This window comes from Lolium rigidum, chromosome 6 (assembly GCF_022539505.1).
Source record: "Lolium rigidum isolate FL_2022 chromosome 6, APGP_CSIRO_Lrig_0.1, whole genome shotgun sequence".
NCBI lineage: Eukaryota > Viridiplantae > Streptophyta > Magnoliopsida > Poales > Poaceae > Lolium > Lolium rigidum.
In genome coordinates this window covers 128,299,658-128,371,746 of record NC_061513.1, presented here as the reverse complement: position 1 = coordinate 128,371,746, position 72,089 = coordinate 128,299,658, and the positions used below count along the sequence as shown (strand labels likewise).

The 72,089-nt window shown below is 44.3% G+C and overlaps 2 protein-coding genes across 2 annotated transcripts; one reads left to right on the top strand and one right to left on the bottom strand.

Annotated features, from left to right (window-relative positions):
* The first annotated feature begins 25,320 nt into the window (after positions 1–25,320).
* LOC124668200 (transcription factor LATE FLOWERING-like) lies at positions 25,321–28,579 on the top strand. The gene is made up of 3 exons (XM_047205372.1): positions 25,321–25,667; positions 25,895–26,114; positions 27,091–28,579. The coding sequence occupies exon 3, from the start codon at positions 27,166–27,168 to the stop codon at positions 28,294–28,296; it is 1,131 nt and encodes a 376-aa protein (XP_047061328.1). The 5' UTR covers positions 25,321–25,667; positions 25,895–26,114; positions 27,091–27,165; the 3' UTR covers positions 28,297–28,579.
* Positions 28,580–55,570: 26,991 nt separating this feature from the next.
* On the bottom strand, positions 55,571–60,150 carry LOC124660855 (vesicle transport v-SNARE 13-like). Its single transcript, XM_047198690.1, has 5 exons — positions 59,836–60,150; positions 59,678–59,736; positions 59,228–59,416; positions 57,521–57,691; positions 55,571–55,929 (listed from the first exon to the last, which is right to left on the bottom strand). The coding sequence occupies exons 1-5, from the start codon at positions 59,927–59,929 to the stop codon at positions 55,777–55,779; spliced, it is 666 nt and encodes a 221-aa protein (XP_047054646.1). The 5' UTR covers positions 59,930–60,150; the 3' UTR covers positions 55,571–55,776.
* Between the last annotated feature and the right edge of the window lie 11,939 nt (positions 60,151–72,089).

Genomic DNA, 72,089 nt, shown 5'->3' with positions numbered 1-72,089 from the left:
TAGTTAAAATTTTGACATACGGTGAGCAAAATATAATGTGTTATAAGACAAGTAAGACTCACTCGAAGTTGTAAGGCCAAAGTATTAGCTTTTTGTCACGTTGTCGCTTCAAAAACCTTAGCAAAGTCTGCGGTGTATCCTTGTTATAGAGGGGATTGTCTATGGTTTTGACATGCATTGTGTTCGGGTCAATGAACCCAATGTCCGTGATATCGTCCCTTTTGCATTCGAGCATCTTGGATCCGCATAATATAGCGCACAAAAGATTATAATCTGCGAGACAATGAACGACTTCTCAAATTAAATAAATAAATCACTTACGAGACAATAGCAACCGATGATTGATTTGTCGAGGGCCCGGAGATTGTATAACTGAAAGAGTTCGGCGAAGTCAACGTTCACACAGTACTCCCGGAAGTAGTGCTCTTCCCTAACTCGCACCATGATAGTCTCGATCCCTTCCTTTGAGGCCTTAAGGTACCACGAATGCAAGTTACGCATACTTGTTGGTACCTTCCTGACATTCTCGACCAAATCTTTCCCTTGAACAAACTGATATGCTTGTTCAGCTAAGGCGTAATCAGTTCTGTCTTGTTGAGAACTTTGAACGGTCTTCCCGTCAAACACCTTGAGAGGGTCGACCGATTGAACGGGTTGTTGTCCGAGCTGGTAGACTTGGTGTATCCCTTTTATCTCCCTGATACCCGATTGAACGGGTTTTGTCGCCTCGATCATCTTGTCATACGACCTTTCAATAGAACGCACATAGTCGGATGGCGGCGATGGTACAGGGTCATATAGATTGTCAACGGTACGCACAACTTTCTCCCGATCTAGTGTCTTCTCGAAAGGTATCTCCGGCACTTTCGGTGCAAAAATTTCTTCACCTCGGCCCGAACGGCCTCCGCGTTTTCCTCTCGGAGTTTTTTCCCAAGGTAACTTCTCGGTAGGCGGCAGTTTTTCTCCTTTCTAGCTTTCTTCCTAGGCGGCGTACCGTTCCGCTTAACGGACGCCGTCTTACGCGGAGGATCTCGAGATGGTGGACTCACGCCGGGGTCCCTCTCGGGTAGGTGTGGACTTGGCTGCTCACCGAGACTGCCACCGGGAGGAGTCGATGGCATTTGCTGCTCATGTGTAGGAGTCGGTGGCCTTTGCAAAAGGACGACGTACTTCTTCGGCCATAGGGCGAAACCGTGCTTGACATCGGCCGGTGTCCTCTCATCTTCACCTCTAGGAATATCAAGCTCCACTTTTTCAAAACCCGAAACAACTTCATCCACCCCGACACGAACACAACCAGGTGGAATGGGCATATGATGGTGCATTGCTCCATCTTCACTTGGGTACACATAGCCGACCGCCACCTTAACGGACGCGGTCCCGATTAACATATGTAGCTCGCAATCTGTCTTCTCCGTGACATAATCCACGGGGTAGCTTCCTCCACATCCGTCAAGATGCGAGGAACCGACACCGCTTCTTCGCTGAGATGGGGCAGCATCGGCTTGTGGATCCTGTAGAAACAGCGGCTGATCGGGTGCCCTCTGATTTCTCTCAAGAGCCTCCACCCTAGATAACAACTCCGTTACAATGTCGGCGTCCTTCTTCTTCTTTCGCGAACGGCTTCTATAAGTGTCGGCGCTGTCCGGCCACGCTTCCTTCATGGTGAGACCCGGGCGAGCTCGTACCCGTCCAACATGTTCGGGGTTCCCCGGAGCGAGTGTCGGCTCGTCATTCTCTCGATCGGGAATGTACTCTCCCTTTCGACCTTGTCAATTGCATCTACAAGCTTCGGTACAATTGCCTCAATTTTTTCCTTCCATTTTCCCTTCGCAATGATCAACCCTGTCTTTGGGTCCAACCCTGCCCCATGAGCGAACAACCATAACTTGGACCGTTCGGGCCGGTCCCATGTCCGTGGAGTGATTCCATGATCCATCGAGTTTATTCTCAAACGCTGTCCACTTCGGAATGGCACTCTTGTAGCCACCGACCCCAAATGATGCGGAAGTTTCTTCTTTGCAGCATTTTCGGTATTTTTCTTCGATCGGGACACAAAAGTAGACGATTGCTTATACTCCTTAAATGCGGCCCGGTGATCTTTTATCTTCACTAGATTATCATCGAATACTGGATCTTCATTCTTATATTTGTCCCATAAATTTTTCTTGAAGGTCCGGAATTGTATGGCCATCTTCTTCCATGTCCATTCCTTGACTTTATTCTTCCGGCCTTCCGTCATGTCTTCCGGTAGGCTGAACTTTGTCATGAGCGTGTCCCAAAGAAATTTTTTCATCGCGTCGTTGACATAACTAGCACCACTCTCCGGGTTCTTCGGCTTATGCCACTCTTGAATGCTGATCGGTACATGGTCCCTAACAATAACTCCGGATTGACTTGTAAATTTGCGGCAAAACTCCTTGGGCTCCACTGGTTCACCATTAGCCTTGAATGCCGTGAGGGCTAACCTGCCCTCGCACTTTAGCACCCGCGTCGGGCCTCGTTTTGTTCTAACGGACTTGCTCGATGATCCGGAAGGCTAAAAGAAAAAATTATTCGTTAATAAGTGCAATACAAATAAATGAATGCATCTAGGGATGAACACAGACTAATTGATACATAGATATACACCTCGCCGGAGTTTGTGATGGACACTTCATTGTCTTTTCTAACTTGTTCAGACTCAAGTCCCTCGCCAAAATCATTCGGAAAGTCGGGGTACTCGTTGTCATCTCCATCGTCGGGTTCCGAACCACGGGCACTCTCATAGATCAATCGCTGCACCGCTTCTTCCCCTCCTCATCTCGGACGAAGGTGCCGTCCTCCATACCTCAATGTCACCGCAAAATTAAGAAAGCAATTGTATTTCATTCATCATGTAATGATCATATAACGGATTGCTAGATGGATAACAATTGAAATGAAGAAAGCAAAAAACCCTAACGGACCGCCACGGCCACGGACACGGTGTTCCCCCTCCTCCTCTCGCTCTTCTCTCTATGTCGCGGCGGCACCGCCACGGACTCGGCACCGCTACGGACCCTAACCCTAACACTCGGCGCTCGTCCTCTCGCTCTTCTCTCTATGTCGCGGCGGCACCGCCACAGACTCGGCACCGCTACGGACCCTAACCCTAACACTCGGCGCTCCTCCTCTCGCTCTTCTCTCTATGTAAACCGATTAATAGCGAAACCATAGAGTGCCGGAACACCTAGTGATAATGCAATGGCATCATATTGCTAATCGTTTGCTAAAAATGTAGCAAACTAAGAACGAGAACAACATGTATAACCCCACGAGGTAGAACGTCAGCCCCACCGCCGCGAGAACCGCGACGCCGGCGCCGGCCGCGCCGAGCCCCACCACCAGCGCATTCTTGTTTTTCCCGTTGTTGCCTGGCGTCGGCGTCCTCCCATTGGCGACGACGATCCTCGACGCGTTCAGTGGTATAGTGCAAGGCTGGCACACGGCGAGCTCTACGTCGCTAACCCCGCCGCCGGTGCCGCGAGCGCCCCGAGCCGGAGACGACGTCGCATTGGCAGCTGGTCTTGTTGGTGCATGCCCCGGGCAGGGTGCTGTTGAAGACGAGATGATTCCCGTCGAAGCGGCCGTCCTTGGCCCAGGCACACGACGGAGTAGTTGCTCGGTCATGACGGCGCACACGGTGTCGCCGTCGGCCTCGATGGACGCGAAGGCCGGTGCGAGTGTACTCCTTGGGCACCTTGACGCCCCAGCACCTGACGGTGCCGTTCCCGGCGAGGATGCACGTGGTGTTGTGGCCGAGCGCCATGGCCGTCATGTCGGCCGGCAGCTCCTCCCGGAGGACGTCCGGGTTGCCGTCGCCCCAGCACACGAGCCCGCCCATGGCGTCCACCGCGCACGCGTGTCGGCGGCCGGCGGCGACGGCCTTGTAGGCGGCGTCCCCGTACGCGAAGGCGGGCGGCGACTGCATGCCGCCGCCGTAGCAGCGCATGGCGGTGCCGTTGGTCTTGTCGACGCCGCGAGAGGAAGTTCGGCCGAGGGCGATGATGGAGAAGTCGAGGCCCTTGGGCGGGGAGAGGCCGGGCCACTCCCGGCGGTTGGGCTCGTGGTCGTCGGAGAGGCCGCGGACGTGGCCGCCGCCGGCGGACATGGAGCGGAGCGAGGGGCCCCAGTAGCTCGTGGTTGGGGCTGACGTTCTACCGCGGCGGCATTTTGTCGAACACATGGCCGGCCCTGGCGTGGGAGGTGGGGAGCGGCGTGCGGAGGCGAGCTAGGCTGCAGGCGCCGTCGAGGTGGCCGAGGCGTGCGGAGGCGAGGTGGCCGCGGCGTGTGATACGTCCCCGACGTATCCATAATTTCTGTCGTTCCATGCTTGTTTTATGACAATCCTTACATGTTTTGCTTGCACTTTATAATGTTTTTATGCGTTTTCCGGAACTAACCTATTAACAAGATGCCACGAGTGCAGTTCCTCGTTTTACTGCTGTTTTTGGTTCCGAAAAGGCTGTTCGGGCAATATTCTCGGAATTGGACGAAATCAACGCCAAACCTCCTATTTTCTCCGAAGGCTCCGAACACCGAAGAAGAGTCGGAGAGGGCCAGGGGGCCACCACACCACATGGCGGCGCGGGCCAGGCCTAGGCCGCGCCGGCCTAGGGTGTGGCGCCCCCAGGTGCCCCCCTGCGCTGCCTCTTCGCCTATAAAACCCCTTTCGACCTAAAAACACCGTACCAATTGACGAAACTCCAGAAAGACTCCAGGGGCGCCGCCACCGTCGCGAAACTCCAATTCGGGGACGGAACTCTGTCCCGGCACCCTGCCGGGACGGGGAAGTGCCCCCGGAAGCCATCTCCATCAACGCCACCGCCTCCGCCATGCTCCGTGAGTAGTTCCCCCATGGACTACGGGTTCTAGCAGTAGCTATGTCGGTATACTCTCCCCTATGTACTTCAATACAATGGTCTCATGAGCTGCCTTACATGATTGAGATTCATCTGATGTAATCGGTGTTGTGTTTGTTGGGATCCGATGGATGATACATTATGATTAGTCTATCTATAAAGTTTGTGAAGTTATTGTTGCTGCAATCTTGTTATTCTTAATGCTTGTCACTAGGGCCCGAGTGGCATGATCTTAGATTTGAGCTCTATAATTATTGCTTAGATTGTATCTACAAGTTGTATGCACATGTCACTGTCCGGAACCAATGGCCCCGAAGTGACAGAAATCGGGACAACCGGAGGGGATGGTAGTGATGTGAGGATCACATGTTTTCACGGTGTGTTAATGCTTTGCTCCGGTACTCTATTAAAAGGAGTACCTTAATATCCAGTAGTTTCCCTTGAGGCCCGGCTGCCACCGGCTGGTAGGACAAAAGATGTTGTGCAAGTTTCTCATTGCGAGCACGTACGACCCTATACGGAAAACATGCCTACATGATTAATGAATTGATGTTCTTTCTTAATGCTTTATCAATCCTATCAATTGCCCAACTGTAATTTGTTCACCCAACACTTGTTATTGGAGAGTTACCACTAGTGTAGATCGGCTGGGAACCCCGGTCCATCTGTCATCATCATATACTTGTTCTACATGTCATTGGAAGTAGTATCAACTATCTTCTCGTGCCATTGCTCTCATATTGCTATTACTGCTGCTGTGTTACTGTTACTACTGCTCTCATATTACTGCTACTTTCACATCACCCCTGTTGCTAGTGCTTTTCCAGGTGCAGCTGAATTGACAACTCAGTTGTTAAGGCTTATAAGTATTCTTTACCTCCCCTTGTGTCGAATCAATAAATTGGGTTATACTACCCTCGAAGACTATCGCGATCCCCTATACTTGTGGGTCATCAAGACTGTTTTCTGGCGCCGTTGCCGGGGAGGCATAGCTCTACTCATAAGTTCACCTGGGGAGTACACTCTACCTCTCTCTCTACTTTTATTTTATTTTGTTTTGCTAGTTTACTTTTTTCTAGTTTATTTGTGCTTAGTTTATTTCTGTCTAGTATTAGTTTGCTTAGTTTACTTTTGTCTAGTTTATTTCAGTTTTGTTTTACTTTCCTCATATACCCAAAAATCCATAAAAATTTGAAAAATCGAAAAATTAAAAACTGCTGTTATGGGAGAACCAACAACCTACTTGGAGCTTATAGAATGCTATAATAATTATAGAGAATCAAGAACTGGTAAAATAATGAGTACTATGATAGAAAAATTGAATACAATTGCTAAAATCTTGCTTGAACGCCATGATATAAACTCGTTGCTCTCAACGGGATACTAAACATCTTAAATTTCAATGTGGCTTTAGTGAGGAATTTTTAATTAAGAGCTATAATCGGAATTGCTATATTCATTATGGGTTCGAAGAGGTAGAACAATTTGTCTTATTTATGGGAGCCTCCGAGATAGAATCCTTCATGGTTGAGAATTATGAAACTTGTGTTGTTTGTAAGGGCCTTAAAGATTATGTCTCTACTATCCTTAATTCTTGCATAGAATGCTACGGTAGGAATCCTTATATCCTTGATTATAAAGAGAGACACATTAATGCACAAGAATGCACTCACAATTTGCAGGAACCGATGGAATAAGAAATTGATGAACCTGAAAGCTCATTGGATGAAAAAGAGGAGGAAATTGATGAACCTGAATGCTCATTGGATGAAAAAGAAGAGGAGAGTGATGAACAAAAGGGGGAAGAATGGATTAGCTACCCATGTCAACCTTCTAATGAGAGTAACTCTTTATCTCTTACACTATTTGATTGTCCTCCATGCTTACCGAAAGAGGTTGAATGTTATGTTCCTGTGGATTCTCTTGAAATAGTACCTATGAGTAAAACTTGTGAGAATAATTATGCTACTGTTATATATGATAATCCATGCTACTTTGATAAATCTTATGATAATGCTTTGTTTGTGCCAGATGTCGAAATGCATGGTACTAAAGAATTTTGTTTGGCAAATGTCTATGATAAAGCTCTAGATGATGGTCCTATGTTACTTGATAATATTAATTGTACTACTAATGAAAATGGTATTGGAGAGTTCTTGACTTATTCTATGAGTCCCATATCTCTTGAGATTGATCAACTACCTTGTTATATTATTAATAAAAGTAAGTTTGAAAGTTTTAATTCCACTATTCTTGAACTTGATAAAAATTATGTGTTTGGAAATCGTGAAAAGTATGCTGCATGTGATAGTTATATTGTTGAGTTTGTTCATGAAGCTACTGAAAATTATTATGAGAGAGGAAAATATGGTTGTAGAAATTTTCATGGTACTAATACACCTCTCTATATGCTGAAATTTTTGAAGTTATCCTTGTTTTATCCTCTTATGCTTGTCACTTTGTTCTTCATGAATTTATTTGTGTACAAGATTCCTTTGCATAGGAAGCATGTTAGACTTAAATGTGTTTTGGATTTGCCTCTTGATGCTCTCTTTTGCTTCAAATACTATTTCTTGCGAGTGCATCATTAAAACTGCTGAGCCCATCTTAATGGCTATAAAGAAAGCAACTTCTTGGGAGATAACCCATGTGTTATTTTGCTACAGTATTTTGTTTTATATTTGTGTCTTGGAAGTTGTTTACTACTGTAGCAACCTCTCCTTATCTTAGTTTTGTGTTTTGTTGTGCCAAGTGAAGCCTCTAATCGAAGGTTGATACTAGATTTGGATTACTGCGCAGAAACAGATTTCTTTGCTGTCACGAATCTGGGCAAAATTCTTTGTAGGTAACTCAGAAAATTATGCCAATTTACGTGAGTGATCCTCAGATATGTACGCAACTTTCATTAGTTTTGAGTTTTCTGATTTGAGCAACGGAAGTATTTTATTAAAATTCGTCTTTACTGGCTGTTCTGTTTTGGCAGATTCTGTCTCTGTTTTTTGCATTGTCTCTTGTGGACTTTGAGCGAGGTTTTCTAGACGTAGAGGGCTGTAGCTAATGTTTTATTGAGTTCTTGCAATGTGCCACTACAGGACCAAGGTGGATTCAAATTTTTTGAGTACTAACCCCTCTAATGAAGTTTGTGAGAAGTTTGGTGTGAAGGAAGTTTTCAAGGGTCAAGAGAGGAGGATGATATATGATCGAGAAGAGTGAAAAGTCTAAGCTTGGGGATGCCCCCGTGGTTCATCCCTGCATATTTCAAGAAGACTCAAGCGTCTAAGCTTGGGGATGCCCAAGGCATCCCCTTCTTCATCAACTTATCAGGTTCCTCCCCTGAAACTATATTTTTATTCGGTCACATCATATGTGTTTTACTTGGAGCGTCTGTGTGTTTATTTTTCGTTTTGTTTTGTTTGAATAAGATCGGATCCTAGCAATCCTTGTTTGGGAGAGAGACACGCTCCGCTTTTTCATATGAACACATGTGTTCTTCGTTTTACTTTTAATGTTCAATGATAAAAGTTGGAAGCTACAATACTTATCTTTATTTGGTTGGAAAAGGAAAATGCCTCATATGTTGTGGATAATTTGACACTTGGCAATTGTTTTGAGCTCTCAAGTAGACCATAAGTTTTTGCATGTAGTTTAAACCTATTAGTGGAGAACTACTGTAGAGCTTGTTGAAATTGGTTTGCATAATTGATATCTCTTAAGGTCTAGATATTTTCTGGTAAAAGTGTTTGAGCAACAAGGAAGACGAGTAGTAGAGTATTATAATGCTTGCAATATGTTCTTATGTAAGTTTTGTCTGTACCGGTTCATACTTGTGTTTGCTTCAAACAACCTTGCTAGCCTAAGCCTTGTATCGAGAGGGATTACTTCTCATGCATCCAAAATCCTTGAGCCAACCACCATGCCATTTGTGTCCACCATACCTACCTACTATGTGGTATTTCCTGCCATTCCAAAGTAAATTGCTTGAGTGCTACCTTTAAACAATTCAAAATGCTTCTCAATTTGTGTTAATGTTTTATAGCTCATGAGGAAGTATGTGGTGTTTATCTTTCATTCTTGTTGGGCAACTTTCACCAACGGACTAGTGGCTTCATCCGCTTATCCAATAATTTTGCAAAAAAGAGCTGGCAATGGGATTCCCAGTCCCAAATTAATTAACCTAAATAGACACTCCTCCATGGTATGTGATTGTTGGACGGCACCCGAAGGATTCGGTTAGCCATGGCTTGTGTAAGCAAAGGTTGGGAGGAGTGTCATCATAATAAAACTAAAATAAAAAGGCACTCCTTCATGGTATGAGATTGTTGGCGGGCACCCGAGGATTCGGTTAGCCATGGTTTGTGAAAGAAAGGTTGGAAGGAGTGCCACCCAAAAATAAAAATAATTCATGGGAGCCGCTCTTTGAAGGTTTGTCTGGCAAGGGGGTTAGTGTACCCATTACCATTCATTGACAACAACAAACACCTCTCAAAATTTTACTTTTTATGCTCTCTTTATGTTTTCAAAACCAAAGCTCTAGCACAAATATAGCAATCGATGCTTTCCTCTTTGAAGGACCATTCTTTTACTTTTATGTTGAGTCGGCTTACCTACTTCCTCCCACCTTAGAAGCAAACACTTGTGTTAACTGTGCATTGATTCTTACATACTTGCATATTTGCATTCATCATATTACTTTGTGTTGACAATATCCATGAGATATACATGTTGAAAGTTGAAAGCATCCGCTGAAACTTATATCTTCCTTTGTGTTGCTTCGATGCCTTTACTTTGAATCTATTGCTTTATGAGTTAACTCTTATGCAAGAATTTTGATGCTTGTCTTGAAAGTACTATTCATGAAAAGTTTTGCTATATGTTATCTATTTTGTTAGCAACTATAGATCATTGCCTTGAGTCACTTCATTCGTTTCATATGCTTTGTAATAGTATGATCAAGGTTATGTAAGTAGCATGTCACTACAGAAATTATTCTTTTTATCGTTTACCTGCTCGGGACGAGCGAGAACTAAGCTTAGGGATGCTGATACGTCCCCGACGTATCCATAATTTCTGTCGTTCCATGCTTGTTTTATGACAATCCTTACATGTTTTGCTTGCACTTTATAATGTTTTTATGCGTTTTCCGGAACTAACCTATTAACAAGATGCCACGAGTGCCAGTTCTCGTTTTCTCGCCGTTTTTGGTTCCGGAAAGGCTGTTCGGGCAATATTCTCGGAATTGGACGAAATCAACGCCAAACCTCCTATTTTCTCCGGAAGGCTCCGAACACCGAAGAAGAGTCGGAGAGGGGCCAGGGGGCCACCACACCACATGGCGGCGCGGGCCAGGCCTAGGCCGCGCCGGCCTAGGGTGTGGCGCCCTGTGTGCCCCCCGCGCCGCCTCTTCGCCTATAAAACCCCTTTCGACCTAAAAACACCGTACCAATTGACGAAACTCCGAGAAAGACTCCGTGGGCGCCGCCACCGTCGCGAAACTCCAATTCGGGGGACAGAACTCCGTCCCGGCACCCTGCCGGGACGGGGAAGTGCCCCGGAAGCCATCTCCATCAACGCCACCGCCTCCGCCATGCTCCGTGAGTAGTTCCCCCATGGACTACGGGTTCTAGCGAGTAGCTATGTCGGTATACTCTCCCCTATGTACTTCAATACAATGGTCTCATGAGCTGCCTTACATGATTGAGATTCATCCGATGTAATCGGTGTTGTGTTTGTTGGGATCCGATGGATGATACATTATGATTAGTCTATCTATAAAGTTTGTGAAGTTATTGTTGCTGCAATCTTGTTATTCTTAATGCTTGTCACTAGGGCCCGAGTGGCATGATCTTAGATTTGAGCTCTATAATTATTGCTTAGATTGTATCTACAAGTTGTATGCACATGTCACTCGTCCGGAACCAATGGCCCCGAAGTGACGAAATCGGGACAACCGGAGGGGATGGTAGTGATGTGAGGATCACATGTTTTCACGGTGTGTTAATGCTTTGCTCCGGTACTCTATTAAAAGGAGTACCTTAATATCCGAGTAGTTTCCCTTGAGGCCCGGCTGCCACCGGCTGGTAGGACAAAAGATGTTGTGCAAGTTTCTCATTGCGAGCACGTACGACTATATACGGAAAACATGCCTACATGATTAATGAATTGATGTTCTTTCTTAATGCTTTATCAATCCTATCAATTGCCCAACCGTAATTTGTTCACCCAACACTTGTTATTGGAGAGTTACCACTAGTGTAGATCGCTGGGAACCCCGGTCCATCTCGTCATCATCATATACTTGTTCTACATGTCATTGGAAGTAGTATCAACTATCTTCTCGTGCCATTGCTCTCATATTGCTATTACTCGCTGTCGTGTTATCGTTACTACTCGCTCTCATATTATCGCTACTTTCACATCACCCCTGTTGCTAGTGCTTTTCCAGGTACAGCTGAATTGACAACTCAGTTGTTAAGGCTTATAAGTATTCTTTACCTCCCCTTGTGTCGAATCAATAAATTGGGTTATACTACCCTCGAAGACTATCGCGATCCCCTATACTTGTGGGTCATCAGCGTGCGGAGGCGAGGTGGCCGCGACGACGAGCTCCGCCCCCGTGCGGAGGCGACGGCGTGAGGAGAAAGGGAGGGAAAGAAGGAGGAGAGGGCCGGGGAGGTTACCTGCGGGCGGCGGCGGCTGCGTCGGCGGCGGCGGCTGCGTCGGCGGTGGCGTGGTTGCGTCGGCGGCGTCGGCGGCGTGGGTGCGTCGGCGGCTCTCTGCTTTGTGCGTCGCGTGGCGGGAGAAGGGATTTGGGGACTTCGTCGCGCGCGGCTAAGTGTAAAACAGGGGGATGGGCCTTTAGTACCGGTTGGTACCACCAACCGGTACGAAAGACCTTTCGTACCGGTTGGTGGTACCAACCGGTACTAAAGGGTTTTTTTTGTTTTCTTTTTTCTTTTACTGTTTTCTTTTCTTTTGCTGTTTCTTTTTTCTTTTACTGTTTTCTTCTTTCTTTTCCGTTTCTTTTTCCTTTTATTTTGTGTTTCTTTTCTTTTCTTCTCATTTTCTATTTCTTTTCATTTTCTATTTCTTTTCTTTTCATTTTCTATTTCTTTTCATTTTCTATTTCTTTTCTTTTCATTTTCGTTCCCCTTTCTTTTGTGTTTCTTTTCTTTTATATTTCTTTTCTTTTTATTTTGTTTTCTCGTTTCTTCTTTCTTTTCTTTTATGTTTTTTTCTTTTCTTTTGTGTTTCTTTTCTTTTCTTTTTATTTTCTCGTTTCTTTTCTTCTCTATTTCTTTTCTATTTCTTTTTCTATTTCCGTTTGTTTTCTTTTCTATTTGTTTTCTATATCCTTTTTTATATTTCTTTTCTATATATTTTCTAATTCTTTTCTATATATTATCTATTTCTATTCTTTACTCTTGCCACGACGCCGTCCGCGCGGGAAACTTTCCCGCCACGTTCCATCTCCTCTAACAAATGTTGGGGAAAGGGTTGGGAAATCTCCCGTGGCGGAACTTGTCGAAGATGCCCTTGGTGCACACGCCATATGGCATCTTCGGAAGTTCCGCCTCGGAATTTTTTTCCCGCAAGCCCGTGGAAGACTCCATCTCCTCTAACAATGTTGCGGAAAGGGTTGGGAAATCTCCGTGGCGGAACTTCTCGAATATGCCCTTGGTGCACATGCCCTATATATGGCATATTCGGAAGTTCCGCCTCGGAAAAATTTCCCCGCAAGCCCGTGACTTAACATCTTACATACGATAACATCATTACACAAAAGTGATTTCCATATTGAGATACACAAGTTATGATCCCTATATGTAGCTAGCTAGTCTTCCGAGTTTTCTTCGCTCGTTTCCCTTTCTTCTTCATCGCGACGCAACCATGGACAATCTTCATTGTTTAAGATGATGCTTGGGTCAATTTTTACCTTGAAGGGTGGAATATCGTCAAACTTATTATAATCTTCCGACATGTCTGTCTTGTCCTCTACTCCCACGATGTTTCTTTTTCCCGAAAGAACTATGTGCCGCTTTGGCTCATCGTATGATGTGTCCTCTTGCCTTTCTTTTCTTTTTTTCGGTTTGCTAGACATATCCTTCACATAAAAAACCTGAGCCACTTCACCGGCTAGGACGAATGGTTCGGTGTCGTACCCAAGATTCTTGAAATCCACTCGTAGTCATTCCGCATCGCGGGTCTACTCCGTACCCCGTCTTTCGAGGTTGAACCATTTACACCGGAACAAAGGGACCTTGAAATTAGGTCCATAGTCAAGTTCCCATATCTCCTCTATGTACCCATAATATGTGACCTTGTTCCCATTGCCATCTTCTCGCATCAAAGCGGACACCACTGTTTTGGTTGGTGCTCTTTTTGTCTTGGGCGAAAGTGTAAAATGTGTTCCCATTAATCTCGTACCCTTGAAAAGTCGATATAGTAGAAGATGGTTGCTTGGCCAACAAGTACAGCTGCTCATCATCGGTGACATTCATGAGACGTGTTTGCAACCAACCGCCGAAAGTCTTCATGTGTTCTCCATCAATCCAATCTTCACGTTGCTCCGGGTATTTAGAGCGTAAGATCTCCTTGTGTTTCTCTTTGTACGGAGCCACCAAGATGGAATTAAGTAGAACTCGTGTAGTGTGCTTGAGTGAAAGAATGTCCGTCCATACACGTTGCTGATTTCTTTCCTAGCGTGCCTTTTCCACGCAGTCTCCCCTCATAGCGCGATTCGGGAACACCGATCGGCTTAAGGTCGAGAATAAAGTCAACACAAAACTCAATGACCTCCTCTCGTTCCATAGCCCTTGGAGATGCTTCCTTCTGGCCTAGCACGGTTATGAACGTACTTCTTTAAGACTCCCATGAATCTCTCAAAGGGGAACATGTTGTGTAGAAATACAGGACCGAGAACGCCAATCTCTTCGACCGGGTGAACTAGGAGATGTGTCATAATATTGAAGAAGGATGGTGGGAACACCAACTCGAAGCTGACTAGACATTGGACCACATCCTTCACGTAAATTTTGTAGAGTAAGTGGATTGATTACCTTCTGAGAAATTGCATTGAGGAACGCACATAGCTTCACAATGGGTACTCGAACATTTTCCGGCAGAAGCCCCTCAATGCAACCAGAAGTAATTGTGTCATAATCACGTGGCAGTCATGAGACTTTAGGTTTTGAAACTTTTTCTCTGACATGTTTATTATTCCCTTTATATTCGACGAGAAGCCAGACGGGACCTTGATGCTACTCAGGACTTCAAAAAAGATCTCCTTCTCCTCTTTGGTAAGAGCGTAGCCGGCAGGACCTTGATACTTCTCTCGGATTCAGGTTGTTTCCTTCGTGGATACTTTGCTGGTCCTGCCGTGCATCCGGTGTATCTTTTGTCTTCCCATACACGCCCAAGAAGTTTAGCGAGGTTCACGCAAAGATTTTTCGTCACGTGCATCACGTCGATTGCGAGTGAACCTCTAAGAATTTCCAGTAGGGTAGCTCCCAAAATATCGACTTCTTCTTCCACATGGGTACGTGTCCGTCAACATCATGCGGAACAGATTGTCCGCCGGGACCCTTTCCAAAGATCACTTCTAAATCCTTGACCATATCATATATAACTTCCCCATTAGGGCGGGTAGGCTTGGTTCGGTTATCCGCCTCACCTCCGAAATGCTTTCCTCTCTTTCTTACGTGATGTTGTTTTGGAAGAAATCGACGATGCCCCGTGTACACATTCTTGTTTCCCAAATAAATACTATCGAGTCTCACCTAAACGAGTGTGTGCATGCATTGTATCCCTTGTTTGACTGCCCTGAAATGTTACCAAGAGCAGGCCAATCATTGATGGTTACAAATAACAACGCTCGTAGGTTAAATTCCTTTTGTTCGTGCTCATCCCACACAGGTACACCTTCGTCACGCCACAACTCTAAAAGTTCTTCAACCAATGGCCTCAGGTACACATCAATGTCGTTGCCGGGTTGCTTCGGGCCCTGGATGAGCACCGGCATCATAATGAACTTCCGCTTCATGCACAACCAAGGAGGAAGGTTATAGATACATAGAGTCACCGGCCAGGTGCTATGACTGGAGCTCTGCTCCCCGAAAGGATTAAAGCCATCCGTACTTAGACCAAATCTTAAGTTCCTTGCGTCATCCGAAAATGACTTGAACTCTCTGTCGATTTTTCTCCACTGCGACCCGTCGGCGGGGTGTCTCAAGCATCACATCTTTCTTACGGTCCTCTTTGTGCCATCGCAACAACTTGGCATGCTCTTTGTTCTGGAACAAACGTTTCAACCGTGGTATTATAGGAGCATACCACATCACCTTCGCAGGAACCCTCTTCCCGGGGGTGGACTCACCCTCAACATCGCCGGGGTCATCTCGCCCGATCTTATACCTCAATGCACTACATACCGGGCATGCATTCAAATTCTCGTACTCCCCGCGGTAGAGGATGCGATCATTGATGCATGCATGTATCTTCCGCACCTCTAATCCTAGAGGGCGAGACAACCTTCTTTGCTTCGTACGTGCTAGAGGGCAACACGTTCTCCCCTGGAAGCATCTTCTTTATTATTTTCAGCAACTTTTCAAATCCCTTGTCGAAGTACCATTCTCTCGCCTTCCATCGCAGCAATTCCAGCGTGGTACCCAGCTTTTTCCGACCATTTTCGCAATTTGGGTACAACAGTTTGTTGTGATCCTCTAACATTTTCTCCAACTTCAACCTCTCCTTTTCATTTCCGCAGTTCATCTTCGCATCAAGAATGGCCCGACCCAAATCGTCATCCGGGTCATCAAAAATCGGCTCATCGAAAATGAGCTCTTCTTCAGCTTCGTCTTCCCCCATTCTACTACCACCGTCTTCAGTGAATAAGCTGGGATAGTTGTCACTATCCTCTTCTTCTTCGTTGTCTTCCAATATAACCCCTCTTTCTCCGTGCTTGGTCCAACAATTATAGCTGGGCATGAAACCATTCTCCAGCAGGTGGACGTGAAGGGTCTTCGAGGTAGAGTAATCCTTCATATTCTTACAGGAACTACATGGACAATACATGAAACCATTCGACTGCCTGTTTGCCTCAGCCACGTTGAGAAAGTAATGCATGCCAGTAATGAACTCGGGATGGCACCGGTCACCGTACATCCATTGTCGACTCATCTGCATTTTATATGTATATCAAAAATCATTAAGTACACAACATCATGGATATATGAGTGACCAACTTAACTAATATTCAAGTTCATCACATAAAACTAAGTTTTTTTATAAAAAAGAAGAGGCTCACCGAGGTTGTACGGTGCCGACTAGGGGACGACGCTAGCGATCGACGGCGGTGAGGACGGGGATGATACTAATTAAAACCTACAAAATATACCATAATTTCAGCTCAAATTGATTATAAAAAAAGTAAAATCCCTAACTTAGGCATTTCATCAAACACCTTGCTAGCACTAGAAAAATAGTACGAGTTAAACTACCAAAGAAATGAGCTAAATTAGGAACGCCGGAAGAAAGGATGATATTGCTAACCCTTGGATAGATGGAGGTCGTTAATCTTGTTAAAATGGTGGAGAAAAATAAAGATTATTGGAGTGTGAGAGGTGGAGAAAAATTTAGAGTGTGAGGAAGAAGAGAAAAATGAGAGCCACAGCAGGGGGCTCGGGCGATCTGGGCGATTTGATATGGCTGGGTACCCTTTGGTACCGGTTCGTGTTACGAACCGGTACCAAAGGTCCAGCCCGGGCCCCACCACGCGTCTGAATTTTGGCCGAAGACCTTTCGTACCGGTTCCTAACACGAACCGGTACGAAAGCCCCTCCCAAACCGGTACCAAAGCTCCTCGCCCACCTGAGCCCTCAAACCGGTACAAATGGCCCCATTGGTACCGGTTCATAAGGGAACCGGTACCAATGGCTTAGATGGATGAGAGGTTTTCTACTAGTGAATGCAGAATATATAAAACAATATGCATGGCATGTGTTTCATTACTGTTAACCTTACAGTATGTTTATCAGCATACCTGATTGTTGGTTGTTGCTAGAGGATTTGGTCTTGATACACTTCAGCCAAGTTTAAGTAGTCGATCCCATTATAAGTAGGATTGCACATGTAGGATTGCAAGTAGCCATATTTAGATTCAAATCATACACTTTCTGTATTCAAGTTCTATAATGAGGCGTGTGTGTTGCACGTGCACACTAACTAGTATGCATATAGGGTGTGAAATTTGTGTCTCCCTTGAGAAAGAGGAGGGCGGCAGCGGTGTTGCGGCTGATTCTGCCGCCATGGTCGCATGGCTGTCATCTGAGTGTCGTTCAGTTCAACCCAGCGCAGCGCACCCCTCAAACCTGTTAATTTATGCAACCAATGCAAATGACGGAAGTCTCAAAACCAGGTGGCCAGCTGCGTAAGTGGCCTAGCTTGGCGTTTCCATGATGATATTATAGAGCTGCTAGTAGATTGTATGTAGATGCATTGTGTTTTTAATTCTACTAAAGCAGCAGCCAAGAGAAAAGAGAACAGAGCCGTGGTGGAGTGTACAATGATGCAACTCGACATTCCTCTTGAGATATATATATACAACTTGCAAAAACATATACATGGAATGGACATGTTGATGGAGAAAATCAGGTAGTTGGACTGCACTTATTAGTAGTTGGCGAGGTGCAATTGGTAGTATATATAGTATAGCAGTAGAGATCTCTATGGCCAAATCAGAATTCGTCAAGAGAAGCCCCTTCATTTCTAGAGAAGATCTCTTAATTAGGCCCTTAATTTGCGTCCGAAGATGAATACAACTCAATGCAGTGCATCGTGTTATTAGAAGAACAAACAAGCAAAAGGCAATGCTACCAAACACTAAAAAGCCATGTTCAAATATAATTCTTCTGGTAATTTTAGCTAACTTAATGTGTCTCCTTGGACCATCAATTGGCCATTTTTTTGTCATCAAACGTTCAATGTAACACAAACACATGACAGAGTGATCGACGGGACGTTAGATAAAATTTCCGGCCGGAAACATGCTCTTCAAGATACTTAAGGTCATGGAGGAGTTCATGATTTGACACTCTTTTATAGTGCACCCGTTATGTATGATTAAATCTAACATAGGACGATGTTACTGATCTAAAAATAAACTTGTCTCGAATGCTAAAACAGTCCATGAAGAATACTGCTCATCAGCTTGTATACACTGTTTGAAGCTGTATATGTATACGTGCGCTAAGGAGCTGTTTATGTATTTATATTTTATTAGGGGGGAGGGGGGGGGGGGGGAAGATATGATTAATTGCATAATAAAATGTTATGTATTTGACATTACTTAGTTTAGGACGCTCATGATAAATTCAGTGTGCTGGGTGACTAACTGACTACTCATACTTGCAAGTTGCACCCTCTCTTATCAATTTTGCTTTCAAATTAATTTGCAAAATAAATGTTTAGCTTACATGTTGCACGGATTATTTTCTTATGTGACTAGTCTCAAAAACTTGCATTATTTGCTCGGATCTATCAGGAACATTATCAAGCACCAACCAGGTTTCTCGCTACTTGTGCTAATAGCTATCCAAAGCATCCACCACTTCATTATCACGGCCCCACTAATACAAGATTATTAAGTACTCTTTTGTTTTCAGATAAGTGTACTTCTACCTCTGCTCTAAGTTTAAAAAAATGTAAGCTTTGATACATTTTATTGAAAAGGTCAACAACATATATGAGATCAAATCGGCAGAATATGAAACTACATTTCAAGACAGATCTAGTAATACTAGATTGGTGAGGTAAATGTTGCCATATTTTCCATAAAATTGGTTAAAGTGTACACTATTTTACTTTAGAGATTTCTATTTCCGTGCCCTCGGGTCCTTAGTTGTGCTCAATTTTCCCCAGCTCCTTAGTTTTTTCTCAGTTTTCTCGAAGACCTTGTCTGAAACCATCACAGGTGCTGTAACGGCCGGTTGCCCGACGGTTGACCATTATCTTCTGACTAGTGGGGTCACGTAGAGCCCGCAAAGACACGTCAGACGATCCATCTTTGTTTGACCGTAAGCATCGCTGTATCCCTGACCAAAACGCGCACGAGTGGGGCTTCGGTATATCGAATGACAAGTGGGGCCATGACGCTGATACAAGGGGCAATACACGGGTAGGATTAGATTTTTAAACGGAGCTCTACAACGATGGCACAGAGGAGGTGGCCTGCGGGGTGCCGAGATGAGATCGACGTCCACAAAGAACTGCATGAGGCGAGACCAGACGCATTAGATAGATATGAACTAGACGCGTTTAACCAAGCAAAGAAGAGAAGAAATGGTCGACGACATCGACGACTACCTCAAAACTTTGACTGACCGTGTCGAACACGAACGCGAGCAATGTAGAGAAAACTAGTGTCTCTCCTTTCTGGCGTGTATAGATGGGTGCTAGAAGAGTGTAGTGGCGAAGGGAAAGACCTCGCGGTGGTCTGTGGCGTCCAGCATAGCGGGGCGGCGTGGCCGTGCCCACAGCGGCGTGCATGCATGTTTGGTATTGGCATCAGCATGTACGTTCGGCATTGGCCTCGGCGGTATCTCTGGTGTGTCAGTGATCGAATGAGGGGACGGGATTGAGGGTGCATCCCGACGGTGACCTAGCAGTGGCGGCGAGCATAGCCGTTCTGACCATGCCGATATCGGCATCGACATCGTTTGGAGGCTGTGGTGCTCGAATCAAGGTGGGATTTGTTTCTTGTACGCCAAAATGAATTTGAAACAAGTTTCGTGTTGAAGGTTAGGTAACGAAAGTTTGTAACTAAAAATTATACTAGCGCCATGGTGAGGTTCTTTTTGATAGAGCTATACGGTTGGGCAAAATTTTTTTGACACTTTTTAGATAGGGTTCCTTGTTGTTACACGTATGGCATCATGTATGGCAAATTTGGGGTCATTTGGAGATGTTCGAAAAAATCACTTTGCTTAAGCGCATGCCGTTTCGTCTCACTGAAACCAGCTTTTCTAACAAGGTGATTTTTCTACCTTCTCTAAATGACCTCAAATTTCATACAGCTGATCTTCTATATATAGATAGATAGATTGTTTCATTTTTACATTTTTCGAACTTTCTATTTCCCTTTATAATACCCAATTGATTTTCAGGTCAAAACCTCGAAAAACAGCATCATGTATGGCATCATTTTCGCCCTAAATTTCAAATTTTGTGAAACTTTCCCTTTTAGATATTCCTTGTTGTTATAGGTATGGCATCATGTTTTTCGACCTTCTCAAAAGGGTTTTTTTTTCTACCTTCTCAAAATGAGCTCAAAAATCATACAGACGATCTTCTATACAAAGATAGGTAGATTGTTTCGTTTTTACATTTTTTTTAACTTTTATTTTCCTTTATAGTACCATTTGATTTTCAGGTCAAAACCTCGAAAGTTAACATAAGTAGATGGTGATCCCTCCAAACTTCAAATACAGAGATAGATAGATTGTTTCGTTTATCATTTTTATCGTGAATAGTAATGGCTACAAGAAATCGTTGATGATTTATCATTTTTTGCGTGAAAAGTAATGGATACAACAAATCGGTGATGGTTTATCATTTTTTGCGTGAAAAGTAATGGCTACGAGAAATCGGTGATGGTTTATCATTTTTTGCGTGAAACGTAATGAATACAACAAATCGGTGATGGTTTATCATTTTTTGCGTGAAAAGTAATGGCTACAAGAAATCGATGATGGTTTATCATTTTTTGCGTGAAAAGTAATGGATACAACAAATCGGTGATGGTTTATCATTTTTTGCGTGAAAAGTAATGGCTACAACAAATCGGTGATGGTTTATCATTTTTGCGTGAAAAGTAATGCCTAAAAGAGTTTATAATTTTTAGCGCGTGAAAAATAATACAGAAAACCGCCCTTTAGCATACTTAGAGAGTGGACGCTAACCGCCGAGAGAGAGAGATGGGTTATCCTGCCCGTTAGATCATACGATCAACGGTCGGCGGGCACAGTCCGCGTGACATGGGCTAGACCAATCAGGGTAATGTTGCACGTCTGCGAGAATTTGTGGAGGGAGAGGGCAAAACTGAGTAGTATCAAGAAACCAAGGGCACCTGAGTAATAAACAGACTAAGGGATTCAAATATGAGATTTAAAAAATGGAAAAAATGCCTGTTTTGTACAATGGAACACATCTTGGCCTACCTCAAACTATTTGCAATACAAATATACAAGAGTGTGAAAATTGTGGCCTCATTTAGACAAAGTATGTTTTGGGAAAAGCTGTTTTGGGAAGGGCTTATTGTGAAAAATCATGCACCTTCATAGCTACTAGGTGATTTGAGAAGTGGCAATTTGTGGTAAAACTTGATTTATCTATGACTTATCTATGATTTGAGAAGTGGCAATTTGTGGTAAAGACTCCATGAGTAAGTGCCACTATTTTTCGGAATTTTTTGCACATTAAATGACTCATTTAACTAGTTAATCCCATTTGTTGACTCTCTGTTGACCAGCCACTTGAGGGTAAAACTGAGCATATTGCACTAGGCAGTATTAGCACTCAAGGGAAAAACTGAGCACACAAAAAATGCTAGTATAAAACTCGAGGGTATACCTGAGTATATCTATATTTCCAGGGTTAGACTCGAGGACGCGTGTTGCGGTGCAGAAATGAAAGACGTGCAATTGTTGACGCGTAGACGCGGGTCGCGGTGCAGATGTCGAAGACGTGCAATCGTGGACGCGTGTCGCGTTGCAGAAGTCCAAGACGTGCAGACGTGCAACGGTGGACGCGTAGGACGCGGATCGCATTAACCACCCCTTGCCTTTATAGACGCCTCCTCCTACTATCGCTGTCACTCTCACTCGCTCACGCAACGCCGCCTCTCTCACGTCCCATCATCTTCTCCAAAGCAAAAAAAACCCTCTCCCTCTTCCTCTCCCTCTCCCGGCGAGATGGACAAGGAGAATGCCAATCCCATCGTCCACGACGCCGTCGGCTCCAAGCGCGACGCCTCCCTCTTCGACTCCGTCTCCTCAACGGACGTCGTCGCCTCCTCCGCCGGTGCATCGGAGGCTGCTGCCGCCGGTGGCGGTCAGATCCCGCCGGGATATGACCCCTACGAGGAGGTGCCGTACGTCCCGCCCCGAACCCCTACGACACCTCCATGGAGGACGCATGGAACGAGGTAACTACGGTTTGCTTCCTTTTTTGTTCCCCATTCCTTTTGAACCCTATTTTTGCTGGTGTAGATGGATCTGTAAATGGATGAGTATTGGGCTAATATTTGCGCCGATTTTATTCCATTTTGGTTCGGCCTTTGGTTTATTTATGCAAGTAATCATGAGATCTCAATCAGTTATTTTATGCAAGTAATCATGGAATCTCAATCAGTTATTTTATGCACGAATCAAAAGATATCAACCGTTTAATTTTTCAAATAATCTGGAATGTGTTCAAGTTCAGATCTAGAATCTGTTTCTTTGCCTATGATGAATCGGTGGGCACAAATTTTTACAGGGAGGGTTCAGCGAACCATTGCTGTGTACAAATCTGTTGTGCATGAGCTTTGGTTCGCTAATCCCTTCCCTGTAGACATATAATCGTGTCCACTCTAGCTGAGGCTGCCTCTGTTTTTCCTAACTTTGTTATGATGCACGTTAGTCATCGTTTCAACTCATTCACTCATAGTTCCCTTTTGATATGGATCAGCTGTCTGGTAGCGACGTCGGCAGCGACGACGAGCACCATGACACCAAGACTCGCCGAGTGCCTTGCGGAGGCTGCAGGTCGGCCAGTACGTCTCCTACTTCGCCAAGGGTGTCTACAGGTGCCCCTTCTGCATTAGGAGACTCAGCGGCACTGACTTCAACTGCCTCCTCACGCATGCCGAGAACATCGGCAACACCTTCCCCAAGGTCGGCACGACGATGAGCCCCCACTCCTTCCTCGCCTAGCACAAGGCGCTCGGCATGCACCTCCGCAGCTTCCAGCGGGTCGAGATCTCTGCCGGGCGCATGCCTCCGCTCAAGCCCAAGGCTCCCAAGGGGAGCAACAAGTGGAGGCAAAGGCAGATGGGGTAGGCGGAGTCCTGGACGTGTGTTGCCGCTGCCTCCTATTTTGTTGTTAGTTACGGATCCCTTGTTGTTATGTTGTTAGTATGATGGTGCTGTGAAGAACCTGGAACCTGTTACTATGTTTGGCTGCTGTATGCAGCTTATTATCTAGGGAGGGATCCCTATTATCTATCGCTATTCTACTATATGACTGTGAGAATTTATCGTACATTCCCTATAGATTTGCTTCTAGATTTAACTACATACATATGGACCAGATGGAGTACTAGATTTGCTGCCATATTGGGCAAACAACGAGGGCCAAAAGGCACAAATAATTGAAGAAAGACAGAAATGCAAGTTTCTCTAGATTTGATACTAATTAGGTGAAAAAAGACAGAGCCAAAAGGCATAAATAATTGAAGAAAGACAGAAATGCAAACTTCTCTAGATTTGACTAATTAGGTGAAAAAGATAGAGAGAAGGAGGCGGAAAAGGTACACTTAAAAAGGAAAATGCCAATTTGGGCCGAGAGAGACAAAACCCACCTCCTGCTCACATGCAACCAAACGCTATCTCGTCCTGTCCCACGCGGTCCCTTTCTACCAGCCCCACGCGACGCGGCCCCACACGACGCGGGCCCACACGTCAACACGGAACGGTCAACTAATCGGGAACCCTGCCGTCTAAGCTCCTTCTACGGGTTCCAAACAAGAACTTGGGGAAAACTGAGGAAAAACTAAGGAATTGGGGAAAACTGAGTACAACTAACGACCCGAGGGCACAAAAATAAAAATCCCTTTACTTTATAACAATAGCTAGAAGTACAATTATCTAAGAACGGAGAGAGCAGCTAAATAAATCTAAGTGTATAGTAGATATGCATGATTGCAAGTATGTGAAGACCAGATCATGTGCCTCCCAATAACATGAGGTAGTACATGTCAATTTAATATACATGGAGCAAATTAACTTACATGCACTAAACAATGTTGCTTTTTTTCTCTGCAGTGTTAGTTCCTTAGGATACCCGAATTATATCTGTCGTGATCCCGCAAGTTTATTGTTGCAGCAGAGCACGCAGCTCCATGCAAAAGAAGATTCAGATCTTCCCTACTCTTATTTCACTTCTACAACTTTGAACTGATCCTTACAGAAATACTCAGCACTAGTTTGACCCAGTTATGCTTATTTCTGATTGAGGGTTTTAACTTTTAACCAGCATGTTGTCATAGCTAACTAAGTGCTATGCTCCAAACTGTCAAACGTCTCCACTCTCCAGTTGGAGGAACAAAAATGTATACATGTAAACAAGCTATAGGCTCCAAATCTTATGAAATCGGTTGCCTATCATCATCAACGTGTGGTCCTCTACATGGCCCTATCATGTACAGATTTTATGGGGCCTCCTATCTTGTTTTAATAAAAATAAAAAAGATGCAAAAATACGTAAGCATTAAATTTCCCTCTTTGTTTTTTGGTGTGTTTGTTTCCCTCTTCTTGCTTTGGTGTCATAGTTTTGTCTTTTTATCCCCCAATTTGCATCTACTCTCCAGCAACCTGTTGTAGCTCCGTTGTCATCTTGCTCTCTGTGAGATGATTGACTGAGATCTATATATTCAGTTTGAGTAATTTTTTTGTTGCTTCACCGTTAGCTTATAATGGCAGCAACCAATCATCCCATTATGCATAGGTAGGGAAATCATCCATGTCCAAGCAATAAACTACTGTACAATGTTTCCATGCGACTGGTACCAGCACTCCAGCAGTGAACAGGTGCAAGCATGCAAGAGGGGAGTAGACCAAATATGGCTTGCTCCTTGTTCTTCATCAGTAAATATGGTCAAAAAACATATGGGCAAAAGGAAAGTAACGGATTAAAAGTTACTTCTGAAACGGACAGGAGAGTGTTGCAGACACCAATCTCTTCAGATTCCCCAGTCTGCAGCCAAAGGTTAAAAAAAGATAGCAGAGCCCCAGGAACAAGCAGGAACCTTTGATCAGAGACAAAAGTAAGTGGAAACCTTTTTCCCGATCTAGGAGTATTCTACTCGGGGAGAATCTTTAATTTGAGTGCATGTACATGATGTCTATTTCCAGATTTGAGGTTTTAATACCAGATCTAGTTACATGTGTGTAGTGATGAGAGTGAGAAACCTGCACCGCAGGTTACGTAGTAGATAAAACAAAACGAAGCATTGTTCATAACAGAACCCCAAGATACACAAAAGATTACAGAGTTGGACAAGTATTTATGAGAGCGCGTCAGCGGTGCAAGTTAATGTGTGCACTGCCAACTCATCATCCTCTCCCAACTGAACAGACCCACATGAACAGAGAATGCTACAGAGAGAAATTAGAAAGACAGAGAAACCATATACCTTCGACTACTATCATTTTCGATCGAGAGAGAGGGAGCTTGTTAGATCACACGTATACATAGTAGCAGAAGACATATAGGTAGCTTAGCCATCTATAAAAGAAGCCCATATACTGCCATCGACTGGAGGACCATATCCCATACGTATGATCTGTGCTGTCTCCACCTCTCTCCCTCTCTCTCTCTCCTCTCCTCTACTCAATTGCTCAAAGCTAGAGAGCTTCTTCTAGGAAGCTAGCTCAGCAGAGGCTGCCGAACACCCGAGTACACACATACCACCAAAGCTGATTGATCAATCATCTCTTCTGCTGCCAGCAGAGTCGTCTGAGCAAGACACAGGTAGCTCTACATCTATCCACAGCTACTAGAGTAGTGTCTAGTAGTAACAGTAGCACTTGGAGTTCAAATCTTCAATATATACGCAGCTACATGCCGTGCCCTTCTTCATCTTCTTCTTTACATGCATGGTAGCAAGCTTAGTTGGGTTCATGGAGAAAAGTTTGTTGTGACCAATTGCTTCCTGCTTCCTAGCTCACTCACCCTTCCTTGTCTGATTCCCTCTTCAGGTCTGCCGCGTCTCAGGCCGTTGTTGACGGTCTGTGCTTTGCTCCAAATTAACTCGCTCCCTGACTTCCAAGGAGTGCCTAGCTAGCTCGGGGAATTGGATCAATCTTTCAAGCTGTGCTCCATCTCTACCGGCGAAGCTGCTGCCCCGTTGCTGTTCTACCCCTCGAAGGCTTCAAATCAATCACATCCAAGATCCAGCCATCTGCTTTCATCTGACAGGTATGATGAGCAGCAACGAGCATGTTTAGCGAATGTGATTTCATGCTTTCATACTTAATTTTGGTTGCTTATAGTACAGACCATGTTAACTTGGTATAGTTACATATTGGAGGCCGGGTATACTAGCCTACTTTTCACATAGTAACGGAAAGAGATGCGTGCATGCATATACGTACACACGACTGTACGATTTTCCAGAACGGCGGACACATGTGCATGTCTGATGTACGTACTCTCTATATACTATACACTCCTCTTCCACATTAACTGTCGCAGATTTGTCTCAATCAAGGATTTAGTTATTGAGTAAAATACTTCGGTTATCGGCTGGTAACCAGAATTCCCAGCCCCCTCTGGTAAATGAGTTTATCGTTCAAAAGTTCTCAGTCCTTAATTCGAATTTGGTTTGAATTTAGGTTGGTTGGTTTAGTCCAAACTAAATCATATGTGTTTCCCTCCGCTATACCCCTAAGCCCTAACTCATTTGTTTGAGATTTTTTATTCATTCTCCCCTAAAGAATATATTCTTAATATTTGGACATTATCAAGTTTCAAATTCAAGTCTGTTTGAGAATCTCGTTCCGTATTTGACAGGTTATCGGAAATCTCAGACCCATCAAACATTTTTTTTTACCGGTAGTACCCTCCAGTTCAGACATTTTTTGTGGGACTGAGGAAGTAGTATGTACTCCGTCGGTGATTCTTTGAGCTTGGTAGAAGTCGTAGAGCAAATGGCGGCGTAATTATGAGGTCCGGGAAATCTCGGACTTCTTCCTCGCCGGACGTCCTTGTCCGTTCATCAATGCCTCGCCCGCGTGACACTGCTCCCTCACGTCTCCACCGTCCGGCCCACTCCATTACGGGCCTCAATTTTGATTCCCTCTATAGTCTCCGGCTCCGCTCCATCGCATTCGTATCAAATCTCACTCCCTTTTACGGCCGAGATTAATATTCCCTGTTCTCTTTTTATGTGCAGCCATCCAAGAATCCCTGCGCTAGTCGCTGGTCGATCGGTTTGCCTTAATTAGCTCTGAGCCCCGGCGGTGCGGCGATGGACACTTTCGGCTGGGCCGGCGACGACGTCTACCAGCCGCGTCTTGCGGGTCAGCTGAGCTGTGGCCGGTTCGAGCTGGACGACGCTTTCCTCGGCCAGTTCCAGTGCGACGTCGGCGGGGAGGCCCAGCTGAGCTCGAGCTACGGTGCCACCGGAGCAGGCGCGGCGGAGGACTCGAACCCGCTGGGATTCTTTGGCTCCGGGTCGGGGGTCGACGTGTTCTCCTCAGTGGTCGATGGCGCCGGCGCGCACGACGGCCTGCTCGACGCGGCGCTCGCCTTCTCCAGGGTGCTCGCGTGCGGCGGCGAGGGTGACCCCGGGGCGGTCTCGAACGGCGTCATGTTCTCCGGCTACAGCGGCAACATCTCCTCCGGGGAGTCCAACAACTACAGTGGCGGCGGCCACGATGCGGAGGTGGCGTCGCCGACGTCCATTATATCGCCCAACACGACGTCGCTCCCCCAGACGACGTCGGCACTGGCGCTACACGCGAACCGGAAACTACTACCGGCCAACGACTGCACCACCAGAGCAACCGCGCCGCCGATCCCACGCGCCGGCGCAAAGCGGAAGGCGCCCAGCCCCATCACGACCGCAACAAGCATCACCTTCGGCCAGGGCGCCCACGTCGACACCGGGGCCGGAGGGTACGTGCCGGACATGGAGGCGATGGCACAAATGAAGGAGATGATCTACCGGGCGGCAGCAATGCGCCCGGTGAACCTCGTCATGGAGCCCCCCACGATCGGCGGCAGCAAGCCTCGTCGCAAGAACGTGCGCATCTCGAGCGACCCGCAGACGGTGGCGGCCCGTCTCCGGCGGGAGCGCGTCAGCGACCGCCTCCGCGTGCTGCAGAAGCTTGTCCCCGGCGGCAGCAAGATGGACACGGCGTCCATGCTGGACGAGGCCGCCAGCTACCTCAAGTTCCTCAAGTCCCAGGTCCAGGCGCTGGAAACCCTAGGAACCGCGAACAGTCCCACCGGCAACGCCGCCATGTCCTCCGCCAGCACGACCAGGTTACATCAGCGTCATTACGGAAACAGCCCTGGGTTTCTTGGATTTGCGACAAATAACAGCAACAATTCCGTCTTCGGAAATACTAATGGGTGTGCAACAAGACTGTTGTAGTACTGTTTCTAGTATGAGTTGATCGTGTATACGTCAATAGGTAGTGTTGTTTTCTACTGTTTCAGGTCTACGTACGTACGTGCTTAATTGGTACAGTACGGTATATACTTCATACTAAGTTTTTTGTTTAGTCGTGATTTGGACCCGCTGCATCGTCGAAGCAATTCAGCCTGAGATCGAGACCGTGGAATACCTGCTGATTAAAGAAAACAAAAAAAAAGAGCTTCAATTGTATTCTAGAGTAAATGTGGTTGGATATTAAGATGTGTACATGCAAGTGAAATTGTAGCCAGCTTCGCTTATTTTCCATCACAAAATTTCAGTCTCACTTTGTCTGGCAAATTAATTACAGTAGTACATATAGATCCTACATGTATCTTAGTTCAAAAAAAAATTCTCCCTAAGATCGAAATGAAAAAAGAAACTTCCTGAAAGCCAACATGTGGTTGGATGGTTAGGAGGACAGTGACACCTCCGGCTTAACAGAGTTTAAAGTTTAAACCCTAGGTTTAACATTTTGGTGTCTTTTAAAAGGAGAAATATTCTTTCAGTGGAAAGTGGCGTTCTCGTAGATAGCGAGACGTCTGTGGTGACTTCGCCAATCTCAAGATCCATCGAATCATCTTCTTAGACTCATTCTCTCGGAGGTGCTGATAGGGGAGAGGTGTGCATACGTTTGTTCATAGGGTGAGTGTATATTCACATCTATTAGCATCCGCGTCTGTATTATGGTTCACAAAATAAACCTCTGGTCCTAATGACTTGTCGCTGATTTAGGAAAACCTAAAAATTATCTAGATTCGTTGAATCTATGGCAAGTAAATTTAAATCGGAGGCAGTATCCTACATGCAGTATATATACACTCCCTCCGTTCTATAAAAATTGTTTTAGATTTATCAAAATGAATGTATAGGGATTTCTTCACATTCATGCATGTTGTCACTGACACAACCGTAGAGCGCCAATGTGAATCATTGGGTGCATCATCATGTTGCCAAACTTGAGGTTCCAGATCGAAGGACCGACCTATCGATCGATTTCCTTTAATTGTTCCAGCTCTGGGCATGGTTACCCGCTTTTCTTCTCTCTTTTGTATCCACAAATGCAATGAAATCTCGATTCCAAGTGCAAAAGGAGGTACCCAGGGAGATAGATATACAGATATAGTATTTATTATTAAAGGCTCGGCCTCTTTTTTCATCATAGCTAGATGATCTAGATGCTACATCTATCTCCATATCTAATCTAGCTAGTATGAATATAAATAGCACTTCTTTTTATCTTATCGGCATCGTGTATGCTGGTATAGCTGGTCCAGGCTTTTCGCATGCTGATGATAGAAAGCGTGGGAATGAATCGGGATTAAGTTAAGAGGAAGAAAGAAAGGTCCTTTTGCTGCTGGCCTCCTCCTTGCGCTACACAGTGACGAAATTTTGCCAAAAGAGACCACCTGCCCTAATTCATTGATAAAAAGGACCATCTCTGAATCAAATTGACAAAAAAGACCACCTCCTGCGTCGCGGCAGGCCCCCTAGCCGACACGTGGAGCTTGCCGCCGGACTGTGTGGCGGCAGGGACCCGCCGTCGAGCGGCGTGGCGGCACGTTAGCTCCCGCGCTGCACCGTGAGCCGCCGTTGGGCACGGTGGGCCATGCCGCCGGAGCAAGGGGCGGCAGGTCGATGTGGCGCATGCCGCCGCCTGTGATGGAGGCAGGCCCTGAGCGGGAATCAGGCCGACAAGCCCCATCACACTGATTTTGATAATTCGCACTGACTTTGATGCTGCTTAAGTGCTCGGTGGAGGCAGCAGTTCCCGCGCGAGAGAATCTGTCCGGACAGACCGACAACATCGCACTGACTTTGGTGAGGCACTGATTTTTAGGTTGTAATGTTGCAAATTGGTCTGCTTTCGGTGGTGCTCAAACTGTTGCAAATTAGCCTGCTTTCGGTGCTTAAACTGTTGCTAATTGTTGATTTCGTCGAGATGAGCTGAGTCTATATAAAGGCTGTCACTGTCCGCGCACTCTCACTCTCACTGTCTGTGCACTCTCACAACATCTCAGCACTGTCACTGTCTGTGCACTCTCACAGCTCTTCGGGTACTTAGTATTTTCTCACATAGTTGATGTCTCCTGCTCGCAGCTCAAGAATTCTCGGCTGATTAAGTGTTTGCTCAATCTGTGATATCAAGGTAAGGATTTGAAAAAGCAAGCATAATCTATTTTATTTACGTAGTTAGAACATAATTGGTTGTGTAGTGTAATTAGTTTGGTTAATGCAGGTTCTGTAGTTGCTTGCATGCATGCATAGGTATGATGAAAATATCAGTACGACTGTGTAGTTATTATTGAGTAATATATTAGGACTTGCAACATGTAATTAGAACGTAAATAGCTAACTGAATGTGCTGTTTAGAATTTATGTTTTATGTATGCAACATGCGTAATATATAGACAATGATTTTAAGTGCGTAGAAATATATCACGTACGAATGATGAACTTGTAATTAGAAATATATGACGCTGAAATATTAATGGTCTAACTAAATATGTTGAACATGTATTTTAGATCGATTTGATTATAGACTGCTCTGATTGCAATAAGGTGGAAGTATTTTAAGATATAATTAGATGTGGAGGGCTGAACTTGAGGTACTAAATCTGTTCATACTTATTTTAATATAACTTTGTAGTTGGTACTATATTAAAATTTGTTGCGTATTAAATATGGTGTCGTGTTATGTTTGGTGTTAAATTTATTATGAAATGAGTGAGCGGTAGGCGACTAATATAATTATTACGGGATGGTGTTAAAATTATTATAGATGGTGTTGCGTTACGATTATTTAAAATTTTTAATCACATGTTAGTGTTGTAATCTATCATTATTTTAAAAATATGGTTGTGCAGTAGGTACGATGGAAACTGTGTTACTGTTTTATGGAGACATCGTACGCGACGAATTTTCTGGTGTCGATGTGTCGCGTTGCGACTCGATGAAAGTTGTAGTGACAGACATGGTCAATAGAGAATTTTTGGATGTTAGAAGATGCATCCGAGCACAGTTTGGACGTGAGATGCGTGGGAAGAAGATGACCGTTGAGGCTCTCATCGTCGTAGGAGGGAATGACGGGACACCTGCCCGTTGGGGTTTGCGGGAGGTAAAGAGTGATAGAAATTGGGGTACATACATGAGGTTTGCAAGCACACCTGGGGCTGCTATGTACGGAGAGCCCATGGTGTATGTTCAGTTTATATCAGGTGATGATGGTGCCGGAAGCAATAGCGGCGCTAGTGAAGAGGAGATAGCCATCATCACAGGACCGAGCACCGTTCAATCGGAGCATTTGGCCCTGACTGCAGCAGGCATGATAGGCCAATCAGAGCATGAGGCACTGACTGCAGGCCATAGCACCGGCCCATCGGAGCTGATGGTCGCCCAGTTTGCTGTCGAGCCAGGATACTGGTCTACGTTCGTTGACATTAGCGAGCGTGTGGAGGGACTGCCTGCGGCGTTGGACGATGACGCTCGTTCTTCTTCGTCTGAATCCTCCTCGGACGAAGAAGGCGTCGGTCCTTCCCGGAGGGCGGTTGCGGCACCAATGGACCCTGAGTTCTTAAAAACAATGACCATCAGCAATGAATTCTGCTCTGTTCCAGGCCTAGGGGAGGCGAGTCTGCAGGTTGGGCAAACTTTCCCATACAAGGACTCGGCTGACCAAGCAATGAAGAGGTATGCGTTGGCCATATCTCGACAACACAGAGTGAAGCAGTCTGATCGAAGGCAGCTGAAAGTCATATGCGTCAAATTGAATGAGGGTTGCAGGGGGAGAGTTATCGCTCGGGTGAGCCCTGGGGTATGTCAGCCATGACATATCTCAAAAATAGAACCCCATAGCGAGCAATTGGGGGCTCTTAACAAACACCGCAACGTCACTGCAAAATATGTATCACATATCATGCAAGTGGCGGTGGAAGAAGATATAACCCCTGCAAAAAACCGCGGAAAATCTGATTGGCTTCCCGGTCAGCTTTAGTAAGGCAAGGCGGGCGAAGGAGGAGATTTTTCAGAGATTGTATGGCACCTATGATAAGGCATATGACCTTGCCCCGAGACTGCTCCATCAGATAGCAACAACTAACTGGGGGATTCAAGTGGTCAGGAGAGTTCGTCAACACCCTCTGGAGGAAAACCAAGAAATCCTTGATCGTTTATTCTGGGCATTCTCCCAGACTATATGGGCATTCCATCACTGCCGCAATACCCAACTCAGGTTAATGCATGTTAATTACATACATGATTATTGCGTGCATGTTTCCGACGGAGCCGTTCGATACGCAGGAATCTTCGGTCCCGACATGGCCTGATATGACGCAGATGGAACCACAATACTACGGCAGCACTTCCCAACAACCTCGCAATGATGTTACCAGGATAGTTGAAAAATTCTTTGGAGGTGCTATTTTCAGCACAGATGCTAGTTTGATTCCCCCAATTCGGGAATCTCAATACGTATTTCAGACTCCATCACCACCAAATGAGACACGTACAGAGGATGAGGAAAATCAGTACAGCCGAGGTTTGCGCCAACATCGTATACCAAATCCCTGGTCGCCTTCTGGTGCTAAGCAGAGACCACCACGCCGTCGTCGACAAGCGTGATATGTTGACGACTCTGGCATATTACTATTATTTATATCTATGTATAACCTATGTATGAGACATATTTCTATAATTTCGAATAATTATTCAACAAGTACTTCAAAATAAGATACATGAACATGCAAAAAATACAACATAAAATTAAGTTACTAGCGAAATGAAGATACATCGGCACTGCCAACACCACAACTTAAAACAAACGCTACGAGTAACATTATAAGCTTCACTTTTTTCCCTTCTTCTTGCTCTTCAACGATGAACTAGCCTTGCCCTTCTTACTCGGTGGCATATAATCGTCGTCCGAGTCAACGCAAGCGGATGCAGCGCTCTTCCCCTTGACATGTTCATTGCTCTTAGCCAGGCTCCTCGGCATGAAGACTTCTTCGTCATCCTCGGTCGAGGAAGCATATGTAAATGGATGCCTTAGAAATTCTTCTTGTTCCTTCTCATTCTTCGGTTTCTTCTTCTCAAACCTAGCTTGCAACCTAATAAGCTCTTGTCGTATTTTCACCGGAGTTCGACCAGGAATACCTGCGTGCCTAGAAAAAAGCTTGCCTACCTCGACGAGGAGGGTCACATTCATGACCAGATCTTCGACATTGTCTATGTTATTGGCACTCATAACTGAAGAAGCAGAGGAGAGAAGAGGAGCAGCCGTAAATGCAGTAAAACTACGATCACCAGGAGGAGCCATCTTGGAGCGACTACGATTGTCTTCAACAAATGAATGCTCGGGGAGGGGTTTTATAGCACGCGGCTCAGCGAAAAGGCGGGGATACATGGCGGGAAATTTTGGCGGGAAAAAATAACGCGGGAAATTTTGGTGGGAAAAAATAAGGCGGAAAATTTTTGCGGCAAAAAATAAGGCGGGAAATTTTGGTGGGAAAAAATATGGCGGGAACTTTAGGCACAAACTTTTTTCGAGAAATCAACATTTATTATTAATACATCGGACGAGATAAAGATGGAAATATAACTACAACTAAATCGGCTAATCACTACAACGGAATTTAAGATACAACGACAAAGTAAAACAGAATTTAACATACGTAGTTAGTACAACACATCACTCTACTTTCCCTGCGTCCAGCGTGGCCATTTTTCGGACTTGTCGCCCCGTTCTTCTGCCGCTTGCGTCTCAGCAGCTCTTTCCCTTAATCTCTTCATTTTCGCTTCAGGGGACTCTCTACGCACCTCTTTCTATGCATACCTATGTGCAACCTCATCATCCATCATCTTCTGATTCACCTCACGATTTCGAGCTTGCTCCGCCCTTAATTTTTGTATCTGTCTCTCTCTGCTTTATCATTAGCAGCAGCCTTTTCCCAACGCTCCTCCTCATGGAACCTTTCCCATGCACACCTTTGTTTATCCTTCACCTCGCGGCGTGCCCAATCCGGCTGCTCCTGGTCTATCCATTGAAACCACATGCAAAGGGGCGGCGGAGACTGCAACACAAATAATACAGTATGTTTACAATAGTATGATCAAGGTTATGATGGCATGTCACTCCAGAAATTATCTTTGTTATCGTTTACCTGCTCGGGACGAGCAGGAACTAAGCTTGGGGATGCTGATACGTCTCCGACGTATCGATAATTTCTTATGTTCCATGCCATATTATTGATGATATCTACATGTTTTATACACATTATATGTCGTATTTATGCATTTTTCGGCACTAACCTATTAACGAGATGCCGAAGAGCCGATTCTTGTTTTCTGCTGTTTTTGGTTTCAGAAACCCTACAAAGGAAATATTCTCGGAATTGGACGAAATCAACGCCCAGGGGCCTATTTTGCCACGAAGCTTCCAGAAGACCGAAGAGAAGACGAAGTGGGGCCACGGGGCGCCGCCACACTAGGGCGGCGCGGCCTGGGCCTGGGCCGCGCCGGCCTGTTGTGTGGGGCCCTCGTGTGGCCCCCTGACCTGCCCTTCCGCCTACATATAGTCTTCGTCGCGAAACCCCCAGTACCGAGAGCCACGATACGGAAAACCTTACTGAGACGCCGCCGCCGCCAATCCCATCTCGGGGGATTCGGAGATCACCTCCGGCACCCTGCCGAGAGGGGATTCATCTCCCGGAGGACTCTTCACCGTCATGGTCGTCTCCGGAGTGATGAGTGAGTAGTTCACCCCTGGACTATGGGTCCATAGCAGTAGCTAGATGGTTGTCTTCTCCTCATGTGCTTCATTGTCGGATCTTGTGAGCTGCCTAACATGATCAAGATCATCTATCCGTAATTCTATATGTTGTGTTTGTCGGGATCCGATGGATAGAGAATACTATGTTATGTTGATTATCAATCTATTACCTATGTGTTGTTTATGATCTTGCATGCTCTCCGTTATTAGTAGAGGCTACGGCCAAGTTTTTGCTCTTAACTCCAAGAGGGGGTATTTATGCTCGATAGTGGGTTCATGCCTCCATTAAATGCAGGACGATGACGGAAAGTTCTAAGGTTGTGGATGTGCTGTTGCCACTAGGGATAAAACATTGATGCTATGTCCGAGGATGTAGTTATTGATTACATTACGCACCATACTTAATGCAATTGTCCGTTGTTTTGCAACTTAATACTGGAAGGGGTTCGGATGATAACCTCGAAGGTGGACTTTTTAGGCATAGATGCATGCTTGGATAGCGGTCTATGTACTTTGTCGTAATGCCCAATTAAATCTCACAATATTCATCATATCATGTATGTGCATTGTTATGCCCTCTCTATTTGTCAATTGCCCGACTGTAATTTGTTCACCCAACATGCTATCTTATGGGAGAGACACCTCTAGTGAACTGTGGACCCCGGTCCATTCTTTACATCTGAAATACAAATCTGCTGCTATTGTTCTTTACTGTTCTTGCAAACAATCATCATCCACACTATACATCTAATCCTTTGTAACAGCAAGCCGGTGAGATTGACAACCTCACTGTTTCGTTTGGGCAAAGTATTTTGGTTGTGTTGTGCAGGTTCCACGTTGGCGCCGGAATCTCTGGTGTTGCGCCGCACTACATCCCGCCGCCATCAACCTTCAACGTGTTTCTTGGCTCCTCCTGGTTCGATAAACCTTGGTTTCTTTTACGAGGAAAACTTGCTGTTGTGTGCATCATACCTTCCTCTTGGGGTTCCCAACGAACGTGTGAGTTACACGCCATCAAGCTCTTTTTCTGGCGCCGTTGCCGGGGAGATCAAGACACGCTGCAAGGGGAGTCTCCACAATCCAATCTCTTTACTTTGTTTTTTGTCTTGCTTTATTTTATTTATTACTATGTTTGCTGCATTATATCAAAACACACAAAAATTAGTTGATAGCTTTACTTTATTTACTGTCTTGTTCTCTATATCAAAAACACAAAAAAATTAGTTACTTGCATTTACTTTATCTAGTTTGCTTTATTTACTACTGCTAAAATGGCTACCCCTGAAAATACTAAGTTGTGTGACTTCACAACCACAAATAATAATGATTTCTTATGCACACCTATTGCTCCACTCGCTACTACGGCAGAATTCTTTGAAATTAAACCCGCTTTACTCGAATCTTGTTATGCGAGAGCAATTTTCTCAGTGTTAGTTCTGATGATGCTGCTGCCCATCTCAATAATTTTGTTGAATTGTGTGAAATGCAAAAGTATAAATATGTAGATGGTGACATTATAAAATTAAAATTGTTTCCTTTCTCATTAAGAGCAAGATCTAAAGATTGGTTGTTATCTCTGCCTAAGAATAGTATTGATTCATGGACTAAATGCTAGGATGCTTTTATTGGTAGATATTATCCCCCTGCTAAAATTATATCTTTGACAAGTAGCATAATGAATTTTAAACAATTAGATAATGAGCATGTTGCACAAGCTTGGGAAAGAATGAAATCTTTGGTTAAAAATTGCCCAACCCATGGACTGACTACTTGGATGATCATCCAAACCTTTTATGCAGGACTGAACTTTTCTTCGTGGAACCTATTGGATTCAGCTGCTTGAGGTACCTTTATGTCCATCACTCTTGGTGAAGTAACAAAGCTCATTGATAATATGATGATTAATTACTCTGAATGGCACACGGAAAGAGCTCCACAAGGTAAGAAGGTAAATTTTGTCGAAGAAACCTCTTCCTTGAGTGATAAGATTGATGCTATTATGTCTATGCTTGTGAATGATAGGACTAATGTTGATCCTAATAATGTTCCGTTAGCTTCATTGGTTGCCCAAGAAGAACATGTTGATGTAAACTTCATTAAAAATAATAATTTCAACAACAATGCTTATCGGAACAATTCTAGTAATAACTATAGGCCATATCCTTATAATAATGGTAACGGTTATGGTAATTCTTATGGGAATTCTTACAACAATAATAGGAACACACCCCTGGACTTGAAGCTATGCTTAAAGAATTTATTAGTACACAAACTGCTTTTAACAAATCTGTTGAGGAAAAGCTCAATAAAATTGATATTCTCGCTTCTAAGGTTGATAGTCTTGTCTCTGATGTTGATCTTTTGAAATCGAAAATTATGCCTAATAAGGATATTGAAAATAAAATTGTTACTACACCAAATGCCATCCAAGTTAGAATTAATGAGAATATAAGATTGATGGCCGAACTGCATGCTAGGTGGGAAAGAGAAGAAAATGAAAAACTAGCTAAAGAGAGTAATGTAGCTAAAGTTTGGACTATTACCACCACTAGTAATGTTAATGATTCACATGTTGCTGCACCTCCTACTATCAATGATAAAATAATTGGTGTTGGCAATGTTACTACTCCTAGTGCAAAGCGTGCAAAATTGCTCGAAACTGCTAAAACTGCTGAAACCGCCTGTGATAAAGCCGCTGAATTTTTTCCAACATTGGGGATGATGATCCCATTGCTTTAGATTTTAATGGTTTGGATTTTGATGATTGCCACATCTCTGAAGTTATAAAGTTCTTACAAAAACTTGCTAAGAGTCCTAATGCTAGTGCTATAAATTTAGCCTTTACAAAACATATTACAAATGCTCTCATAAAAGCTAGAGAAGAGAAACTAAAACTTGAAACTTCTATTCCTAGAAAGCTAGAGGATGGTTGGGAGCCCATCATTAAGATGAAGGTCAATGACTTTGATTGTAATGCTTTATGTGATCTTGGTGCAAGTATTTCCGTTATGCCTAAGAAAATTTATAATATGCTTGACTTGCCACCATTGAAAAATTGATATTTGGATGTTAATCTTGTTGATAATGCTATAAAGAAACCTTTGGGGAGAGTTGATAATGTTCGCATTACCGTTAACAATAACCTTGTCCCCGTTGATTTTGTTATCTTGGATATTGAATGCAATGCATCTTGTCCCATTATATTGGGAAGACCTTTTCTTCGAACTGTTGGTGCTACCATTGATATGAAGGAAGGTAATATTAAATATCAATTTCCTCTCAAGAAAGGTATGGAACACTTCCCTAGAAAGAGAATGAAGTTACCTTTTGATTCTATTATTAGAACAACTTATGATGTTGATGCTTCATCTCTCGATAATACTTTATATACACTTTCTGCGCCTAGCTGAAAGGCGTTAAAGAAAAGCGCTTATGGGAGACAACCCATGTTTTTACTACAGTACCTTTATTTTATATTTGAGTCTTGGAAGTTGTTTACTACTGTAGCAACCTCTCCATATCTTAGTTTTGTGCATTGTTGTGCCAAGTAAAGTCTTTGATAGTAAGGTTCATACTAGATTTGGATTGCTGCGCAGAATAGCATTTCTTTGCTGTCACGAATTTCGACCTGCCTCTCTCGTAGGTAGCTCAGAAAAATATGCCCATTCACGTGCGTGCTCCTCAGATATGTACGCAACTTTCATTCAATTTGGGCATTTTCATTTGAGCAAGTCCGGTGCCTCGATAAAATCCATCTTTACGGACTGTTCGTTTTCACAGATTCTGCCTTTTATTTCGCATTGCCTCTTTTGCTATGTTGGATGAATTTCTTTGTTCCATTAATGTCCAAGTAGCTTTATGCAATGTACAGAAGTGTTAAGAATGATTATGTCACCTCCGAACATGTTAATTTTTATTGTGCACTAACCCTCTAATGAGTTGTTTCGAGTTTGGTGTGGAGGAAGTTTTCAAGGATCAAGAGAGGGAAATGATGCAATATGATCAAGGAGAGTGAAAGCTCTAAGCTTGGGGATGCCCCGGTAGTTCACCCCTGCATATTCTAAGAAGACTCAAGCGTTTAAGCTTGGGGATGCCTTGGGCATCCCCTTCTTCATCGACAACTATATTTTTATTCCATCACATCTTATGTGCTTTACTTGGAGCGTCGGTTTGTTTTTGTTTTTGTTTTTGTTTGAATAAAATGGATCCTAGCATTCATTGTGTGGGAGAGAGACACGCTCCGCTGTTGCATATGGACAAATATGTCCTTAGGCTTTACTCATAGTATTCATGGCGAAGGTTGAATCTTCTTCGTTAAATTGTTATATGGTTGGAATTGGGAAATGCTACATGTAGTAATTCTAAAATGTCTTGAATAATTTGATACTTGGCAATTGTTGTGCTCATGTTTAAGCTCTTGCATCATATACTTTGCACCCATTAATGAAGAAACACCTAGAGCTTGCTAAATTTGGTTTGCATATTTGGTCTCTCTAAAGTCTAGATAATTTCTAGTATTGAGTTTTGAACAACAAGGAAAACGGTGTAGAGTCTTATAATGTTTACAATATGTCTTTTATGTGAGTTTTGCTGCACCGGTTCATCCTTGTGTTTGTTTCAAATAACCTTGCTAGCCTAAACCTTGTATCGAGAGGGAATACTTCTCATGCATCCAAAATCCTTGAGCCAACCACTATGACATTTGTGTCCACCATACCTACCTACTACATGGTATTTCTCCGCCATTCCAAAGTAAATTCCTTGAGTGCTACCTTTAAAATTTCCATTCTTCACCTTTACAATATATAGCTCATGGGACAAATAGCTTAAAAACTATTGTGGTATTGAATATGTACTTATGCACTTTATCTCTTATTAAGTTGCTTGTTGTGCGATAACCATGCTTCTGGGGACGCCATCAACTACTCTTTGTTGAATGTCATGTGAGTTGCTATGCATGTCCGTCTTGTCTAAAGTAAGAGAGATCTACCACTTTAATGGTTAGAGCATGCATATTGTTAGAGAAGAACATTGGGCCGCTAACTAAAGCCATGAATCATGGTGGAAGTTTCAGTTTTGGACATATATCCTCAATCTCATATGAGAATACTAATTGTTGCTACATGCTTATGCATTAAAGAGGAGTCCATTATCTGTTGTCCATGTTGTCCCGGTATGGATGTCTAAGTTGAGAATAATCAAAAGCGAGAAATCCAAAATGCGAGCTTTCTCCTTAGACCTTTGTACAGGCGGCATGGAGGTACCCCTTTGTGACACTTGGTTAAAACATGTGTATTGCGATGATCCGGTAGTCCAAGCTAATTAGGACAAGGTGCGGGCACTATTAGTATACTATGCATGAGGCTTGCAACTTGTAAGATATAATTTACATGATACATATGCTTTATTACTACCGTTGACAAAATTGTTTCTTGTTTTCAAAATAAAAGCTCTAGCACAAATATAGCAATCGATGCTTTTCCTCTGCGAAGGACCTTTCTTTTACTTTTATGTTGAGTCAGTTCACCTATTTCTCTCCACCTCAAGAAGCAAACACTTGTGTGAACTGTGCATTGATTCCTACATACTTGCATATTGCACTTGTTATATTACTCTATGTTGACAATTATCCATGAGATATACATGTTATAAGTTGAAAGCAACCGCTGAAACTTAATCTTCCTTTGTGTTGCTTCAATACCTTTACTTTGATTTATTGCTTTATGAGTTAACTCTTATGCAAGACTTATTGATGCTTGTCTTTAAGTACTATTCATGAAAAGTCTTTGCTTTATGATTCAGTTGTTTACTCATGTCATTACCATTGTTTTGATCGCTGCATTCATTACATATGTTTACAATAGTATGATCAAGGTTATGATGGCATGTCACCCCAGAAATTATCTTTGTTATCGTTTACCTGCTCGGGACGAGCGAGAACTAAGCTTGGGGATGCTGATACGTCTCCGACGTATCGATAATTTCTTATGTTCCATGCCACATTATTGATGATATCTACATGTTTTATACACATTATATGTCGTATTTATGCATTTTCCGGCACTAACCTATTAACGAGATGCCGAAGAGCCGATTCTTGTTTTCTGCTGTTTTTGGTTTCGTAAATCCTACAAAGGAAATATTCTCGGAATTGGACGAAATCAACGCCCGTGGGCCTATTTTGCCACGAAGCTTCCGGAAGACCGAAGTGAAGACGAAGTGGGGCCACGAGGCGCCGCCACACTAGGGCGGCGCGGCTCTGGCCTGGGCCGCGCCGGCCTGTTGTGTGGGGCCCTCGTGTGGCCCCCTGACCTGCCCTTCCGCCTACATATAGTCTTCGTCGCGAAACCCCCAGTACCGAGAGCCACGATACGGAAAACCTTACTGAAACCCCCAGTACCGAGAGCCACGATACGGATCACCTCCGGCACCCTGCCGGAGAGGGGATTCATCTCCCGGAGGACTCTTCACCGCCATGGTCGTCTCCGGAGTGATGAGTGAGTAGTTCACCCCTGGACTATGGGTCCATAGCAGTAGCTAGATGGTTGTCTTCTCCTCATGTGCTTCATTGTCGGATCTTGTGAGCTGCCTAACATGATCAAGATCATCTATCCGTAATTCTATATGTTGTGTTTGTCGGGATCCGATGGATAGAGAATACTATGTTATGTTGATTATCAATCTATTACCTATGTGTTGTTTATGATCTTGCATGCTCTCCGTTATTAGTAGAGGCTCTGGCCAAGTTTTTGCTCTTAACTCCAAGAGGGGGTATTTATGCTCGATAGTGGGTTCATGCCTCCATTAAATCTGGGACAAGTGACAAAAAGTTCTAAGGTTGTGGATGTGCTGTTGCCACTAGGGATAAAACATTGATGCTATATCCGAGGATGTAGTTATTGATTACATTACGCACCATACTTAATGCAATTGTCTCGTTGTTTTGCAACTTAATACCGGAAGGGGTTCGGATGATAACCTCGAAGGTGGACTTTTTAGGCATAGATGCATGCTGGATAGCGGTCTATGTACTTTATCGTAATGCCCAATTAAATCTCACAATATTCATCATATCATGTATGTGCATTGTTATACCCTCTCTATTTGTCAATTGCCCGACTGTAATTTGTTCACCCAACATGCTATCTTATGGGAGAGACACCTCTAGTGAACTGTGGACCCCGGTCCATTCTTTACATCCGAAATACAAATCTCGCTGCTATTGTTCTTTACTGTTCTTGCAAACAATCATCATCCACACTATACATCTAATCCTTTGTAACAGCAAGCCGGTGAGATTGACAACCTCACTGTTTCGTTGGGGCAAAGTACTTTGGTTGTGTTTTGCAGGTTCCACGTTGGCGCCGGAATCTCTGGTGTTGCGCCGCACTACATCCCGCCGCCATCAACCTTCAACGTGTTTCTTGGCTCCTCCTGGTTCGATAAACCTTGGTTTCTTTCTGAGGGAAAATTTGCTGCTGTGCGCATCATACCTTCCTCTTGGGGTTCCCAACGAACGTGTGAGTTACACGCCATCACTTCACATCTCGTCGCTTCGAAATCAGGACAGTCCACAGTGCAATAGAAATCAGTGCCGGTCGGTGCTGGCGGAGCCGGGCCCTGCCGCCACCTGCCCTTGCTCCGGCGGCATGGCCCACCGTGCCCAACGGCGGCTCACGGAGCTGCGCGGGAGCTAACGTGCCGCCACGCCGCTCGATGGCGGGTCCCTGCCGCCACATAGCCCGGCGGCAAGATCCACGTGTCGGCTGGGGGCCTGCCGCCACGCAGGAGGTGGTCTTTTTTGTCAATTTGATTCAGAGGTGGTCCTTTTTGTCAATGAATTGGGGCAGGTGGTCTCTTTTGGCGAAATTTCCCCAGTGACGTCCTTCCTTTCCTCCACGATTTACCAATGACGCTTGCAAAGCTAGCAGGATAAAACCGTAGGCGGAGTGCCACACTACGCACCGTTCGTCCATAGACTAGCTAGCATCATCATTAGGAGTAGAAGAATGGAACATGGGAATTTGGATCTGGATCCCACACGCTTCCAAGTGACCCTACCCTTTTCGTTGTAGCGCCACACCCGTCGGTGCTACACCACCGCCAGCATCGCGAAGCGGGTCTAGGCAGGTCCTGCAGCTGGTTTGGTAGCGTCATGGCCGGTGGCGCTACCTTGTGCATGGTAGCGCCGACACGCTCGACGCTACCCTTTAGATCTCATTACCCCGCGCACGTCTAACCCAGCCACTCACCTAGCTTATTTCCCATCCACATACACCTTGTGTTCGTCCCCCTCTCACTCCTCGCCTCACCCCCTCTCAAATCTCTCCTTGTTGGATCGTTTTTACCGTGGATTTTAACTCCCTTTGATGCAATAAAAAGGTACTCCCCCCCCATCCTCCTTGCTTTTGACCGATTAAAATTTTGTAATTTGGTCCCATTTTAGAATATATCTTGGAAACCCTAGATTTGGATTTGGGCACCATTCTATGATTTATTGTTGTTGTATTGTCCAAAGTTGTCTTCTATTATGTGTATGCAAGGTTTGTATGCTAGGGCCAGCCTAGATATATTAAATTACTTTGATGTACTTAGGGTTAAGGTTAGTGGATATGATCATGTGTTAAACTTTCCATTAGTAGGTGCATCATCTTATTTTGTTGTTTGAATGCATATGTTATCATGGAATTATAAATGTAGTTGATGCATTTGGATTGTTTTAATATAGATGACGAGAGTTGAGAGTTGTGAGTGTTCACTATGTCAACAAGGATGCGTTTATGAAAGGCAGTGTCGAGTTAGACCTGAGGAAGTTATGATGGTGTTTGAAAGAACTCCCAACTATGCCGAGGTTGTGGAAAAAGTGAGGATTGAGTTGGAATTAATAGATGGATCCAAGTGATGGCATAGAATTGGAGGGAAGACATAATGTTTCATGTGGTATGCACAACCGTTGGAAGACAATGAAGCTCAATTCCGAGTAAAGTTGGAGTGCATACAAAGAGGTGGTGTCCGAATCACAAGACAAGGCTCTTGAGTTATTTGCCACAAAGAAGAATTCATCTCGACCGTATTTGGACTTGAACCGGTGTGTTGAACCCGATGTGGACAACTCAACAAGTAGTCCTCCTCTGATGACCCAAGATGTGTCGACCGAAGATGTGATTAATGAATAAGAAATGATCAAACCACCGAGATCGATTCGCAATGGACAAGGTGAAGCAATGGAAGAAGAAAATGATGACTACGATGGCAACGAGTTTAACGGTGATATCAATGACAACGAGGTTGGTGATTTGGAGGTACAATGTGCGCAAGAGGACATGGACCATGACATCCCTTATAACATATGCTATGCATCGGAATCGGAGGACGAAGGTCCCGAGGAGGAGCTTGATGAAGAGGGGTTCACGGCTAAAGAAGCTGATATTTTCAAGAATGTAGTTGGCTGGGAGCATCTGATACCATTCTTCCGTGTTGTTAGTCTCGCGAATAAATCCGTGGTTGACGGTGGTGAGACCTTTTTTGCCAAGATCACGGACAAGTTCGAAGCGGGATATGAATCACAAAAGATATGTAATCGAAAGAGGAGTGGAGTTTGAAACCTTGTTTGAATTTCAATTATGGATCAAGGAGTATGCAGTTAAGTATTTTCAGCCGTTTAAGGTGATTCACTTGGATGTGCAGAAGCGTTACACGGTTAGATGCGAGGATGACGGGTGTCTATGGACCGTGCGTGCAAGACCATTTAAAGGAGGGCTCCAACGACACATTTCAAGTTGTGTTTCGACTCACATCTGTGAGAACAAGAGCCTCAATAACCCAAAAGTGAAAGATGTTCACCGAGAGAGGATGACGAACATAAGATGTATGTGGATGGGAAATAAACTGGATGGGGTGGCTGGGTCGAGCGGCCGGGCGCGGGGTAGCGCCATTAGCTACGGTGCTACCTAACCAGGCTGCAGGCCCCACTTCACCACGATGGCGATCGGATAGTGTACAACCAAGAAGCTAGCGTCAGTGAGAATGGCGCTACCAAAAAGAACTAGAATTAAAATAATAGGGTTAGATCGTGCTGAAATTTGGAAAAAGGGTTAAATTCGTTGGAATCGACTGGCGCATGATCCTTTTGCAGGGCCCTGCGCTTTTCTTGCTGGGGACGCGGTGCAGTGGTAGAGCTGCAGGAATGTCATCGGCAGTCGGCACCACCGCATCCAGAGGCGCTGGGCCCTGCGCTTTGGTCCGGCCGCCGCAGCGGCAGCGCGTACGTCGTCAAAAGACATTCTCTCTGGGGCTGACTACCACGGCAGGCCGCAGTCTGCGCCTGCTGCGCTCGCTGCCACCGCCCGAATTCCCGTCGAAACCGCAGCGTGCGCCTTGAGAAGATCACCCTCCGTCCCTCCCTGTGCATCATCCAACCCGAGTCATTGCTCGGCACATGCAACACGAAAGCTGCTGCATGATTTCAGGAAGCGCTAAGCATGCATGCACGTCAGCTTGAACGCCGTTGCGCCTTGCTTGAATGAGCCAGATCGATCGGGACCTTTCTCCGCGCAACGGACCGGCCGGGTACGTCGTTGCATAGGCTGACCCGATATGGTGATCCAGACTGTTGATTACAAACTACTCGCATGTCATTTGCCACTAATACAGATTTATCGAAAACTAAAATATATTTAGGTATATTTATTTTGAAACCAATTAATATGGATCGGAGAGAGTAGTAGAACTTGTGTCTTTCCTCTCATGCGTGCCTCGGTGGAGACTGCTCTCTTTGAGCTTTTCTTCTCCAGATCCTCGCATCGGCCTCTCTCTCTCCCTTGTCGTCGTCGGGCGTCGGTGAGTGGGAGGGGGGTATGGTTTTCTGCAGGGAAGGAAAAGTTTGGAGGTACTGAGCTTTCCATCTCGGTGGAGTACTGCTCTAGTACTGTTCATCTTCGTCGTCGAGGAGGCGGAAGGATGAACAAAACGACGGGGTCCGGTGCGCCATGGGGAGACCTGGCTCCATCTTCTGTTGGAGTTCATCAACGGCGACGAATCTGCGCCGTTGTTATCCATGGTCATCGAGGCCGCTCCATTTTGTGGCGTTGCGAGCGCCGCAACATCTTCAACCTCCATGCCGGTTTGCCAATTCGGAGGCCCTCCCGCGACTCTGCTACGACGTTCATCGCCATGTCATTGTCGAGTGGTCAAGTCCTCGGCGTTGGCATTGTAGGACATGCTGTCGAGTGCATCATCCTCAACGGTGAAGTACGACCAATTTCTTTTTTTCCCTATTTTACTATTTGGTCCTGTTTGTAATAGTTGAGGATGTGGGTGTAATTTCTATTTCTTTTGAAGTCCTCCATGTGAATTCAATCTCACCGTTTGATATGAATAAATTATTTTATTTATAAATAGATGCCTTAAGTTAATTTAAATCTAAATGTCACTGAATCTAAAACATCTACTAGTATTATGTGAACACAGGTAACACAATATCAAATTGGCTAGCCTATGTAGTTGATGGCGTCGTTTGTTCCGTTGTTGATATGTCCTCCGTACTCTGAAACTGTTTGTGAGCCGGCCTGAGGTTGACCAGGCTCACCCACACAGTGCGTACGACGTCACGGCGGCTGATTTGACCACGGATACCAGGAGCCCGCATTAACTCATGGACAGGTCCTCCAACTGTCAACCTGGTTTAATTTGTTTTACTTTTTTCGAAAATGGCACTTTATTACTTGCGTAATAGACCCGATCTCTGCATAACTAAGATGCACACAGCCGCACACAAATTCGTTACAAAACCAGAAAGGTGTTCAAATGGAAAAATAAGGTTCAAAAGACAGAAACAAAGACTAGCTAGGAGGATCTAGCCGAAGGTCACGCTGCCACCCATGTTGGGAGAAAATATCCCTCGCCGTATCCTCCAACCGTGAAGACGCCTCCGTAAAGAGGTCCCGGTGCTCGACACGCTGCAACGGTATCCAGGAGCGGAGCAAAGCCGTGCATCGGTAGATGACCTGCAAAAAAGAAGAAGAAATATTATTGAAAATCTTGTCGTTTCTACATAGCCATAGCGACCAGATAATTGCAATCGCTCCCATCCTAATAAGACGTTTAAACCTAACATCCACACCATTGAGCCAGCTTGCCAAATAAATTGACAACACTACGTGGTGGGTATAAGGTAGACCCTATTTGGACGGCTGACCATATAGACCTAGCTAACTTACATTGGAAGAATAAGTGGTTAATTGTCTCGTCTTGATGACAGAAGACACACTTTTTACTTCCATGTCAGTTGCGTTTGGCAAGATTATCTTTAGTAAGGATTACCCCCCGACGAAGATACCAGGCAAATATTTTTGTTCTCAGCGGTATCTTCATCTTCCAAATCTTTGAATTATTATCGACCGGGAGTTCTGGCTGAATTAAAGCATTGTACATGGAAGCCACTGAGAATGAACCATTCCCGGTAAGGTTCCAACGAAATACATCCGGTCCCTGCGTCAGTTGAACTAACTCAAGACGCTGTAACAATTCCTGCCATGAGGTTTGTCTGGGACCGATGAGACTTCTTCTAAAATCCACATTTGGTGGGAAGTCTTCCAACACCTTAGCGATAGTATCGCTTTTGTGGTGCACTATATTGTACAATGCCGGATACTGTTCTCGGAGCGTGGTGTTACCCAACCATATATCCTCCCAGAAACGAATTTCCGATCCATCCTTAATAGAGAAAGATCCATATGGAAAGAAAAACTTCTTTGTTTCCATAAGACCAACCCAAAAATGTGAATCTCCCGGTTTCCAAATAACCCGAGATAAAGCCTTTGAGCCAATATACTTCCTCTTGAGGAGTGTTTGCCATATGCCCTCTTCGGTAAGTAGTTTATACAACCATTTACAGAGAAGTGCCCTATTTTTGACCTGGAGGTCTTGAATACCAAGTCCTCCATGATCTTTGGGCCGACACAACACACTCCATTTAGCCAGCCGATATTTACGCTTCTCGCAGTCCCCTTGCCAGAAGAATCTTGATCGGAAATAATCCAACCGTTTTAAGACTCCTCTGGGAAGTTGGAAGAAAGAAATCATATATAGTACCATATTACTCAGTACCGCATTTATGAGAACTTATCTCCTCCCAAGGACAGCAATTTACCTTTCCAACTACTTAATCTAATCTGAAGTCTTTCCTCAACCAATTTCCACTCAGCATTGGTAAGTCTCCGATAGTGAATCGGAATTCCCAAGTACCTAATTGGAAATTGGCCTTGGCCGCAGCCGAAAAGTTCAGTATACTTTATAACATGATCTTGGGCCTCGCCAAAACAAAACAATTCACTCTTATGGAAATTTATTTTCAGACCAGACAAAAGCTCAAACGAAGAAAAAATTAACTTCAGGTTCCGAGCCTTGTCTATGTCATGATCCATAAAAAGAATTGTATCGTCGGCATATTGAAGAATGGATAAACCTCCATCAACCAAATGAGGAATAACCCCTTCAATCTGGCCCTCAGACTTTGCACGTTCAATCAAGACAGCAAGCATATCAGCCACTATATTAAATAGCACTGGCGATAATGGATCTCCCTGTCTTAGTCCTTTCTTAGTCTGGAAGTATTTGCCCACGTCATCATTGACTTTAATGGCAACACTTCCTCCCGAGATAAAACTATTGATTAACGCACGCCACTCATCAGAGAAACCTTTCATTCTGAGAGTTTGTTGCAAAAAGGGCCACTTGACATTATCATATGATTTTTCGAAGTCGATCTTTAAAATGACGCCATTCAACTTCTTTCTATGCAATTCATGAATAGTTTCATGGAGGACTACAACCCCATTTAGAATATTCAGTCCTTGCATAAAAGCTGTTTGAGAGGGCCTAATCACATGATCTGCCACCGAATTTAATCGGATCGTGGCAACCTTAGTGAATATTTTAAAGCTCACATTAAGAAGACAAATAGGACGGTATTGTTGAATCCTTTCTGCCTCATTAACCTTGGACAATAAGATAATTTCACCAAAGTTGAGCCTAAAAAGCTCTAGTTGCCCAGCATGCAGATCCGCAAAAAGAGCCAGCAAATCAGCCTTGATGACATCCCAGAAAGACTGATAAAATTCAGCTGGGAAACCATCAGGGCCAGGGGCTTTATTATGCTCCATTTGGAAGACAGCTTTTCTTACTTCCTCCTTAGAGTAAGGCGAAGTGAGAAAATTATTATCCGCTTGAGAGACTTGGGGGATATCCTCCGTTCTTGTCTCATCCAACGAGAAATTGCTTTCCTCTGGAGCACCAAAAAGCCCTTTGTAATAAACGACTTTAGCTGCTCATGACCCTCAATCGTACCCTCATCCTGAACGAGAGTACGAATAAGCTTCTTCATGTGCCTACCATTGGCCACACAATGGAAGTACCTTGTATACGAATCTCCTTCCAGTATAAATTGGGCCTTAGATCGTTGGTACCATTTCAGCTCCTCTTCGCGCAGAAGTTTTGCGATTTCCGCGTTTGATTGGCTTTTTTGCTCAATCTCTTGTGCGGAAAGCGGTCTAACTTCTGCTTTAGCTTCGAGGTCATCTATAATAGATGAAAGTCGTTGTTTTTCTTTTCTAAGAATGCCAGTTGTATGCCGTGCCTAACCACAGAGGTGTTTGCGTACCGCACGCATTTTGTTACTCCACCTCTGTATCGGAGATACACCCACAACCGGCCTATCCCATACCTTTTTAACCATGGTTTGAAAATCTTCTCGATTCAGCCAACCGAGTTCAAATTTGAAACGGCGGTTATTCGAAGGTCTAGGTAAACCAGTGGATAATAATATGGGAGCATGATCCGAGAACCCAACAATACGTTCTAGCGCGCGTACCGTCACCATTGGAAATTTCAATTCCCACTCGGTATCCATTAGTACGCAATCTAGCTTTTCATATGTTGGCTCTGGAAGATTGTTAGCCCAAGTAAATTTTCTGCCAGTCATTGACACCTCCCTCAAATCCAAGGTGTCTATGACCGCATTGAACAGGAAAGGCCAATGATTGGCAAAACTACCTTTGCTCTTCTCGCATGGAAATCTTAGCAAATTAAAATCCCCCCTATGTGAATAGGGTGAGGGTTTCCCTTTGCTAGATTCACCAACTCGCGTAGGAAGGCGGCCTTATGAGCTTCCTGGGCAGCACCATACACGGCTACAAGACTCCATATGAAATTGTCAGCTCTATTACAGATGTGGAATTTGATATGGTATTCCCCAACCGAATGTGCTAACACTTCCATAGAATCTATTTTGACACCGAGTAGAATCCCCCCGGAGCGCCCATGGGGCGGAGAGGATATCCAAGTAAAGTCTATACCACCGGATATACGGTTTAGAAGACTTTGCGAGAAATCCCGTCGCCCCGTCTCAGAAATAGCCAAAAAATCCAAATTATGATCCCTAATGCAGTCGGCAAAATGTAAGTGTTTAGCCAAGTCACCAAGACCTCTGCTATTCGTGAACATGCCATTCATTGGGAGACAATTGGATATTTGGGAATTTTTGACCGTTTCCGCGGTTTTTTGCTAGAGGGAGATTTGGATTTCCGACGAGATGCCTTTAAGTCATATAAAGAGTACATGTCGTCCTCATCCAAACCCACCTCTGACACCTCACCAACTAGATGAGAAAGAAGTTGACCATCTGATGTGGCAATCGCTTCATCCTCATCCAAGTAAGTGGAGTCCAACCTAGTCGAAGCTTTTGGAATAACCGTGACACGATCAAATTCCATATGCTTCAAGACTCTAGTTGAAACAGATATCTCCTTTTTGGAACCACCAAGACTAACTCCTAAACCATTAAGTCTAGAAGAAATAACAGGTGATGAAAAAGGTAAAAACGATTTAGACTTATGAGAAGAAATCATACCATCGAAGTCGAGGTTTTTCGCCGCCTTACGACGCATCGCCTTCTGCATGGTATCCTCGTCCGTCACCGTCCCACCACCCGCATCCACACCAAACCTCCCACTCCTCCTAACCGGAGTGACATACCCACCATGGAATTTACTCGACGGTACAGGAGTGGGTGGCGGCTGAACAACCGCCCCCTGTGTCGCTGTGAAAGCGACACACAGGGCATCGTCGGGGTCGTAGGCGTAGGGGGCGGTGAAGGTGACAGAACCGGCAACAGTGAGGAAGATGCAGCCGATGGTGTGGAAGGTGACTCCGTCATCGCGGGAGACGACGCCGTCGGTGAGGTAGGTGACACCTCCGGTGAGGTAGGATGGGGAGCCGGGGCGGATCCTGCCACCGCAGTATCCGGCCCCAAACCCACCCCTCCCAGGGTCGACGTCGCAAACGCGGTGGTGTGGGGCAAGGTCGATGGAGAAACCCCACACACCACCACCAACTCATCTTCTACACACCCCTTCTCCACCGACACCCCCGCCGCAGCAACCGAGACCGTGGGAGGGGGCACAGGCGATGTAGCAGCCCCCTCAACCACCGTCGCAGCACCTGTAAGGGGAGGCGAAGGCGCAGCGGTCTCCCCCTCCAACAGTCGAAGTAGATAGAGGAGGGACCGGCGGCGTCGAAACAGCCCCCCTCACCTCCGGCTCCACCTGCTGAGCCGCACGCCGAGGTGGGGAAGAACACGCCCCCGGCGTCCTCTGCACTTCCCGCGAGACCACGGGAACAACCAACTCCAGCGGAGACACCGCCAATCGCCCCACTAGCTGCGGAGACACTCTACGAATCCTGTCGACAATCTCCTTTCCTCTCGGAGTCTTCGGACTTGCATTATATGGAGTAATTGCTGGACATAACACATGAGAAACCGGTACCGAATTTTGACTTACATCAACAGTAGTATAAATATCCTAAAAGGTAAAGAAAATTTTTACTTTTGATATAGCTGCGTGTGGTTTGGATGATGTCTGCTTTGCAACCTATCAGTAGGGCAGCTGGTACCTTGATGTTTGGCAAAAAAAAAGATACACATATTTTTCTGGATAATTTAAGTGGTATTACATTAAAAATAAATTTTGTATGAGAAAGTTGGACATGTTTTAGTGATCACTGGGCAAAAGCAATTTCAGATCGAAAACTGTGTAGCATATAGTACAACAAACAACTCTTTCTCTTTGCAATATCTAATTCTCAATCTAACAAAAGGGTCACTTTAAACTATGTCCTAGGTACGGTACTCAAATATGTTTCTATTTCTATTTTTTGTGTTAGAATCATGTATAATATCTTGGGACTATTTTACTATTATTATTTTGATGTGGAAATAGCTTTCCCACTAATCAGATTGCTCAGCAAATCGTTGGCAACTAAAATAGAGACAAAGTCTTGTTCCTCACCCTCCCAGCCAACACAATCGATCTCGGAGTGTAGGCCATACTGGGCAAGGGAGTGGGCCACAATATTACAACTACGAGGAGCAAAACTAAATTCAAAAGACTCTAAATAGATAATGCATATGCTCCGTACTTCCTTCGGAAGTAACACCGATGGAGGCTAGGTTGTAGGTCTTCTTCTCAAGGGCTGAAACCAAATTCTATGAATCAAACACAAAAAACGTAGGACTCGGACCTAGGGCAGCCGCTCTTTCGCGCAGGTTTTTCAGTTTCCCAGCTGCAGCCACAACAAACTCCTAGCATATGATCGCACCAAAAATACCCAGACACCCTCTCATGACTCCTTTAAAAATGTTGCATCGAAACAAACCTTAACGTGCTCGATGCTTGGTCTAGTCCAGGTTTTAGATTGTTGGAGTTGGGAAGTTGTCAGTGTTGGATTTGCTGACTTGCTGACTGGAAATCCCACATGTCTCTGAATTGTATGTCAGACCTCGCCCTCTGCATTCTTTTTATTCCATTTCGTCCACCAATCCCATAGAAGAACTAACACCATATGTTTTTGATCACTTGGAAGAGACAAGATAACCTCAAACATTGCCCTCGAGGTAGGGGCAGATAAGAGCTTCACTTGGACATCCTAGAGGAGTGCGCCACACATGTTTGACATGATTGAATTTGAGGAACAATGGCCGCCATTCATCCTCACCCGCCCGATTGCACCTCGGGCATCTGATGTCCAAATCAACTCTTGTTCTCTTGATATTGTTGTGTGTGAGCAGGCTATTACAGCATAGCCTCCAATTGAACACTTTCACCTTCCCTGATAACTTCAAACTCCACAACTTGTTCCATAAAGGGTTGATGGCTCCTGGAGCAGCCAGTGAGCTAGTATCATGGTGCATACGAGCATCTCGCGAGCTAAACCCTAGCATATACGCAGATTTGACTGAGGAAATTCCCTTACTCTCGAAATGACATGATACATCTTCCTCCATCACCGGCCTGATTGGGATTGAGATAACTTCTTTAGCATCATCTGGATAAAATACAAAACGTACCATCTCCTCGTCCCAGCTTGCATTTCCTTGATCCATAAGATAAGACACCCTCATGGGCTCATCTAGTCCATTAGGTGTACGTGTCTCCTCGTAGTGCCCCTTGGTATCCACGGATCGTTAGAAAACATTGACAGTTTCTCCGAAACAAATCTGCCAAATGACGCCATGTTTTAACAATTCCAGGCCCCTCAAAATGCTACGCCAAGTGTATGACATTGTTGGTTTCAGTCGCACCTCAAGTATAGCCGTGTCTGGATATTATGTGGCCTTCAAAAAAATACAACAAAGGGAGTCCGGGTTTTGTAACATCTGTCAGAGGGGCGGCAGTGCACATTCAGCTTACGGCAGTGTTGATAGCCATCACTAGATGGTCCAAAGACCTACTTGTAATTTTATTACTTTTGATTATGTTTATACTGCTATTGATGATTATTAATAGATTGGGGGAAGTTCCACAAAAAATAATACTCCCTCCGATCCATATTACTTGAAGCTAAAATGGAGGTATCTACAACTAAAATATGTCTAGATATATCTATATTAGAGTTAAGCAATATGAATCGGAGGGAGTACGTAGATCATGAAATCCGAGACCTCCCTCATCCATCGACAATGATAAATTTTCCGAATTAATCCATTCACACTTAGTTTATCCCAACATCACGAGATTGTGTTAGCCTACGCATTGTTTGTATATAGTCTACGCATTATTTGTATATACTTCCTCTATCCCAAAATAGGATGCCTATAATATTTGGATAAAGTTAAATTTCTTAAAGTTTGATCAACTATATAGATAAAGTGTCAACATATAATTCCAAATAAACATTTTGAAAACCATCATGAAATATATTTTTTATAATATGTGCATTTAAAATTTTAGATGTTAATATTTTTCTGTACCTAGTTGCTTAAACTTTAAAAAATTAACTTTAACTGGAAACTATAGGCATCCTAATTTAGGAAGGAGGAAATAGTTCCCCCTACCTTAAATTCATTCGGTCGTTATTATTAGCCACTGGATACTACCCTCCCGTAGTCCCGTTGCACGCGGCACGTACGCACGCACGTATGTCATCCATGCCGTTCCGTCCAACACCCGGTTTTCCGTTCAAAACCGTGGAAAGCAATCGCAGCCCGCATTGCTTCCGGCGGGCGGCGGGTTTTCTGTTCGCATGCAGCCCGTTGTTGCAAATTAAAGACCGCGCCTTCTCAAAAACGGATTCCCGGGCCGGTGGAGTACACAACCTTCTGGAATGGCGTCTGATGATCGTTGCAACCAAAGCAGCAGCAACAGAACTTCTGTCAGAAGGTTCGAGGAAGGTCACACTTGAACGCGTAACGCTCACGCGGATGAGCAAGATAAATGCCCAAAAAATTCGTCAAAAAAAAGAGTGCGCAAGAAATTGGTCTCGCTGACGCTTTCCTGTTTCAGAGTTCGGGCAACCGCGGCAAATATGCGATTCCCTTCCGAAAAGTCCCCTTCCATTCAAGGAAAGTCGTACCACGCATCATCCGCCTTCCATAGTCCTCGAGCTGGGGCATCGCAGTCAAGGCCTTTGATGCTGCTGGCCTTACCCGAAATGGGCAGCAAATCAAAGCATCAGATACGGCCATATCTATCGCATACTACCACCCACTTGCCGACCTAGATCAGCTGCTACCTTCCGCACGCACACCAGCAGATCAGATCTGCCGCCCACAGACTGCGTCTGCGTGCACAATAATTCAGAAAGCGTCTCCAAACTCGACAGCGATAACAGAATGGACGTAGAGCTGGCTAAACACAATAATTGGATGGTCAATGACAACAGTTCAGACTTCAGAGTTCTGATTCTAGGACACACAATCCACGGAGTAGCGTAACAGGATGCACAGCCGACATCAAATATGTAAATCTCAAAAAAAAAAAAAAAAAATCAAATATGTAACATAACCAAGTACTACATCCGTTCCACAATATAAGCCGTTTTATAGTTTGCTAGAACGGCTTATATTATGAAACGGAGTGATATTTCAGTAGCATCTTCATTGAGACAACATATTTTTAACTTTTCTTTTCCTTTTGAATACTTACATCACAAATTGATCAGGCACATCTGATCAGAGTGTTACTATACATGACGTGACAATGAACCGCTCGAATGTTTGATGCTCGGGGAAACAGGTGAACTTTGGAGGGACAGCCTGGGTTGTCCAATGTACAGCGTCCACACTACCTTACCACACAATCACTCAGCACACTTGCAACTTGGAGGACCTGCCTGGCTCAGTAGGCGAACTTAAAGTACAGTATGATAAGTATGGCGAGAACTAGAGCTGACATGATTCCCCCAATGATCCACTTGTTCCTGTCCATCCTCTTTGACATCGCCGCCAGGATCTTTTTGCTCTTGCCAATGTTATCATCGACACCATGCAACTGTGAGCATTATCAACAGAGTTATGAGTATATTTGTTTGACAGGAACATAGGTGTAAGTAATGCTATTATCGAAGTGACAGAATAACAAATCATGGTTATAGCGAACATTGGCTTGTAAGTAATGCTATTATCGAAGTGACAGAATAACAAATTAAGTAATATAAGGGCAGGAGTTTTTTTTTTTTTTTGAGAGACATGAGGATGGGATTTTTTTAGGAGAATAAGGATTGAAGCTGCCAAGCATTTAATGTACTCCCTCCGTCCCACGAAACATGTCTCAACTTTGTCAAGATACATTCAGATTTTGACAAAGTTGAGACATGTTCAATAGGACGGAGGGAGTACATAACTGATGAGTCACACGGGGAAATAGAAGATCTTTTACTCGTTTTTATGCTACCACCATCCATCAGCCCTCCACTTACACAAATTACAGTATGATAATCCCGCAAATAGAACAATGGCACATCATGCAGAAAAACAATCATGTTGATGCTGAACAGAACTTTAGACTACCGCACTACTTTACATGAATTTCAAATAGTGTACCTAACTGATGGATTGTGCACAAGTAAGGATGTCAACAAATAAATATGTATGTACTAAAAGGGAGATCCCTATTTGCTCTTTATATCCAAGAGGATAGACCAACGAGATCTGTAACTTCTGAATATTAGAGACCTCAAGTGGTGGAGGCTGAATAAAGGACTTGTCTTAATGCTAGGAGTAGCATGCATCTCAACACATCATGCAGAACAAAACACATGTTCACCCTCTCAGAACAAACTAGCATGCAGTTCCCGCCAACCAAAAAAGAGTAGACTAACATGGCTGAATGAGAATACTTCAATACTGAACATGTGTAAGCAAGCATAGTTACCTAAGCAGCGTGCTTTCACCGACATGCAATTGTTTCATATAACAATTTTAAGTATACACAAGGAACATAATATATCAGGTTATAAATAAATTGTGGAGAAAACAAAAATGAGCTAAATTGATGAAGTTGGAGACACATTTCAAAGCTGCTGCACCTAATACCATTTAATAAACTAAAACCACTACAATTTCATTTTGAAACAAATGTCAACGTAACTTATTTATGCATAGATAGAGTAAAACAATCAAACTTATAACCTAACTGCAAGCATTTAATTCTTACATATATTTGCTGGTTGCAGCTGATTTACCTATTTACCAAGAAACCAAAGGGTTGGGGGACTGAAGATCAGAAAAGAGCTATAGTAGATGTAATGATCCCTACATAATACAGGAGAATGGGGATTGGGAGGATTCGTTAAAACCCTTCCTTTCACCCAATCCCCTCAAATACTCTTCCATCCCAATCCACTAGTATGGTGGAGTGTTTCAATTTACACAAAATGCAGAGGTTTGTGGGGGATATCTTAAGATTATCCCATCCAAAACCCAAAAATTGGGGAATTTTCAGGATGTTGAACAAGACCGGAATAACCCCCACCAATCCCTTGAATACACTTCAAATACACTAGAAATAATCAAGGCCTAAGGGGGGACTAAATCAAAATAACACCAAGGGGGAGACAAAGCAGTTATGACTGAATACATACGGTAGTGTGGGCATGCAGTAGTGACTGCCGTTGTTGATGAAGGTCCTGAAGAATTGACACACCAAGATCTTCTGCCTCCAGCATAGTTGTTCGGCTCTGTTTAATTCTGTCAGTGGACTGATTCAGTCGCTCAGTTGTCATCATCAACCTTCCCCTTTGATCAGTAGACACCTGAGCCAGTAAATATTCCACAACATGAGTACTAAAAAATAGCAAACATTAAGAACTTCTAGATAATTCTTAAGAAATAAGAATGAACATAGTAATGTCGCACTATTATCCTATACATTTCAAATATGTCAGACAAAGAACAATATTTCCAACAAACAGAAAGGCAACCCATGGAAGTTATAGTAGCATCCAGGAATATATAAAGTGGATAATACGGTCTTTCTTCTCTGAATATTAACTAGCATTCATATGTATTCCTCGATGTTGGTGGTACTGGTACTTCCTGCTTAAGAACAGGTGCATGTTTTTCATTTTTTTATTTTATTTTGGTCCAGGAGGTTATGGTTCTGCACACTGCAGATTACTTTCTCAGGCTACAAGCATGCTACTGAAAGTAAAATGTTAATACTTTGTATAAGACACGTCTACAAATTGTAATACTGATTTCCTGGTTAATGAACATATTTAAAGAAAGATTGAGTTCGTTTTCTCATTCATTGTTTCATCTGTCACTTTCTTTGGTACGAAGATAGTCATGGTCAATATGAAAGCACTAACTTTCTTCAGTAACAATAGCCAAATGTAACTCAAAAGTCAAAGAAACCGTAGTTAGTTAGGGGACATATGAGTCCTGATGAAAACGGAAATCAGCGGTACAGTGGAAAGACAATGTCCATTGGGAATCTAAACCTAGAAATAAATCAAATACTCCTATGAATAACCGATAATCAAATTATATGCTTCTGAAGTAACATTTAGCATGTACTAACAAGTAGAACAAGATGATTTTCACTGCATAGATGCCACTACGATGGTCATCACTTTGAGATTTTCACTGCAATCATCATCAATTCATCATTTTCGAAAAAGTAATTGCAATCACCATCATTTTTTGAGAAATATCATCTATTGTGTAACAACCAAAAGATACGAAACTAACCTGACTAGACCAACATTCAAATATGTTGACTATACCTAAGTTGTGAACTGAATAGCACGACTGACAAGGCAATCAAACTGAGGTAAAATATTATGTTCATAGATCACACCCTGTCTGATAATGTGTAACAGAACAAATAAACTTGTCACTGCACGCACCCTAACCGTGATTGAGTAATGTGCAACATTACTAAATACACCTTCAATGGCACAACTCAAGTACAGGTCGAACAAATGTAGTAGCATAAGACATAATAACCCAGCTGAAACTAATTTTTTTTAAGGATAGCTGAAACTAAATATGGATCTACTAGTCTAATCATGAACAACAAAGGTTCCACAATATCTTCTATTTGTGGATAGGGAGAGTACCGTATAGGAAGGTTTATATACAGATAGTTATCTGAATAGGAAGAGCTCACAAATTCTTCTATCGTTCGTACTTAAATGTGCCATGCATAGCATATTGTATTTTCAAAGGTTATGTATTATAAATGAATGTAATTAGAACCGGACATCTGTGGGGGCTACAATGTCAAGCCAGATTATATACACAGTCTAAGAGACGATCAAACCGCTGTAAGTTAGAGCGCTCACCGCGAGTGTGTCAGCCATGCCAGACTCAAGGAGTTCCTCCCTTGTAGCCTGCCTGGCATTGGGCGACGAGATCCTCTTGATCTCGCTCTTGAGGTTGTTGAGGTCAGATTTGTATTCCCGCAGCTTAGCTAGCAAACCCGCTTTCGTGCTCGGCTGCAGGCTCCTCGCTTCCAGGTCCATCTTCCGAATCTGTATATACATAAAAAAAAACATCACATACTGTCCCCATCTCCCAGTGCAGCAAGGGTAGACCCAGCTAATCAACACAGCTTCCCCCAAAATCACACATTCACGAGCTGTTACACCTAAAAGATGCCTCCATGGCTAGACCTCGCAGAATACCGGGCCCAATTCTAATTGCTCCGCGACAGCCGAATGTAGGTCATCAGATTCGCATAGCCATGTAACATATAGGATTCCCAAATACGAAACACGTAATACAGTATTTACCAGCGATTCAGCTTCCTGCACGCCGGACTGTATCTCTGAGAGCCTCTGCTTCTTCTTCTCTGCGGAGACCTCACCGTGTTAGACGAAACCAACAGTACAATACCAAAAACGGGGGGACGAATCCCCCGGCAAGGGCAGACGGGCAGCCGGGCACGTACCTCCATCGAGAGCGGAGGCGGCGGTGCACTTGCGGAAGAGGGAGGCGGAGACCTCGCAGTACTGGCGCTCGTAGCCCTCGAACACCTCGCTCATGGCTGCTCCCCTCGATCGCCTCCGTCCGTCCGCGCGCCCGAATCCCCCCCTTCCGAATTCCGCGCCCAAATCGCTCCGCGGCCTCGAATCGAGCGGGCACGAAATCGGCGAGGATTCGGACCGGGCGGACTTGGCGAGCGAGGATTCGATGGAAGCTTCGGTTCTTGATCGGGTCTTGATTGGGGGATTTGGTGTCGGAGAGTCCGATAAAATAGGCGGATTAGGATGCTTCGCGGGCAAGGCGTGCGCACAGGCACGTTGGTATTGTGCGTTAATTTGGACACTGCCTTGTGGGACCGTCCGGTTTGTGGATATATCATTTTTTCCTTACAAATCCTGTGAACCTGAATCTTCAAATACTCCGTACTTTTTTCCATTTGAAATCTTATTATGGGCTGGTTGGCAAGCTTTATTCGATATGATTCAGAAAGTTTTAGTGAAATCTGCATCATTTAACAACTGATGAAACAAGTAACAATTTGGATCAGGGGAATCCTAGAGATCTAGCTGCATCGAGCTAAAGTTTGAGGAATTGCTAAATGCTTCACATTGATGAACCCCCGCACTATTCTGTTGCGGTCGTCCAACTCACGATCTCTCTTTGTCATCTCGAAGGTTCTTCAACATGTTTTGTACTCCATGGTCAGTTTAGTAATCAGGGGGCCGATGAATGCCACCCACGTCCCACGGCCGGTCTAGAAAAAATTTATATTCCATATGACATAACTTTATCTAAAGAGTTAATTAATATCTTTTGATGGTGGGGGGTGGGGGGCTTCCGTGTTTGCAATGAGAGCAGATACATGGAACTGTGACTCGATATGAGAGCAATGTCAGTAATGTGGTACGAAGTATGTCTTTTCTAGTAAAAACACCTTTTCACGACATGAAGGATGTGTCAATGAGACACTATGTTGCCTAATCCCGGTAAAGATTTTATTGTCGGGCTGTTTCCCCGGAGTTGCATTCTCATCTATTTGTCTAATCTCAGATTTCATTTGCAAAATCAAGATACAACGTGCATTTGATCTATTTTATCTATATCACCAACCACGCAGTGCGCTGGATTGTTGCCAAGCTTCTCGCATGTTGAGAGGAAGCTCATGGTAGTTGGTATTGCAATTGTTGTTAATTTGAGAATCTTCGAAAATAGTGTACACCGCCAAGTAGGGATGAAAAAGGATCGGATACGGACCAAACTGAGTGGTGCCATATTTGTTTTCATATTTTTTGCGGAAACAAAAAGGAATATTGAAACCTCGAAAACAAAAGCGTAGCGAGATATTGTCAGAAACAGATACGGACCAAATAAGGTGCAACCATGGAGTGATATTGACCGAAACCAAGAGAACCCTTGAATCATAAAAAATATCTTAAGCATCCAAACAAGCCAACAAAGTTGTTCCCTAACTTTTTTACAATGGAATAGAGAAAGGTCAAAACTTGGAACCATCATCGATTGCATGAAGGTATTACATGGTTGCCAGCTTTAAGAAGAGCCGCTTTGGAAATTCGGCTACATGAAAATCTTAAGCATTCAAACAAGCCACTAAAGTTGTTTCCTAATTCAAGTGTGGTCCTCGATATAATGTGGAATAGAGGAATGTCAAACCTTTGAACCCTCCTCTAATGCATGAAGGGATTACATGGTTGCCAATTTTGAGAAGGCCGCTTTGGAAGTTCGGCTTGACAAGGTCATGTGATGGGCATGTTAAATTGGACCATGCACATCAACTCTAAAACGGAAATTCCATATTAGTCGGAACAGATATTTCGTGTCTGTTCCGACGAAAAACTATGTTCCGTTTTTGTTTTCGTTTTCACTAAAAAAAGTTTCATTTCCGTTTTGCAAAATACCGTTTCCGTTTCCATATTTCCATTCCATTTCTGTTTTTCCACGGAAAACTTTGGGCTCCACTTTCATCTCTACCACCGAGCATGTGAGGATGACTGAGCTTCTTTGAATACCTCAATGAAGGCATGTATTTTTTGCGAAAAGTTCCTTGAGTTTCTACATGTCTCTTTAGCTGGTAACTTTCGTACTCTAACACTACCAGCAGTGATTGTACTGTTAGTGGAGATCACACACGAGAAAATCAGCAAACACTTTGTAAGGGGGTAAACTAGAGACAAATGATATAACTGTGTCATGTAGACTGACTACGACTAATATTTCATATTCAATTTTTGGCAGCAATAATTAGGTAGGTCATTAGCAATTTTTGATGGAATGAGTTCGAGTTGATCAATGATTGTATATTGCAAAGATTATGGTTGACTAGGTCTGTTTCTACACATTAGTTTGGTGATGGCACGTCTTGATTTATTGTGTTATAAATGCGACAAGCAAATAACGAAGAACGATAAAAGAAAACGCAGAGGAGACGCGAGATTTAACGTGAAATCTTCCATATGACATAACTTTATCTAAAGAGTTAATTAATATCTTTTGATGGTGGGGGGTGGTGGGGGGGGGGGGGGCTTCCGTGTTTGCAATGAGAGAAGATACATGGAATTGTGACTCGATACGAGAGGAATGTCAGTAGTGTGGTACGGAGTATGTCTTTTCTAGTAAAAACACCTTTTCACGACATGAAGGATGTGTCAATGAGACACTATGTTGCCTAATCCCGGTAAAGATTTTATTGTCGGGCCGTTTCCCCGGAGTTGCATTCTCATCTATTTGTCTAATCTCAGATTTCATTTGCAAAATCAAGATACAACGTGCATTTGATCTATTTTATCTATATCACCAACCACGCAGTGCGCTGGATTGTTGCCAAGCTTCTCGCATGTTGAGAGGAAGCTCATGGTAGTTGGTATTGCAATTGTTGTTAATTTGAGAATCTTCGAAAATAGTGTACACCGCCAAGTAGGGATGAAAAAGGATCGGATACGGACGAAACTGAGTGGTGCCATATTTGTTTTCATATTTTTTGCGGAAACAAAAAGGAATATTGAAACCTCGAAAACAAAAGCAGAAGCAGATATTGTCAGAAACAGATACGGACCAAATAAGGTGCAACCATGGAGTGATATTGACCGAAACCAAGAGAACCCTTGAATCATAAAAAATATCTTAAGCATCCAAACAAGCCAACAAAGTTGTTCCCTAACTTTTTTACAATGGAATAGAGAAAGGTCAAAACTTGGAACCATCCTCGATTGCATGAAGGTATTACATGGTTGCCAGCTTTAAGAAGAGCCGCTTTGGAAATTCGGCTAGATGAAAATCTTAAGCATTCAAACAAGCCAATAAAGTTGTTTCCTAATTCAAGTGTGGTCCTCGATATAATGTGGAATAGAGGAATGTCAAACCTTTGAACCCTCCTCTAATGCATGAAGGGATTACATGGTTGCCAATTTTGAGAAGGCCCCTTTGGAAGTTCGGCTTGACAAGGTCATGTGATGGTGAAAGGATCGTATGCCGCACCTAGAGGGGGGGGGGGTGAATAGGTGCTAACCAATTTTTAGTTCTTTTTCAATTTAGGCTTGACACAAAGGTAAATTCTCTAGATATGCAACTAAGTGAATTTACCTATATGACAAGGATATCAACTAAGCAAGGTATAGCTACACAATAGTAGATAGAGTGGGATAGAGGTAACCGAGAGTGAAGCACGCGATGACACGGAGATGATTCCCGTAGTTCCCTTCCTTTGCAAGAAGGTACGTCTACGTTTGGAGGAGTGTGGTTGCTACGCAAGCCAAACCAACAGCCACGAAGGCTTCACTCAGATCTCCTGTGAGCAACGCCACAAAGGCCTAGCCCACTTCCACTAAGGGATTTCCTCGAGGCGGAAACCGGGCCTTTACAAAGTTCTTGGGGCACACATCCACAACCAAATTGGAGGCTCCCAAATCTGTAACAATACAACAATCAACAACAACACATCAACAACAAATCAACTAGGGAACCAAATAGGAACACTAGCATGAGATCCCTCAAACAAGAGAGGGGGAAATGAAGAACGCTTCGGTGAGGATGTAGATCGGTGTCTTCTCCTTCGAATCTCCAAAGATCAAGAGCTTTGGTTGGGGGAGGAAGGAGATCTTGCAAATCTTGTGTTCTTGAGGTGGCTCTAATGGTGGTGAAGCTTGGCAGATTTTTCTTGCAATGATTGAGCAACTTGTCCCTTTGAAGGAGAAAGCTATTTATATGGGAGGAGCTTTCGGATCCGACCGTTGGGGACGAAATCCACTAACACCGGAAGTTCCGGCCAGGATGGCCGAAGTTCCGGCTTCCACCGGAAGTACCGGCCACTCGGACCGGAACTTCCGCCCCTGTAAAAAAACCTGCAGAGCACATGAAGGGGCGGAACTTGGGCGGAACTTCCGGTGGCCGGAAGTTCCGGCCAAGTTCCGGCCAAGTTCCGGAATTTGGCAAGAACCTTACGGGAACATACTGAGCCACAAACGCGCAATTCCGGAACTTGCCCGGAAGTTGGGCGGAAGTTCCGCTGGCCGGAACTTCCGGCCAACTCTACCGGAACTTCCGCCCCTAACGAGAAAACTGAGTCCAGACTGCGCTGAGACGCTACTGCTGAGAAAGGACAGGCCGGAACTTCCGCCAGACTTGGCCGGAACTTCCGCCAGATCCAGAAAACCTGCAGAACCTTCAGAACAGCAAAACCAATACACCGATCCATCAATTTTTGATGGCTTGTACCTGTCTACATAAACACACATAAAAATATACATAGTGTTGACGTCAAACACACAAAACCCAAAAGGGCGGGAAATGTTCTTTCAATCTCCCCCTTTTGGTGTTTGATGACAACACAAGTATTTGCAAGGAATAGTCAATGTTAACAACAATGTGAGAGATATAGAGGAGCTCCCCTAGATATGAGAAATGGTACATAAGAAGCTCCCCTATATCTTGCATCCGTCTTCCAAGGGTTAGCAATACAACATAGTGATAAGCATATACATAGTAAGATCATGCACACATAGATAACCAAGGAAGACTCACATACGGAGTTTACCATACACAAATAAGGTTCCAAGCACATAGATAGAGTTTACAAAACCAAATAGCTAAGACATAGTTCGACACCATAACACGATAAATAGAATCACAAGCAATAAAAACCAAAGTCAACACGAGCTTGTGACTCCCCCATGCAAATACCCACCGAAGAGAAACCTAAACGGTCTCATTCTCCCCCTTTGGCACCAAAGCACAAAAAAGGAAAAAAGAGAAACTACGCGCCCCAAGGGTCGCCGTTAGCCCAGCCGGGGGGGAGGTTCGATGAAGCGCCGGGGTAGGGAGGAGTGTGTGGAGGAGACTCGATCTCAAGACCATCTGGGGGGAGAGGCACGCCATGCTGAGAGATCCATTCCGCCTCCGGAGTGATGCTCTCCTCGGATCCGGGAGGAGACACGTCCACCGCAAGTGCCCTCATGATGCTCTTCTGACGAACCCGAGACTTCTTGGCTTCTGCATGCTGCTGATACTGACGGTGGTTGACTGCAGAGGTGAGGCAAAAAATCTGTCTCATGCGACGAGCAAGCTTAGAAGCCCAGCTTGGTGGCTTCTCATCCATGGGGTTAACATCTTCAAGAGGAGAGTTGTGGCGCTTGGCCCTCAATGACTTCACTTCATGGGATGTGAGAGAGAGTGGAATGGATTGAACGAGTCTAGCTTGACAAGTCTCCATCCAAGTGTCGTCAATGAGCTTCATAATGTACGGAGCATAGGAGGGAAGCTTCTTCTCCATCACACATGACCACATCTCATGATATATGTAGTCCATCACATCAAGCTTCGCACCGGTGCCCTTCTTAGCAAAAGAGTTGGCCATAAGATCCACTTCATAAAGGTGTAGCTCATCAAGGTTGCCACCCTTCGGTCCAATGGTTTCCCGGTAGACTCTAAGCATAATATCCCAAGTAGGGAGAAGATCCGCACTCTTGCCCGGTACACCCCATCCGGGGATGTAGAGGGGCTCCAAGACTTCCCTTGTTTGAGCCCATTGGCTATCATGGCATCTCCAACCATTTGCATCAACGCCCGGGTAGCGAGGATATCCAAGGGCGGTTCCAAACTTTGCCAAGTTAGACTCAAGGAGCCTCTCATGAGACATCCACCTAAATGTTCTTGCTTCATCTTGCTCAAAGTGAACGGTGGCATAGAATTGTTGAATAAGCCCAACATCATAGTCCTTGTTGAGCTCCATAATGGGATAGAGCCCAAACTCTCCACACATGGCATAGGCTTCTTCAAAGTACTTGTTAGCGGCCATCTTCCCGGTGTCAATAGCATGTTGGGGGGCTACTCCCTTCTTGAATGGAATGTAGATCTCATAGAATATCTCCTCTTGGGTCTTGTTGTGGAACCGCTTATCCGTAACCCTATTGCTCCGAGGGGTAAGGTAAGGGTTCATGTCACGGAGCTCCTTGTACTCATTGTATTGCATTCCCTTCACAGATATGTGTATGTTCTTCCCACGAACAGCCGGTGACTTGTGCCTCTGAGCAGCTTGTCAGCGAGCGGTGAGCTTGGATGGTCGGATTTGCTCAAGCTCTTCCTCAACCTCATCCACATGATCCTTGCCTCTCTTCTTGGAACCACCTGATAACGAAACCAACATGATAGGAGTGATGAATAAGTGCACATAAGCAAGGAGGCCAAACACCAGAGCATGCACAGGATTTCAGGTAATAGCAGAAAAATTTGCCAGGCCGGAAGTTCCGGTGGGAACCGGCGGAAGTTCCGCCCCGGGCGGAAGTTCCGGCTCGAAGGCCCGGAACTTCCGGCTGTTCGAAAACAGCGACTGTTTCCCACCAGATCTGAGGCAATGGCTAACTAGTTTGCATTACCATGACATCCTACGCACGATCTAGTAGAGGAAAGACATCTAGAGGATTTCTACCAAAGCTTTGCCTAGAGTATGCCCTATATTTCATCTAGTGAGGTCTACCCACACGTAGAGAGGGAGAGGGCACAAACGGGGGGAGCCATGGAGGAGAAGAGGGAGAGGATGCCGATCCACGGAGACGATCCGACGGGGAGCGCCGGAGGAGGGAGATCCGGCCGGAGGAGCAGCAGCCGGCCAAGGGGAGGAGCACCACCAAACAGATCTTGAAAAGGGGAAAAATGAGGGAGATGGAACTGCTCACCCGTTCGGCCCATATATATAGTGGTCACTTAAGGCCGGAAGTTCCGCTCGTTGGAGCCGGAACTTCCGGTCTCACAGAAACCACCCAGGCAGAACAGGAAAGGCTGAACAGGTGAAACGGATGCCGGCCGGAAGTACCGGTCGAAACGGCCGGAACTTCCGGTCAAACAGGATATTGTGCTCACAAACAGGATTTTGGCATGAACGAGATGCACTAGGAGTAGGTGAAGGATATGTCTTAGATGAGATAGGCTTAGGACAGATACGCCAAACTGTGAGATGGTACATGATCACTCATTTTTGCAAATAAATCAAATGAAGGCCAAAAATGAGTGATTTCCCATAAACAAGGAGATGCCAATAAAATCCAATGAAAATCCAAACAACTCCAACTCTTCACGAAGAAGATTGCGGTGGCCTAGGCCACCATATATGAGTGTTATGATATGACACCGCGAAGATATATCTTGGGTTCAAACCACTACTCATCATTTAAGCTCACATATCAACATATGATATAACGAGAATGAAATCTTTAATGTTGGCATTATGGGGGAGGGATAGCTCAATGATTTAAACCGCACTCCCCTATTTCCATGCCCACATCTAAACCAAATAAAGTTTTGAGACGAAAGTGTGTTTGCAAGATGGTCAAGCTATACTCCTTGAATCAATGATATTTAGCTCATTCCTCAAATAAGAGAACCTTGCTTCATCAAGAGGCTTCGTGAATATATCGGCAAGTTGATCTTTGGTAGGAACATAGATAAGCTCAATATCACCCCAGGCAACATGATCCCTAATGAAATGATCCCGGATCTCAATATGCTTCGTTCTTGAATGTTGCACCGGATTATAGGCAATCTTGATGGCACTTTCATTGTCACATAATAGAGGCACTTTGTCACAAATGACACCGTATTCCTTTAAAGTTTGCCTCATCCATAACAATTGAGTGCATCCACTTGCGGCGGCAACATATTCGGCTTCGGCGGTGGAGAGAGATATACAATTTTGCTTCTTAGAAGACCAACACACCAAGGACCTACCAAGGAATTGGCAAGCCCCGGAAGTTGATTTCCTATCATCCTTGTCACCCGCCCAATCCGCATCGGTATAGCCATTGAGAATAAAACTTGAGCCTTTGGGGTACCAAATACCATATCTTGGGGTATCAACCAAATATCGAAAGATTCTTTTGAGAGCCATCATGTGGCTCTCTTTAGGAGAAGCTTGATACCTTGCACACACACCAACACTCAACACTATGTCCGGTCTAGATGCACAAAGGTAAAGCAAGGATCCAATCATGGAGCGATATACCTTTTGATCCACCTCTTTACCATTGGGATCTAGTGCAAGATGACATTTGGTAACCATAGGAGTGGCCGCACCCTTCATCTCGGTCATCTTGAACCTCTTGAGCATGTCTTGGAGATATTTTGCTTGGTTGATGAAGGTTCCTTCCCTCAATTGCCCTGATCTCAAAACCAAGGAAGAACTTCATCTCTCCCATCATAGACATCTCAAACCTATCGGTCATAAGCTTTGAGAATTCATCATTGAAAGCTTTGTTAGTAGATCCAAATATAATATCATCAACATACAATTGGCAAACGAAAAGCTCCCCATTGACCCTCTTAGTAAAAAGAGTGGGGTCGATTAGCCCAACATCAAACCCACGGTCTACCAACAATTCCTTAAGGTGCTCGTACCAAGCTCTAGGAGCTTGTTTGAGACCATAAAGTGCTTTATCAAGCTTGTAGACATGGTTAGGAAAGTTGAGATCCTCGAACCCCGGGGTTGCTTAACATAAACCTCTTCATGCAAAGGACCATTAAGAAAAGCACTTTTCACATCCATTTGTTGTAACTTAAAGTTATGATGCGATGCATAAGCAATAAGGATACGGATGGACTCAAGGCGAGCCACGGGAGCATAGGTTTCCCCAAAGTCAATTCCCTCAACTTGAGAGAACCCTTGAGCCACCAATCTTGCCTTGTTCCTCACAACATTCCCAAACTCATCTTGCTTGTTCTTGAAAATCCATTTAGTGCCTATAACATTGCGGCACTCCTTAGGCTTCTTTACTAAAGTCCACACTTTGTTGCGCTTGAAGTTGTTGAGTTCTTCATGCATAGCTTCCAACCAATCCGAATCTTCAAGGGCTTCAAATACTTTCTTGGGTTCCACTAAGGAGATATAAGCATGATGATGGCTAAAGTTCGCCAATTGCCTTCTTGTGGAAACCTTTGCCCTTACATCACCAAGGACCTTGTCATTTGTGTGTCCAAGACGCTCAAGTTGCCTTTCTCTTCTTGCTAGTCGACGGGTCTCGATCTCCTCCTTGGTTCTTCTTGGCCTTGGAGGTGTCACTTGATCAACTTGATCATTTGGGTCCCCGTCTTGACCTTGAACTTGAGCTTCCTCAATTACTTGGGGTTGCTCAACATCATGTGCTTGATCTTGGACATCATTTGGTGCGGAGCAAATATCAAATGGATACTCGTCGGAACCATCATGAATTCTTGGTTGATCTTGACCTTGATCTTGTCCTTGATCTTGCACACTAGAGGGAGGGTTTTGTTCTTGTTCTTGGGTTGGTGCATCATTTGCTTCACTTGATGGGGTTTGTTGATGTTGAGAAGATGAGGGCTCCACCGTGGTAGAGCATAGTTCTTCCCGAGACGCCACACCGTGTCCCTCAATGGGGCGGAAAAATCCCACACCCATTCTTACTATGGCATCTTGAGGTATTTCATCACCTGCACAAACATCAACTTGCCCCACTTGGGAGCCATCATTTTCTTCGAACTTCACACTACAAGATTCAATGATAATCCCGGAGGATACATCAAAGATTCTATAAGTGTGAGATTCGGCACCGTAACCAACAAATATACCCTCCAAAGCTTTAGGAGCGAATTTAGATAAACGAACTCCTTTGATTTTGTAGAAACACTTACACTCGAACACCTTGAAGTATGAGATATTAGGCTTGTTCCCGGTGAGTATTTCATATGGAGTCTTGTTCAAGCCCTTGCGGAGATAGAGCCGGTTGGAGGAGTGACAAGCGGTGGAGATGGCTTCGGCCCAAAAGTTATAGCGGGATTTATACTCCGCCATCATAGACCTTGCCATATCCATAAGAGTCCGGTTCTTCCTCTCCGCAACACCATTTTGTTGAGGGGTGTAAGCAGCGGAATATTGATGACGAATCCCCTCATCACTAAGAAAATCATTGAGTGTGTAGTTCTTGAACTCGGAGCCGTTGTCACTTCTTATTGCCATAATGAGGAGGTTGTGTTGGCGTTGCACCTCGGTAGCAAAGTCAATGAATATTTGTTGAGTCTCATCTTTCGTCTTGAGAAAGTAGACCCAAGTGTATCTTGAGTAGTCATCGACAATCACCAAGCAATGTTTCTTCGCACCAAGACTTGCATGAGTAACGGGACCAAAGATATCCACATGAAGGAGCTCCAAGATCCTCTTGGAAGAGATAATGGTCTTGCTTGGATGCGGAGAGTCATGCATTTTGCCTTCAACACAAGCCCTACAAACACGATCTTTGGCAAAAGACACATTTTCCATTAGTCCCACAATATGGTTCCCCTTGTGAAGACTTTGCAAAGTTCTCATGTTGACATGGGCTAGGCGGCGATGCCACAACCAACCCACGTCCGCCTTTCCGAATAGGCACATCGCACTTGACGTGGTGGCCCCCGAAAAGTCCACCACATACAAGTTGTGTTCGCGATACCCAACGAAAGCGACTTTTAGAGTCTTGCTCCACAAGAGGACCACAATATCATTATCAATAAAGACGGCGAAACCCATCTTGCCAAGGGCGGAAACGGAAAGCAAATTGTAACCAAGGGTTTTGACAAGCATGACATCCACAAGAGTAATGTTGTGTGCAACCACAACCTTGCCAAAACCCAATACCTCGGATGTAGAATTATCGCCAAAGGAGACGGTGATATCATTAATGTTAGGCCTCAACTCCTTGACGAGGTTCTTGCCGCGGTCATATGACTTGTACATCCACTATCAAGTACCCATTTTGAACCTCCGGCGGCATAGTCCTACATGAGATCAATTCTTGGATTTAGGTACCCATTTTGCAATGGGTCCTCTTTTGTTAGCAACAAGGGTCTTTGGGACCCAAATAGACCAAGCAATATAACCATCATATGGGCCAACATATTTAGCATAAACATCACCATAATAATCTTTAAATAAAACATAGTGAGGGTTAGCAATTCCCGCATCATCATCATTCATGGTGTTGCCCTTGGAGGCTTCACCATTAGTGACTTCTTTCTTCTTTTCTTGTGCGGGCTTGGCCTTTTGCTTGTTTGCCTTCTTTGGCTTGGCTTTAAAACCAAGGCCCTCCTTCCCATTGTTTGATCTTTGCTTACTCAAAAGATCATCCAAAGAAAGTTTACTTTGGGGAGAGGAGGCCTTAGCAAGTTCATCCTTCAACCTAGCATTTTCCTCAACAATGTTTGCATGATCACATAGAGGAGTAGAGGAACTAGGCACATCATATGAAGCAAGCCTAATTTGAAGTTGCTCAAACGACTTGGATAGGAGAGTGTATTCACTCTTCAAAGCTTTGTGAGCTTTGTCTAGTTCATCTAGATCCTTCACAAGTTTCTCATGATCAACCCCAAATTAGGCCTTTTCCTTTGTAAACACTTTATTCTTAGCCCTAGCAAGATCTCTAGCTTTAGTGAGCTTGTTAATTTTATCTTGAGGCTCTTCAATATTTTCTAACCTCTCTTCAAGAGAAGCTATGGTTTCTTGACATTCCTCAAGAGCATTTTTAAGAGCATGGATTTCGAGAGAGTCTTCTCTCTCTATTTGACCCTTTTTCTCAAGCATAGCACTTTGTTGAGCTAAACGAATCATGAGGTTTGAAACATGCTTTTTAGTGTTACCTTGTAGGTTGAGAATGAAATCATCAAAATCTAGCATTTCTTGTTTCACTTTTAGACTAGCATCATCAACCCCTAGTTCACTAGATATGTTAG

Coding starts and splice junctions, on each gene's coding strand:
- LOC124668200 (XM_047205372.1), top strand. CDS start 27,166: ATGGACACTTTCGGCTGGGCCGGCGACGACGTCTACCAGCCGCGTCTT.
- LOC124660855 (XM_047198690.1), bottom strand. CDS start 59,929: ATGAGCGAGGTGTTCGAGGGCTACGAGCGCCAGTACTGCGAGGTCTCC. Junction 59,737..59,835: donor CGCCTCCGCTCTCGATGGAG/GTACGTGCCCGG, acceptor AGGTCTCCGCAG/AGAAGAAGAAGCAGAGGCTC. Junction 55,930..57,520: donor TACTGCATGCCCACACTACC/GTATGTATTCAG, acceptor TAATGCTCACAG/TTGCATGGTGTCGATGATAA.